The 70,305-nt window shown below is 48.8% G+C and overlaps 3 protein-coding genes and 1 pseudogene across 15 annotated transcripts; all 4 read right to left on the bottom strand.

The window, feature by feature from the left end:
- Window positions 1-206: 206 nt before the first annotated feature.
- On the bottom strand, window positions 207-27,096 carry DHX34 (DExH-box helicase 34). 10 transcript variants are annotated; one of them, XM_081515508.1, is made up of 18 exons: window positions 27,066-27,096; window positions 25,894-25,913; window positions 23,119-24,111; window positions 21,851-22,162; window positions 19,865-20,119; window positions 17,210-17,312; window positions 15,528-15,745; window positions 11,739-11,913; window positions 10,229-10,422; window positions 9,379-9,480; window positions 6,713-6,955; window positions 6,345-6,518; window positions 5,889-6,006; window positions 3,632-3,738; window positions 2,486-2,770; window positions 1,539-1,715; window positions 1,186-1,324; window positions 207-477 (listed from the first exon to the last, which is right to left on the bottom strand). In XM_081515508.1, the coding sequence occupies exons 3-18, from the start codon at window positions 23,821-23,823 to the stop codon at window positions 344-346; spliced, it is 3,441 nt and encodes a 1,146-aa protein (XP_081371634.1). In that variant the 5' UTR covers window positions 23,824-24,111; window positions 25,894-25,913; window positions 27,066-27,096; the 3' UTR covers window positions 207-343. The 10 variants fall into 10 exon arrangements, with proteins under 10 accessions (XP_081371634.1, XP_081371633.1, XP_081371629.1 ...); XM_081515507.1 differs by having other exon boundaries at window positions 25,756-25,913; XM_081515503.1 differs by having other exon boundaries at window positions 25,646-25,913.
- A 1,808-nt stretch (window positions 27,097-28,904) lies between these two features.
- On the bottom strand, window positions 28,905-35,621 carry C5AR2 (complement C5a receptor 2). 4 transcript variants are annotated; one of them, XM_081515515.1, is made up of 3 exons: window positions 34,319-34,406; window positions 31,350-31,523; window positions 28,905-31,302 (listed from the first exon to the last, which is right to left on the bottom strand). In XM_081515515.1, the coding sequence occupies exons 2-3, from the start codon at window positions 31,478-31,480 to the stop codon at window positions 30,495-30,497; spliced, it is 939 nt and encodes a 312-aa protein (XP_081371641.1). In that variant the 5' UTR covers window positions 31,481-31,523; window positions 34,319-34,406; the 3' UTR covers window positions 28,905-30,494. The 4 variants fall into 4 exon arrangements, with proteins under 4 accessions (XP_081371641.1, XP_081371639.1, XP_081371638.1 ...); XM_081515513.1 differs by lacking the exon at window positions 34,319-34,406 and adding an exon at window positions 35,356-35,621 and having other exon boundaries at window positions 28,905-31,523; XM_081515512.1 differs by having other exon boundaries at window positions 28,905-31,523; window positions 34,319-34,631.
- An 8,191-nt stretch (window positions 35,622-43,812) lies between these two features.
- On the bottom strand, window positions 43,813-57,650 carry C5AR1 (complement C5a receptor 1). The gene is made up of 2 exons (XM_081515516.1): window positions 57,621-57,650; window positions 43,813-46,456 (listed from the first exon to the last, which is right to left on the bottom strand). The coding sequence occupies exons 1-2, from the start codon at window positions 57,621-57,623 to the stop codon at window positions 45,401-45,403; spliced, it is 1,059 nt and encodes a 352-aa protein (XP_081371642.1). The 5' UTR covers window positions 57,624-57,650; the 3' UTR covers window positions 43,813-45,400.
- Window positions 57,651-67,113: 9,463 nt separating this feature from the next.
- Window positions 67,114-67,174, bottom strand: LOC145515943 (U6 spliceosomal RNA; annotated as a pseudogene).
- Between the last annotated feature and the right edge of the window lie 3,131 nt (window positions 67,175-70,305).

Below are 70,305 nucleotides of genomic sequence, written 5' to 3' on the forward strand. Positions count from 1 at the left end.
CCATGGACTGTAGCCCGCCAGGCTCCTCTGTCCACGGGGATTCTCCAGGCAAAAATACTGGAGTGGGTTGCCATTTCCTTCTCCAGGGGATCTTCCCGACTCAAGGATCCAACCCACCTCTCCTGCATCTCTTGCATTGGCAGGCGGGTTCTTCACCACTGCGCTACCTGGGAAGTGCACTTTATGGATGGGCAGGCTCAAAGACCTGAGTCCATCAGTGAGAGTTTATTCACATATTTATGCGCCCTCCACCTCGGGGCTGGGCCCAGACCACAGTTCCGAGCCTAGGCTGGGGGCGATGGCGGGAGTCCTGGCCTTGGCCCTGGTCTGGGATGGGCTGGGCTCACACATGCTGCCTCCGGTGCCGCAGGATTTCTGTGGGCGTGAACAGAAAGTCCTTCTGGCAGGCCTCGCAGTGGTAGGGCTTCTGCAGGGCAGATGTCTTCTGGAGGGGCTCGGGGGCAGCTTCCTCAGCCCCTAGGGGAGAGGAGAAGGGGGTTGAGGTGGGGTGCTCCACTGCATGCTCTCAGCCCCCACCCAAATACCAGGGAACCTCTGTGGCTCAGGCTCTCTCCTGGCTTCTGGAGAACTCCAGCTCTGCCTCCTCCAGGAAGTCTTCCTTGATTAATACACACACAGAGAGGCAAGTCTTTACTCTGTGTCCCCACAGGGTGAGAGAGACAGAGAAAAACACAAGTGAAGACACAGAGACTGAAAGAGACAAACAGAGAGCCCTGGCGTGGGACCACATGGCCCCACAGCCATCTCCCCGTGAGAGCCAGTATGTGGCGTGGGGCACACCACAGCAGACGCTGCCCAGGTCTGCCCACTGCGGCGTCCTCCCAGTGACAACAGGATGGATATGGCCAAGGCAGACAAGGCTTGGGGACAACTGAGAAAAAGAAAAACAAAAAGAGAAACAGAAAAGCAGAAGCAGATCAGACAGGAGGCAACACAGAGACCAAAGAGAGACAGACAGAGACACGAGAATGAGGCAGCTCCAGGCCCTCCCTGTGCCAGGCTCTGGGTCTTAGTGACAAAGCCCATATGTGACACCAGCCAGGCAGAGGGTTGAGGTCATGGATCCCTGGGGTGTGAAGCAAACGCCCAGATGCACAGGAGAGAACCACAGACTGGACGGACAGCTAGGCGGACACAGGCATCCGGGCCCCGCCCCAGCCTTACCTGGGGGGCCGTCCTGCGGGGCCTTGGGGCAGGTGTTCTCATGGGCGATGCGCTCCAGGGGCGTCAGGGGCATGTGCAGGCCGCAGTGCGGGCAGGTCCAGAAAGTGCGGAGACAGTCGCTGTACAGGTCTGTGTCGCTCTGTAACAGCTGGGCCGTGTCAGGGCTTGGCTTCCTGCCCAGCTCCCCACTGCCAGCCTGGGATCTTCCCAGAAGCCCTCGGGGCTGGCAGGCCCTTTCTGAAACTGCATGCCTGGACTAAGCTGGAATCGGGTTGGGGGTGCCGGGGGGAATCTCTAAAATCCCACTATCAGGGGCAGGAGGGTGAGGGGCCAAGGTGACTGTCTGTACTCACCGTGAGACAGTTGTAGGTAAGGAAGTCAGTGACTGCGTAGCCCCCTTTGGTGGGGTGGGGGGACGGAGTAGAGTCGCCAAAGAGGCCAGGGAGACTGGGGGCAGCCGTGATGGTCTGGGGTCCCACATAGAGGTTCTGGACTTCCAGCCCTGTGAGCCGCCGGAGGCTGTAGGAAACCTGAGCAGAGAGAGACAGGAGATAGAGCAGACAGACTCCATCAGCAGACAGGAGATAGACAGACATTATGGGAGCACCTGGATCCAGCTGTGCCTGAAGTCCATCCCTGGACTTTTCAGTTATGGGAGCCAATTGCTTAAGGCAATCACACCCTGGTTTCAGATACTCATGACCAAAGGCTTGTCTAGAATGCTCCCTTACCTGCTTTCCCCAGGCCCCTTCTCTCCTCATCCCTTGTGGGAACACATTCAGACCTCAAGTCTGACCTTCAAGTGTGGCCACCCTGCCCCTTCTTCTCTGGCATGTCAGCCCATTCCCCTTTCTCCAGTCCTCTGGGTCCCACTGCATCCATGTGTAGTAGAATCAGAAGCAATTCTCAACCTCCACACCACATAAAGAAGTGGGGGTTCAGTTTCAAGCATGCTCTGTCCAATTCTTCCCATCTGTCTTCCATGCACCTCACGGCTTCTCTCTCATATCTTGCACATCCTTGACTGCTACTAAGGGGTAACCTGCACCCCAGATACAGCAGGTATTAATACGCATCTGTTGAATGAGGGCTGCAGAGGTTAATGGGGTGGCTCCGGGCGTCAAATCTTGGGTTCACCCTTACCAGCTGTGTGACCTTGAGCCTGTCATTAACCTCTCTGGTTTGAAAACCCCTAAATATGGGTGTCTTGATGAGCTGGAAGCCAGGGCCCTCCAGAGCCTTCATCCCTGTGGCTGACGGCTCCTCCTGCTAAGGGGGCAGGTGCCCAGGAGGCGGGTACCTTGGATGTCGTGAACTGCAGCAGCTCCCTGCTCAGAGCTGCCACCTCCTTGTGGTCGATGGGGGCTTCCTCCTCCTCCTCCTCTTCGTCCTCCAGCCGCCGCCGGGCCTGGTGAGCCAGCTGCCGGTCCAGGGCACTTTCCCAGTGGGCCCGGAGCCGCAAGGAAGCCGCCAGGAGTCGGACAGCACTCTCAGTGTCTGCGAGCTGGAGCTCCAGCCAGCCGTCGGCCACCAGGCGGGAGCAGTCACCATTGGTGTCCAGGGACCGACTGAACAGCAGGAGGGACTGGAAGAGACAGAACAGGAGACAGGAAGTAGTGGACGGGCATGATGCCATCTTAGAGCAGCCCCCTCGTGACTGGGCTCCTGCCCACCCCTCATTCACCCACCCCCATCCTTGGTCCCCACCACCATCTGCTCCTGTCCTACGATTGCAGTCGCTTCCTCGCTGGGCTCGCGGACCCTGCCCCATGTCAGTCCCTGATCCAGCTCTGCTCAGAACCCTAAGGTGGTGGGGAGCAGGGAGATCTGGTCTCACCTGCCTCCCTGACCTCACCTCCCTGACCTCACCTCAGCCAGGTGACCTCACCTCACCTCCCCGACCCTGACTCTGCTCCAGCTGTTCCCTGTTCACACCGTGCATGTGGTGCCCCAGGGCCTTTGCACTTGCTCTTCCCTCTGCCTAGGTCACTCTTCCCCCAGAGATCCCTACAGCCCCTCCCGCGTTCAGGCCTTTGCCTGACTGCACCTTCCCAGTGAGGCCCATCCAGATGGCCTAATTCCATACTAGAACCTGTCCCTCTCCCCTTCCCCACCCCTCCACAGTCCCTTTACCCTGTTCTTTCCGCTCTCTGCTCTATCACTCAGCGCTGCACTGTGTTTATTGCTACTGCCTGTCCTTCCCAGCTAGACGTGAGCTCTGGGGGGGCAGGGACTGGGTCCTGCCTTGTGTGTCTTCCCCAAGTGCTGGCACCGGGCAGGCGCTCGGCCAGTAATGAATGGATACCAGGAGGAGGAGACAGCAGCCAGCATGGGGGAATATGGCTCCTCCAGGCCCGCCCCCACCCCCGGGGCCCCCTGCCCCAAGGAACACAGCCATGGCACCCAGCAGTTAGGAGGGAGGCAGGGCGGCTGGGGTGGGACCCACCTGTAGAGCAGGGACGCGGACACAGTTCATCAGGTACGGTTTGTTGGTCTCCAGGAGGGAGACGAAGGTGACAAGCTGGTGCTTGCTGCTCATCTTGTCCCTGTCATCTGGGAGGGTCAAGGGGACAGCTCAGTATCCCCTCCCCACCCCACCCCCCACAAACACACCCATCATTCCCCCCAGGGGCGGTCTGTCCTGCCCCCACTATTCAAGTGAAATGAAGTGTTAGTGGCCACAGTTGTGTCTGACTCTTTGTGACCCCAGGGACTGTAGCCTGCCAGGCTCCTCCGTCTGTGGGATTTCCCAGGCAAGAATACTGGAGTGGGTAGCCATTCCCTTCTCCAGGGGATCTTCCCAACCCAGGGATCAAACCCAGGTCTCCTGAACTGCAGGCAGATTCTTTACCGCCTGAGCCACCAGGGAAGCCCCATTCAAACATCCACACAAAGAATATGTATAAGGATAAAATGTCTGTGGCATATTCTTAAACATTCTGCCAAGCTGAATATGATTTAGGCTATTCAGTGATATTAAGAATTGTTGCTAATTTTGTTAGGGCTGATGGATGACAGCATTGTGGTGATACAAAATAACAGTCCTTATGAATAGGATTTTTATTATCATTACTAACTGTAAGATGTCTGGGACCTGCTTTAACATGCTCCAGCAAAGACGGGGGAAAAAAGTCAAGGGGACAGAATAAACAAGGATGGAAAATGCTGACAGCTGCAGCTGGGTAAGGTTACAGAGGGTTCATCACAGTCTCTCTACTTAAAAAGATCCCTGGAACTTTCCAAATGTTTTCAAAAAGGAGAAAAACAGGATTTTCTGGTGGCTCAGGGGTAAACAATCCACCTGCCAAGGCAGGAGACACAGGTTTGATCTCTGATCCAGGAAGATCTCACCTGTCCACAGAGCTACTACCCCCACGCACCACCACTACTGAGCCTGTGCTCTAGAGGCTGGGAGCCGCAACGAGAAGCCTGCGCCCTGCAACTAGAGAAAAGCCATGCAGCAAGGAAGACCCAGCACAGCCAAAAGTAAAATAAGTAAGTAAAACTAGTTTTTAAAAAGGAGAAAAACAATGTACAGTAAGTCCCCTACATACATACCTCCAGGTTGCAAACTTTCAAAGATGTGAATGTATTATAAATCTATTACAGTACTACATAACTGATTGTGTTACATGGGTCCTAGCTGTGTTAAGACTTATGAACAAACAGGACTTATGAACATGTTCTTGGAACGGAACTTGTTCATATGTACGGGACTTACTGTAATAGGAAGAGGATAAGTTGACTAGGAATTTACACAACTTAAAGATTAGAAGGACTTCCCTGATGGTCCAGTGGCTAAAGGTTTGAGCTCCTCATGCAGGGGGCCCGGGTTCAATCCTTGGTCAGGGAAATGGATCCACGGCTCAACTAAGTGTTCGAATGCCTCAACTAAGACCCAGTGCAATCAAACAAATAAATAAACATTAAAAAAAAAAAAAGATGTCATGTCGATGTATGGCAGAAACTAACACAATACTGTAAAGCAATTCTCCTTCATAGAGAATAAATAAATTTTTTTTACAAAGAAAAAGATTAGCGAGAAAGTTTCCAATTCTATCTTTGGTGTTTAAAATCATAAACTTTATCTTGTGGGGTTAGTATTTGCCATTTTAACGCAGTGTGTTACTTTCTTTACAAACAAGAGAAGGATGAGTTGCGTTTCAGCGCTCAGACAAAGCACACAACGCTGAAGGCGTGAAGCCCCCAGCCGAGTGCAGGGCCTGCACCTGGGGAAGGGCGCCCCCTGCAGACCGGCCTGGCCCGAATGCAGCTTCAGCAGAGGCCACCTTTTGGCCTGGATCCCACTAGAAGGTAGACCGAATGCAACTGCCTGAACACTGGGGCTGGGGACGCCCCGCCCTGGGAAGGACCAAGCCCTGAGGTTCACGGGGCTCCCTTGACTCCTCTCCTGGCAGGCGCTGCTCTAATGGCTCAAACCTCAGGCCTTGGGACAGGCTCCGGGCAGCCAGCACCGCATGGGGAGGGCGAGGCTCGGTGGAGAGAGGGGTGGACCCCCCAAGGCCACCCAGCCAGGTGTGGCTCTTGGGACCTGCAGGTCTCAGGTCAGCAGCCCCAGGGAAGGCAGAGTGTGGGAGGCGCGAGGGGGTAACCCCCAATGGCAAGTGGCACCCCAAGATCACTGTGCCCCCTCACACCCCCAGCGGAAGGCTGCTCCCCACCCCCGACTGGGCTCCCAGTACCTCGGCTCCCGTCGCCGCCCCTGGCCGCCTGCTCCTGTGTGTGCAGCACCTCGGGGCTGTTGGCGAAGACACAGGTGGGGTGCAGCACGACACCCTGCTTGGTCTGGGTGTGGAAGATCTGGAGGAGTGGAAAGCGGAGCCCAGGGGACAGAGGCTCAGACCTGCTCTTCCCGCTGCCAGATTCCCTCCTCCTCGTCTCAACTCAAAATTCCCTCCTCCAGGAAGCCCTCTCTGATTCCCTCCCACGCTGATCAGGTCCCCCTGTTCCTCAGCCCCTGGGTCCCCATCCCACTCTGGGTCACTGTCTGGGCACAAGTCTCTCCCCTGCCCCCATCATTAGACTGTACCCCACAAGGACAGGGTCAGGGCTGCCTCGGTCACTGCTGTAACCCCAGCACAGAGCAGGAGCTGGGAAGGGGTGACAGATGACAAGACACAGATGGGAAGGAGACACACCTGGTCTGAGTCCTTGCGGCCGCTGTTGAACGGGTCCGGGACGGCGAGCTGCGGGTAGAGGCCCCGGCCGAGCACCAGCTTGAGCAGGGCCATCTGGTCCCGAGTCAGGGCCTGGGCCGAGCTGGCGGCTGCCTGCAGCTGCTCCAGATTGTGCCGGAGCTTAAACTTCACATCCTGGGGGGAACACAGTGGAAGGTGGGTTCCTGAGGCCCTCCCCACCACCCACGGGGTTGGTACTGGAGTCTGGGGATCCCAGGGGTTCAGTAGACACCTGTCCATAGGAACCTACCTCCTGAGATGAGGAGTCCCCGCTCTGATGAATGCCATCCCCACCGCCCCAGGCCCCAGACGGCCCCATGGTGCCCCACCTGGATGTCCACGCTGTCACCGGCCCCCCGGGAGGCTGAGCCACCCCGCTCTTCGTCGCTGGACCAGCCGTCCTGATCGCCCTGGACTCGCAGCACTTTGCGCTTGCGCCCCGCGCCCTCCTCGTGCCGGCGCTTCAGCTGGTAGAGTGCCTGGCGCTCCCGCCGCTGCTGCAGCCGACTATAGCTGTCCCCCGGCTGTGGGGCCCGGGCCCCGGCCAGCAGCCCGTGGTCCTCCAACAGCTCCTGGGGGCGGATGGAGCCCGAGTGAGGGACACAGTCAGGCGCACTCTGGACCCAGATGCATGTTCCAGCCGGGGGCCGGCAGCTGGCTGGCATGTGACCTCACCCTTAGAGCCACTCTTGTCCTCAAATGACAATCGGGGACCCTCCTGGGACCTCCCAGCTGGGGCTGAAAGGGGCTATATGAGAACCACTCTCTGGGAATTCCCCTGTGGTCCAGTGGTTAGGACTTGGCATTGTCACTGCCAGGACCCAAGTTCAATCCCTGGTCAGGGAACTAAAGACAACAACTCTTTGCATGGTGCTGGGCACGTGACTGTTCTAGGAAAGAGAACTGTCTTCGTCGCTGGCCAACGGAACACCCAGGCCGGGGGACAGGAGGGAAGAGAGGAGACCAGGCGATCATTACCATGCACGGTCCTCCCTGGGGGTTCAGGTCACACGCCCTTTCCACCCAGCTGTCCCCGGGCTCTGGTTACACGCCCACCTGCCCCTCCAGGCCTGCACCAGCCCCGTGAGGTTCCTACACTAAAATGCTTCTCAGAGTGTGGTGCTCTTGCCGGTAGCAGCAGCAGCATCTGGGATCATCTGGGAAGTTGTCACAAATACCGGGGCTTCCCTGGTGGCTCAATGGTAAAGAACCCGCCTGCCAACACAGGAGACCCAGGTTCAATCCCTGGTCCGGGAGGGTCTCACATGCCTTGGAGCAACTAAGCCTCTGCACCACAACTACTGAGCCTGCGCTCTAGAGCCCAGGAGCCACAATTACTGAGCCCACACACCCTAGAGCCCGTGCTTTGCAGCAAGAGAAGCCACTGCAATGAGAAGTCTGCACGCCGCAACTAGAAAGCAGCCCCCGCTCACTGCAACTAGAGAAAAGCCCACGCAGCAACAAAGACCCAGCACAGTCAAAAATATATAAATAAAGTTATTTAAAAAAAGAAATCCCAAGACCTGCGCCCTACCCAGAACGACTGAATCAGAATCTCCGGCGGGTGGTGTGGAATCTAGAAATCATGGACCCTCCCCATGATTCCAATGCCCCTGAGAGACCTCCTGCCCACGCCTCCAGAAACAGCCTCCCAGGGACCCTACTGGATTGACCCTCTGTTTCTCACTGAGCCCCAACCAATGAGAAGAGGCAGGATATCTCATGGGACACAGAGAGTGAGAGAAGGAAAAGCACCCCACTTTTCTTCCATTTCTCAGCAACTGGGGCCCAACAAAGGTTGAACCACTGCTCTTTAGAAAGTCAGAGACGTTGAGAGATGTCAAGTACGAAGAGGATGTCTGAACGTGGGGACCCATTAATGCACAGGAGGCCATGGTGGTGACCGCCCACTCCGAGATCTGCAGCCAAGGGGAATGGCTAAATCAGAGGCTGTTTTCTTTTACTTTCATTCCGTGGCACGCTACACAACGGGGGGGTGGGGGTGGGGTAATGGGTAGAATTCCCCAGCACCAGAGCTTTTTTGTCCTCAAAAGGAAAGATGCCTGTGGAATATTAATGACACAAACCACCTGCAGAACCACATCCTGATAATAACAATAAACATTGCAGGGCTTCCCTGGTGGTCCAATGGTTACAAATCTGCCTTGCGATGCAGGGGACATCAGTTCGCTCCCTGGTCTGGGAAGATCCCACATGCTGCAGAATAACTAAGCCCAGTGCCACAACTCCTGAAGCCCACCCACCCTAGAGCCCGTGCTCCACAAGAGAAGCCACAGCAGTGAGAAGCCCGAGCACCCCAACTAGAGAGAAGCTCCGCTCACAGCAACTAGAGAAAGCCTGCGCTCAGCAATGAAGACCTAGCACAGCCCAAATAAATGAATAAAGTAGATATTAAAAAAACTGCAAATCTACATGTATTAACTCATTTAGTCCTCACAGGAATGCTGGAGGCGGGGCTACTTTTTGCTTCCCCATTTTCTGAGGGAGAAGCTGAAGCCCTAAGAGGCCCAGTACCTTGCCCTGGGTTGAATTGCTAGCAAGCAGCAGAGCGCAGATTCAGTGCTGAGGTGTCCCGCTCCAGATGGTGCCTCCAATCACCACTCCTGAAGCCCACCTAAAGCCCGTGCTCTACACTTCCCAGCACTTGGCCTGCACGGCCACGTCAGCACTCCAGCTCGAGAACGAGGCTCTTCGTGAGGATGTGACTCGTGATGGCAGAACTTGTCTACTCCTCCAGGAAGCCCTCCTGGATTTTCACCCCTTTGCCCTGGCCCCACCCCACACCTAGCCATGTGATGGTGGGGGAGGTGGGTGTGGGGAGGGGCTCTGACGATGCTGTCAGAGAAAAGATGCCACGCTGTGGAGGGTGTTCACGCATACTCTCCCTCTACCTCCTCCCACCCCCGTGCCCCAAATTTGTTCCTGGCTGCCTTCCCCAGGGAGGCTGGCCCCCACTGCTCCTCCCAGGCCTCACCTTGAACTGGCGCCGCAGGTTGGCCATCTCGTACAGCCGGTGCTCCTCAATGCCCCGGTGGCGGCACCACTTGCGTGAGTTTCTGCCCCGTTCAGATTTCACCTGGGTGGAGGTCCAGACCTCAGGAGGTCAGGACCTGACCAACTGGGGGAAGGGGTGGGGGTGCTGACCCACCACCCAGACAAGCCCCAACACCAGCCGCTGGGAAGATGTGAGGCTAGTGGGAGACCTGTCGGCCCTCCCTCAGCGACACCTGCTCTCCTTCTTCCAGGTCTCAGCCCCAGTGTCTCCTCCTACAGGAAGTCCTCCCAGACTACACGGGGTCAGACACCCCCTCTGGGGCTCTCCAAGTCCCCTGGACTCCCCACTGCAGCCAATTTTGGGTGGTCACTGTCCAGGGATGGTCTGCCTCTCTGCATTGGACTGGGAGTCGCAGGAGGGCAGGGCCAGGTAAGTTTAGTCACCACTGGGTCCCTAGCACAGCTCAGGACAGGACCAGGCCTGGTCAGGAACACGTGTTCAACACACAGACACCCCCTAAGGCCAGGGAACACGTGTTCAACACACAGACACCCCTCTAAGGCCAGGGAACATGTGTTCAACACATAGATACCTGCTAAGGCACCGAAAAGCCAGACAGCGCTGGCTTTAGTCAGTGCTTAGAGACCCCAGGCTCCCCTCAGCACGTGCCGGTGCCATGAAAAGTGGACTCGGGGTTCTTCCCAGACAGGTAGGGTCTGCGGCAGCCTCAGGGGTCCTCCCTGGGGTGGGGGTGGAGCACAGAGCCCTGACTCCGTGCAGAATGACAGCCAGGCGGCCAGGGGCGGGGGAAGGGTGCTGCCAAGCTCACCTGCACCCAGGTGTTGAAGACGTTGAAAAGCGTGAAGGGGTCGCCCTGGTCACTCTCCAGGGGCCGCCGCGCCGCCGCGCACTCGGGGTTGCTCTGAGCGCTGCGGGTGAAGGGCGACTGGACGCTGAGGGCGGCGGCGATGGTGAGCACGGGCTCGGCCAGGTGGAACATGGAGCCCAGGATCAGCATCTTTCCTGGGGTGGATCTGCGCTGAGCCTCCTGGGCACCCGACGGCGTTCCCCACTCCTCGGGTACCTCTGACCCACCACCCACCTCACCCCCAGGGGGCCTCGGGAGCCAGGGGGACAGAATTACACCCAGAATCAGCACCCAGCGTGATGAAAGACTGTTTCCACCTGCCCAGAAGTCAGTGACCTGACTCATCCTCACTGTTCCCCTGCCCACCTTTCCAGAAAGTTCCTGTTACACAGCTAGCCTCGTAAGATAAAGATGGGCAGTAAAACAAGGCTGTCCCAGAACTCTTAGCTCTGTCACCTCGGGCAAGTCCCTCCACCTCTCTGTACCTGTTTCTCCATCTGTGAAATGGGCTAACAGCAGTGTCTACGTGCTGTGAGCATGAACTGTTTCACCTGTGAAGCACTGGGAGCTTACTGGCACGGAGGAAGACCAGTGGTGAGCCACCTGGGCCCAGCACCACCCAGCACCGCGTCCTCTGTGCCTCCTGCCCCGCAGGGCCCGGGGACCGATGGTGCCAGTCTGGCTGGAGTGTGCCTCCCTGGTGAGCTAGTGATGTGCTTTCTCTGAGCCTCGTTTTCCTCATCTGTACAACAGGGATGCCTGGAGGTCCTACCCTCACCAGAGGAAGATGAAGTTAAGAGCCACGGAGTCTCTCACACTGAAACACAGCAAAGGCTCATGGAACATTCTCTTTCCCCTCAGATCCGATTCTCTCTGCACTAGCCCTGTCCCCCTCTAACACAAACAGAAATAACCACTTCCACAGCCGTGGGGGGCCCTCAGGGCGGGCGGCATCTGGCCTGTTGCCCATACTGCTGCTCCAGCGTGTCACAATGATGGGGACTTTAATGTTGACACGGGAAGCAAGCTCCCTTGAGCACCACGCTTGGGACTATTCTCTGGGCCATGGATAGTTGGTTGGCAGATACAGAATGTCCTGAGTCAGAAGAATTGGGCAAGATGAAGATGAATATGCCTCGGTTAGCAACCTCCTTGGGAGGGGCTAGGATGACTCAGGAAATGAGTAAGAGGAAGAGGCTGGCAGTTTTGACATCCTTTTAACCATAGGAGAGGGGGTACCAGGGTGAAGCTGGGGCTTGGCTGGGCACAGGAAAGAACCATCTGTTTTGTTTACTGCTGTAACCCTGGCGCTAGAACAGTGTGTGGCACAGAGGACTTGTGAATCAATGGACAGGGCCCAGAGACAGAACACCCTTGCCTCCAGGTCACTCAGAGAGTGAGCATCGTCCCACACCCATTTTCAGGACCCTCCGTGATCACCCCTGGTGGGGGGGAGTGCAGTGGTCCTCACCAATCACGACGTCCACTGGCAGCTGCGCTAGCAGGGACCCGATGGGGGTGAGGGCCTCTGAGCTGTCCAGCGCCCCCTGGTCCCGGAGGTAGAGGATGGCCGTCTCCAAGCTGGTTGGTGGTGGGGGCTCGATAAACGGGAAGGTTCGGGGGTCCCCCACGCTCATGCTCTTCATCTAGAATGACAGTCAAACCCCCTCAGGAATGGGGAACATAGAAGCCACTGGGGAACACTGGGGGCCTCAGGGATCACAAACCTGTGACACTTTAAAACGCCCAGAGGGAGGGGACATACACATACCTATGACTGATTCATGTTGGCATATGGCAGAAACCAACACAATATTGTGAAGCAATTATCCCCCAATTAAAAATAACTAAATAAATTTTAAAAATACATCCAATGTCAAGGCTCACTGTACAGAAGTGGGGAAGGCGGGCCATTATCTCTCTGTCCACCAAGCAGCTCTTCTCCCAGACCCTGGCCACGGAGCAAGCCCATGATCTAAGCTGGACCATTTGAGGTTTCTCAGCCCCTGGTCACAGCAACTGACAAAGGGATGGGCATGTGACCTGAGCTGGGCCAATCAGAATCCTTCCCTGGGACTTTGCAACCTGGAGCTGAGAGAGAGAGAGGCACTCCGGCACCCACTCTGGTTCTGAGGGGCCAGGGTGGAAGCCTAGAGCAGCTGAGGTTATTTTTCCCACTGCCTGGAAATCAGCCAATCCATAGCAGATGGAGAAACCCTTTATTTTTTCTTAAGCCCAATCTCCCCCAACATGGATACACAAATCCATAAAATCCCCTTTTCTGAATACAGCAGCTTGAGTCAGATTTCTTTCACTTTTGACAAGAGCATCCTGATTAGTTCAGTAGCACAGAGGGGCAGTGGCTTGCGGGAGGAAGACGTGAAGTGTGTACCCATCACTGGACCTGACACGGCTCAGGGAAAACAGCACCCCTCTGGTGAGGGGATGAAGGTAAAGCTGGTATGGCGGCTCACATGACTCAGGGAGGACAAAACTCAGAGAGCCTGGGGCTCAACCAAAGTCTCTGGGCTAGGTGACCTCTCCCCTGGCGCTGATCTGGAGGCCACCAGAAGTTCTAGGCCATTCAGCCAGTCATCCCACCATCCTCCCTGGTTACTGAGCCCTGGTGCTGACTGACCACTAACACTCGTTGAAAGACCTTCAAATTAGGAGCTCTGGGTTGGGGGATAAAGCAATGATGATTTTGACTTTTTAGGCACTCCAGTGATTCCAGCATGTAACTGGGACTGCGAATCATTGCTCTGATCCAGTCAGGCAATGCCCTCCCTTCCTCCTGGACAACTACAGGTCAATTACAGGTCACAGAGTGGACACACGACCCAGTTCCACCAACAAGGCAGGATGGTAGACCAGCCAGGGCATCTGGAAAAGTTCCCATGGCCTTAAAAAAACAAGACCCACAGGGGCTTCCCTGGTGGCTCAGTGGTAAAGAAGCTGCCTGCCGATGCAGGAGACACTGGCTCAGACCCTGGTCCGGGAAGATCCCACCTGCCCCAGAGCAACGAAGCCACAACGACTGAGCCTGTGCTCTAGAGCATGTGAGCCACAACTACTAAAGCCCGAGAGCCCTACAGCCCTTGCTCTGCAATAAGAGAAGCCACCGCAAGAACCCCAGTGCCACAACTAGAGAAAAGCCCGTGCCGCAACAAAGACCCAGAACAGCCAAAAATAAAAACAAAATTACTTTTAAAAAATGAGACCCATAAAGAAGGGCAGTTCATTGCTTCTGCTGCCAAACAGATAAAGGAGGAGGAGGTGCTGCCTGTGGCTACCAAAGTGAAGGGGCATTCATGAGGCAGGCTCTGGAGCCTGAGAGCCTCAGATGAATCCGGGCTCTGCCCCTTGCCAGCAGTACCACATGGATCAAGGTACTTTACCTCTCTGCGCATCCTTTTTCTCATACATAAATTGGAATAAGCTTACTTACTATACAGAAGTTGTGAGAGGATCAAAACAGTTATACATGTAATTTAGAACAGAGCCCAGCACATGAGAAATACTAGGTAAAATTATTTTCTATCATCATCGTCATTGTCATCACTGTTATTTGGAGAGCTGCTGGTAAGCTGAGGTTGGAAAGCTAGAAAAAACACTGGCGGTCAGTGGTTAAGACTCTGAGCTTCCACTGCAGGGGCTGTGCTGTGCTTAGTTGCTCAGTTGTGTCCAACTTTTTGCGACCCCATGGACTATAGCCCACCAGGTTCCTCTGTCCATGGGGATTCCCCAGGCAAGAATATTGAAGTGGGTTGCCATGCCCTCCTCCAGAGGATCTTTGAAACCCAGGGATCAAACTCAGGTGTCCCGCATTGCACGTGGATTCTTTACTGTCTCAGCCACGAGGGAAGCCCAAAAATACTGGAATAAGTAGGTTATACCTTCTCCAGGGGATCTTCCTGGCCCAGGAATCGAACCAGGGTCTCCTGTGTTGCAGGTGGATTCTTTACCAGCTGAGCCACCAGAGAAGCCTCCACTGCAGGGGGTACAAGTCCACTCCCTAGTCGGGGAGCTAAGATTCCACATGCCACAAGGCACAGCCCACAAATAAAAATTATAAATAAATACATAAATTAAAGAAAAACAAACCTGGTCCTGTACGACATCACCAATCTATTTAAACAACCAAGGCTGTAACCTACTTATCTCAAGGCTTCTCATTATGTGAAACTTTGTTCATGCCAATATTTTTCAAACAGCAGGTTACATGAATCAGGAACTTCAAGAAGTGGGTCAGAACTGGCACTTTTTCCAAAGGAAATCAAACAAATACAGACTATCAGTGTGCATCACCCTTAGGAAGGTCACATCACTCCCCTGCCTGAGGATGTGTGAGCCCGCGGCACATGCCGCCCACTTTCCTTCTCTGCTTCTTCCTAAGCACGGGATTACACTTCCCAGCCTCCCCTGCAGTGAGACACGGCCGTGAGCTCTCACCGGGGTGAGTGGAAGGGAGGTACATCACTTGTGGACCCACCCTCACCCTCCCAAACCCAAGTCCCATGCTCTCTCCCCCTCATAGGCTGCCACAAATGATGAAGGCCCTGGGGAGATGATGGAGCCACGAGAGGGACGAGGCCTGGGTTTCTGAATGAGGGTTTCCCCAGTGGCTCAGCTGTAAAGAATCCACCTGCCAATGTAGGAGACACGGGTTCAATCCCTGGGTCGGGAAGATCTCCTGGAGAAGGAAATGGGAACCCTCTCCAGTATTCTTGCCTCGGAAATCCCATGGACAGAGGAGCCTGGCGGGCTACAGCCCATAGGGTAGCAAAAGAGTCAGACATGACTTAGTGACTAAACAACACCTTTGAATAAAGGAAACTGCCTACCAGTCCAAGGATTAACATTCTGCTATGTTGGCTGTTATGTGAGTGTGTCTATTTGTCACAGCAGCCTAATCTAAGCAAAACTAACTACTGAGATACGAGCCATGACATAAAGCATATTGAGAAACCCCAGTTTTAAAAGCCACTTTCTAAAAAAAAGTAAAAAGCCACTTCCTGATGGGTTTTCTGTTACAGCTGAAAACATTCTGCTTGAGTCACAAGGTTCTTCCCATGACCCTGTGGACTGGGGGGAACAGTTCCCACCCCAATACGGGACCTGACATTTGAAAGGAATGAGTTCCCCTCTGTGGCCTGGCCCACCCTCCCCTTCCTGACCGTGAAACCCGGTCTAAATATCTTCTGGATTCCTCTCTGGCACCAGTACTCTGGATTCAGTCTCCTCTCTGCCTCTGCCTTACCTGAAGCACCAAAGCATCCAGGGCGACCCTCCGAATCTCCGGAACAGGGTAGGGGGCGAAGGCATCATAGTCCGATTCAGCATAGAGGCGGAAGCAGACGCCGGGGCCCGTGCGGCCCGCCCGGCCCTTACGCTGCTCGGCACTGGCCTGACTGATCCAGAACTCCTGCAGCCGCTGCAGTTTGGCCTGTGGGTCGTAGCTCATCTCCTTCACCTTCCCTGGGAGGGCAGGAGGGGAGCAGGAAGGGAAGGGAAGGGAAGTTGTGTGCTGGACCCATGTGGGCCCTCCACGTGCTTGGCCCTCTACCCAGCCATTCATTCACTGACACCTCACTTGGGACTCTGCTCCAGTAACACTATCCCAGAGCTTAGTTCAGGCCCCACCCTACCATTCTGTTAATGTATTCTTCAGTTTTTTCATTCATGCATCTTTTCATTTACTTCTTCAAGCCTTTCTTTATTCAGAGATTCAGTCATCCAACAAATTTTATTAACTAGGTACCAGGCTTCCCTGATGGCTCAGATGGTAAAGAATCCACCTGCAACGCAGGAGACCTGGGTTGGGAAGATCCCCTGGAGAAGGGCATGGCAACCCACTCCAGTATTCTTGCCTAGAGAATCCCCATGGACAGAGGAGCCTAGCAGGGTTGCAAAGATTCGGACACGACTGAGCAGCTAAGCACACACACAGGTGCAGGCACTGTACTATCAACTAGGGACACAGCTGTGAACAAAACAAAGTCCCTTCACTCATGGGGCTGAACAGAACACCAGATTTCATCAATTCAAGACCACGCTTTTTTCACTTTCTCTAAAACTGGAATACACCTTAAAATCAGTGACATCTCACTGATTAACAGACAGCATTTTCTAACAGTACATAAAATTATGTGTGTGTTAGTTGCTCACTTGTGCCCGATTCTTTGAAACCCTATGGACCGCAGCCCACCAGGGTCCTCTGTCCATGGGATTTTCCAGGCAAGGATACTAGAGTGGTTTGACATTTCCTTATCTTTTCTCATCGATGGTACCAGACTCAATACAGTAAGGTAACTGCTAACATTTATTGAGCATCCACTCACCCTGTGCCAGGTACTGGCCTCAGCCCCCAAGTGTATTAACTCTTCTAATCCTCACAACCTGGAGGCGGCGCTATTATTACTGTCATTTTACAGATGACCAAAATGACCCACTGAGAGTGTCAGACCTTGGTCACACAGCCAGCAGGGTACCTGGCCAGGCTGGCTCCAGTGTCTCCTCACCACTAAGCTATGCTGACTTTTCAGAAAAGAGTCTAGCTGGGATATAAAATATAATGCCCCACACTATGAAGAAAAATAAAGCCTCATCAGGGAGGTGACAGTGAAAGGAGATCACTTAGATAACATGGACAAGGTGGGCTTCTCTAATGGGGAGACATTTGCACAGGTCCTGAAATGAGGGAGGGAGGGAGCCATGGGATATCTGAAGGAAAGACAGCTCTCAGCAGAGACAACAGTAAGTGCAAAGGCCCTGAGGCAGGGGCAAGCTTGGAAGGCCTGAACGAGACTAAGATGCCGCCACTGCTCCACAGCCCTAAACACTCCTACCTCCCTGCCTCTGTGTGGAGCTCCCTCACTACACGCACACATCTCCAACCCCACATCTCGCCAGGTCCTGGGGGCAGCCAGGGGGCACCCTTACCAGAATCTACCACGAAGCGGATCCCATCAATGGTGACTGAGGTCTCAGCGATGTTGGTGGAGAGGATGCATTTCCGAACTCCAGGGGGGGCCACGTCGAATACCTGGGGGACAGTGAAAAGGTGGCCTTGGTGCCTTGTCTTTGTCTTACCCCACCCAAGCTCTTTGCACAACTAACATGGCACTTACTGACCCCCGTGTCCAGTGGCCTCCTGGATGCCTCCTGGATGTCCCATGGGACCTCACAGTCATACGTCCCAAACAGCCTAAGCACCTTCTATCAAACCCTTTCCTCCTTGGGCCCCCATCTCCTCATCTACTGCATCACTGGGGCCAGAAACCTGGGCCATCTTGGGTGTTCATCTCTCCTCACCCATCCAGCCACAGCCGATCACTTTGAATATCTCATGAATTCATTCCCTCCTCCCCAAACCCACAGCCCCTGCCCTGGTCCACGCCTATCCTTTCCTGCCCAGATCCTGCTCCAGCTTCCTCCCTGGTCTCTGGTCTCACCCCTCCCATCCAGCCTTCACATGCAACAGAGGGATCTGCTAAAGCACAAACAGAACTGCCTGCCACCTTGCTCAGAACCCTCCCAAGATCCCCCAGTGCCCTCAGGACAAAGTCCAGGCCTACAGTGGGTCTTCCAGGCCCCTGGTGGTCTACCCCGTCCACCTCTCCGGTGTCATCTCTGCTGACTCCCCCCTCACAATCTGGATCCAGCCCCTCTGAGTGTAGTTCCCCAGCTGCCCTGTCTTTCTCTCACCCCAGGCCCTTTGCACAAACCCTTCTCATGGACCCAAGAGACAGTCAGGCACAGTCGTTAAGAGTGGCAGTCAGCAACTACAGCCTGTGAGCCAAACCCACCCTGTGACCTGTTTTTGTGAACCAAATTTAATGGAACACAGCCTCTTTACAGCTGTGATTAAAGAAACAAACTGGTGAGTCTACAGCTGCTTTCTAGCTGTAAACAGCAGGGTGGCTGCGACAAAGACCATATGCCCTTAAAACCTAAAGATTTTGCCCTCTTCACAGAAAGTCTGCCGACAGCTGGTTCAGAGCATGGGCTCTGATACCAAATTACCCAAGTTCTACAGCCTGGCTCTGCCAGTCGTATGAATCTGCCTAAGTGCCTATGCCTCAGTTGCTGCAGCTGTCAAATGGGGACCACAGGACCTGGCAGAAAGGGTGGCTCAGACATTACCCAGAACAAAACAAGTGCTCTGCACACTTCAGCTGGGTCATGTGTTTCCCTGCCCCCCTTCCCAGAATGGGGCTTTCTCAGGTCTCCATTTGCAAAGTCCCTTCCTCCAGGAAGCCTTTCCTGAATCCACCAAGACTCTGCTCTCAGACTATCCAAGGCTTTCCTCTACTACTTGTAGAATCATTGATCACATGCCCATCCGGCCCCCAGCAGACCGGCAGTGTGAGAGGAAGCCCCCACTGGGTCCCAAAGGGGCCCCCCCAGCAGACCAGCAGCGTGAGAGGAAGCCCCCACTGGGTCCCAAAGGGGCCCCCCCAGCAGACCAGCAGCGTGAGAGGAAGCCCCCACTGGGTCCCAAAGGGGTCCCCGGTGCAAGAGAGCACCTGGAGGCATTCAAACGTTGTTTCTGCCTTGTCTTTCTTCTTCTTCTTTTCTTTTTACTTTTTGGTTGTGTTTTGCTTTTGTTTTTTAACTTTGCGGCTGCACCCCGCAGCATGTGGGCTCTTAGTTCCCCTGCAGTGGAAGCGTGGAGCCTTAACCACGGGACCCGACCACCAGGGAGGTCCCTCAAAGGTCGCTTCTTTAATCACTAAACAACCACGTGTGACTTGAAGAGACTCTCCCGGAGGTGACTATGGCAGTCAGCCTCCAGGATGGCCTGGGGTAGTCTCACCTGGTGGGATTCACAGCCTCACCAGGTACTGTCCCTCTGAACAGGGCAGAGGTGACGGTTTGTGATTTCCACAGCTACGTCATAAAGGATGCTGTGGCTTCTACTTTGGTCTCTTGGGAAGAGCTGGCCACCACATTGTGAGAACTCTCAAGTAGCCCCCTAGAAAGGCCCCCCAACCAACAGCCAGCCATGTGAGTGAGTGCTCCATCTCAGAAGAGAATCCTCCAGCCCCAGTCCAGCCTTCAGACGACAGCAGCCCCAGCTGACACCTGACCACGACCTCCTGAGAGACCCTGAGCCGGAACCATCCAGCTAAGCTCCTCCCAGATTCCTGATCAACAGGAACTATGTGAGACAATGAGTGTAATAGTGAATGTGCTACTAGGTTTTGGGGTAATTTGTTAGACCATCAGTGACCCAAAGGCCTGTCCCCCAGCACCCTTCCATTCCAACCAGTCTCTTCACCTTTCCCCACACCTGACTCCCAGATTCCCACGTCCAGGCCTTTGCTCAAGCTAGTTCCCCTGACCCAGATTGCCTTCCTCCCTCTTCTCTACCTCAAAATTCTCTTGTCTGCCAAAGCTCAGCTCCAGCGCCCCTCACCTCATCAGGAAGCTCGCCCTGATGCATCCTCCCTGAGCTAAAAGATGTGAGTGGCCCCTCTCTGCAGCCCACAGCCCGGGGTCGTGGGGTTGCCTCAGTCCTGTATCAGCCGCCCCAGACCCTCCTCCTCTAGCTAGACACCCCCCTGCCCCACTCCGCCTGGCTACACCCCATACCTTGTCCTGGTCGGCCACAGAGAGGGCGCTGTGCAGCGGGAGCACCACCCAGCGCTGGGTGTGGCTGGCGTAGGTCTGGGCAGCCTCGAGCACGGCGCTGATCTCTGCCATGCCACTGAGGAACACCAGGAGGTCGCCCCGCTCCTCGGGTGGGTACTTATTGTCGATGGCCTCCAGCACCCTGAGGAAGGGCCTCGGGTCCAGCTTCTCCGACTTGGACGTGGTTGGCTCAGCCTCCTGCGGCTGGTACACGACCTGTGAGGAGACGGCCCCAGGCCGGAGCAGACCTGGTCACTCCAGCTCCGACATCAGGGCGGGGAGGCCACAGGCTGACGGAGAGGACGCAGACCAGCCAGGCAGCAGAGGACAGAGGACAAACTCCCAAATAGGACAGCTTGAAGAGGATGTGATAAAAGGACAAAGTACCAAGGTAACTGAGAGGTTTCCGGGGTGCTGGTAATGTTTCATGTCTTTTATTCTAGATACTGGCTCCATTCAAGTATTTTTTTAAAATTTTTTCTTGTGATAAAAACTAAAAAAATTTTTTTTTATTTGGCTGTGCCAGGTCTTAGCTGCGGATGTGAGATCTAGTTCCCTGACCAGGGATCGAACACAGCTCCCCAGCACTGGGAGCTCAGTCTTAGCCACTGGACCGTCAGGGAAGTCCCCATTGAGATATTTAATTTGTGTAAATTAATTGAGCTGTACACTTGTGATACACGTAAATCTTTTGTAGTTGGAGTATAACTCCAACAATGACAAAATTTTAAGGGGTGGAGTCGGGATTGAAACCCTCAAAATCACTTCTCTGAAAGCACTCTTGTTGTTTTTGATGACTACTTAGAAGACAGATTGATGGGCACTGAGCTCTAGAAACCACAAGGAATGTTGCATTTCCTGCTGCTAGGAGCCTCAGAGCTGTTATCAAGCCTTGGCCCCAAAGCACAAGAGGAAGGAGCGGTTACTAAAACCATAAAGGAGAGGACTGTGCGGAGAGGCATCTTGGAGAGAGCTGTGACCTTGGCTGAGCCTCACAGCCACTGCAGACCTCGAGGGAGGGGGCTGCCTCTCCATTTCCCACTGGTCAAGGAGAAGCCGGCGGGAGGGGGGTCCGTTAGTGCCTTCCGGGGCAGACAGGAAGGTAGAGAAGGGCACAGTAGATCTGGAAGGGCAAACAGAAGCTACCTGGCCCGGGGCCATGTCTATCTGTGAGCAGGATTTAAGTCCTGGCTCTACCACTTCAGACGGATGCTGACAAACACCCTGTAGGGCACAACCAAGGATTATCCAGCCCAAACTATCAACCGTGCTGAGTCTGAGAAATCCTGCCCTGTGAGACGGTAAAGCGATGAGAAAGGAGGAGCCTGGGTCCCTGAATGACCACGTGCAACAGAATTGCCCATCAACCTGGACCAGCCTGGACCAGCTGGTTCTATTCTGTTAGATAAGAAAAATTAATTTCTGTGTTACTTGAGCCTTTAAATTTTGGGCTCTCCTCTAACAAGCACTTAGCACTGTCCCCAGGACACTGCAAATGCCCAGAAAATAGCAGCTTTAAAAAAAAAAGAGAGAGAGAGGGCTTCCCTGGTGGCACAGTGGATAAGAATCTGCCTGCCAATGCAGGGGACACGGGTTCAGTCCCTGGTCCGGGAAGATCCCACGTGCCATGGAGCCACTAAGTCCACGCGCTGCAGCTACTGAGTCCGAGCTGTAGAGCTTGTGCTCCACAACAAGAGAACCCACCGCAATGAGAAGCCAGTGCAATGCTGCAACAGAGCAGCAGCCGAAAACTAAACACGTGAAAACTTCAAAGAGAGAGAGAGAGAAGGTCATTAATTAAAGAGATGGGAAACAGAGAAGGAGAGAAGAGAAGGGACATGTCCAGGGTGGCCAGGGACCAGGTGGGGAGTCTGGTCAGGGACCAGGTGGGGAGTCTGGAGATTGGGGGGGGAGTGGGGGGCGGAGGGAGGCGTGGGCAGCACTGACCGTGATGGGGAAGAGCCGCCCCGGCACCTGTACCACGGGGGCGTTGCCAAAGTAGCTGGAGAAGAGCGAGATGTTGATGGTGGCCGACATGAGGACGACCTTGAGGTCTGGCCGCTGGGGCAGCAGGCGCCGGAGGACCCCCAGGAGGAAGTCGTTGTGGAGGTGCCGCTCGTGCACCTCGTCCACGATCAGCACCTGGTACTGGGGCAGGCTGGGCTCCCGCTGGATCTGCCGGAGGAGCAGGCCCACCGTCAGGAACACGATCTTCGTGGCTGCCGAGCGCGTGCTCTCAAAACGGATCTGGTAGCCGACCTGGGGGTGGGGGGGTGGGAGAGGGTGGTCAGAGAGGGGGTGGGCCTGTCCTGTAGCCCCTGACCCTCCCCACATTGAAAACCTGAGCAAGTGTCCCGCATTAGAGCCTAGAGACCAACAGGCTTGGGTTCGAATGTCACCTTTGCCAACTTTGGGCAATTCCATCCCGGAGACACATATTTTTTCCTTCTAGATGCCATGAGAATTACATGTGCTAAATGCACATAAAGTACTTGGCATGGAGCCTGATGTATGATACTAATTAATTATAATAGTAATGATTAACCTCTCTCTGAGTCCCTTCTATGTACCAAGACCTACTTTAAATCTTTATGTGTATCAACTCATTTCATCCTCACAACTACCACACAATGTAAGCACTATTATTACCCTCATCTCACAGATGGAGAAACTGAGGCCAGTCATCTAAAGTAAACAGGCTAAAAATTGTTATTGAGAGGAAATATATCTTAACCCCTACCTCACATCATACACATATTGATTTCAGATGTGTTTCTCTAGTCAGGGCACTCAGGCTTAGTTGCCCCATAGTATGTGGGATCCCAACCAGGGATAGAACCCAAGTTCCCTGCGTTGGAAGGTGGATTCTTAACCACTGGACTGCCTGGGAAGTCTCAATAACAATTTTTAAGTGGTCAAGCCAGGATTAGAACCCTAGACATCATTAGTAAGAAACATCTTCATTCTTTTGTTTCTGACTGCTTAGAGAAAGACTGATAAACATTTAGGCATTTCCAATTTTTTTTTTCTGTTACAGTACTAAAATGGCCACTGTTAGCGCCTTTGTCATTTGGACCATATCCAGGCAATCTACAGAGAAATTTCTAGCAGAATTATTGCTAGGTAAAAGGGTAGTGTTTTCGTAATTTTATTGATATTAACTTATCCCGCGAGGTTACGTGAGAAAACCTGGAAGCTTGTTCTGCCACACTTACCTGTGAGCCGTACTGACTGAGGCTCTCGAAGCCAACGCGCTTGGCCAGCGAGATGCAGGCGATTCGCCGGGGCTGGGTGCAGGCCACGTGGCTGAAGCCGGCGGCCAGCAGGTACTGGGGCACCTGAGTGGACTTGCCGCAGCCCGTGTCACCCGCCACCACCACCACCTGCTGCTCCTTCAGTGTCTGCAGGATGCGGTGCCCGTACTGGGCAATGGGCAGTGCCGCCCGCTCCCGCTGCAGTTTAGCCAGTCGCCCAAACGCCTGCTTCTGGCAAAAGTCCAGGTAGTGCAACAGGGCTCGGCGGAATTCAGACACTCTCTCTGGGGGCAGGCGCCTGCCCGGCCCCCGAGAGTCCAGAGCGTCCGGGCCGAGGACGGAGAGGTTGATGCGGTAGCGAGGGTCGTAAGCACGAGGCAGGTCGGCCAGTGCTGGGTGGCTGTGCTTGGACCGCCTGGCGTCTTTCTCCTCCTTCCTGGTGGTCTTGAGATTCTGGAATCTCTGCAAGCGTTCAAAGAACGTCCAAAACTTCTGACACTCCTCGGAACCCTGCCGGATATAATCCTCATCGCTGAAGAAGGCATCCTCGAAGAGGCGCCGTGTCTCTGGACAATTCCAGTCCCATTTCTCCGGGGCCTCTTCAGGACTGGGAGTCCGGGGTTGGTCCCGGAGACCCCGGCCCTCTCTCATTCTGGGAGGCGGCATGCCGTGGCCAATCCCAGGGCTGTCACAAAACTGGCCTCAGTTCTGAGCCCCTGGACCAAATATCCTCGGACATTCCCCACTTCCTGCAGTGAGAGGCCGGTGCCTGCAAGAAAGTAGCACTTTCTCCTCCAAGAGCTAATCTCCTCTGCAGTGGTGGTACAGGATCGACACAGGTATTGGCAGAGTAAATGGCCTGCAGCCTGGGTCAAGCTGGTGACACACAGGGCACCTCACAACTCCTGTGGTGACCTCTGGGATGGACACGAGTTCATCCTGGGACTGCAGGCCCTGGATGTTTGCGGGAAAAAACAGAAGACAGTCATTTTTTAGAAACATATACTGACAGCCTGCTGTTTTGCAAGCACTGGACTAGGGGAAGGGACAGCAATGGGTAAGACCACACTGAGTGCCCACAGTGGGTCCTGTCATGAGACTCTGACAATTCAGAGATGCGGGCAGCAAGAAAGGAAGCCTGGGGGCTGTGGGAGCCTTCCTTGACCATGCTTGGGAGTCAGGGAAGGATCCCCAAGAAGAGGGTGTTGGACCTGAAGGAACGTAGGTCACATGGTCAGTCAACAGCAGAACTTGGTCATGAGACACAATAACATGAGAGAGGTGCGGTCTACCGAGTTTCAGGATCCCCGGAAACCATTTGAAATTCAGTGCATGATTTTGCAAGTGTTGCGTTGTTTGTTTTTGCCTGCCTGGCACTTCCTGCTTTTTTTTTTTTTTCTGAAAAACAAATGCACTTTCCTTGGGAGAGCAGCCCTTCTTGGAATCTACATGGTTTCCACTGCCTGTAAGTCCGAGAACTTCTATTGGTTGGGCAAGTGACAAAGGCCTGGCCAATCATGGTACCGTATGCCCCCTTTAACCAGTGACTGGTCTGAGGAGTAGACACATGACCCAAGGAGGGCCAATCAGGGTCTTTCCTGGGAATATACATTAGGTTGCTAGTAGAGAAAAGCTTATCTACTATTGGCTAAGCAAGGATGATATAAGCACTGAGCTGTTTGTAGCAAGTCTTAAATAGTCTTTCCTAGAAATCTCTCCTACAGAAAAGACTGCATGTGGACACAAGGAGGCACACACAAGGGTGGTCACCAAGCAACCACAAGGAGAGAAGTGAAAGAGGGACAGGGGAGAAACTTGGCAACACCATTCAGTCCTTGAGGCTTAGTTCCTTCCAAAAGCCCATTTCACCGCTACACAAGAAAATGTCTTTTTGCTTAAGGCCTGGTTTCTCTTAGCTGTGTAACTCCTAACTAATGAAGCACATCCCCTTGTATATGCTATTTTCTGGAGCAAAGCCCATCACTCAGATTCTTAAAGGAATTTATGATCTTCAAAGGGTCCTAAGGGACTTCCCTGGCAGTCAAGTGGTTGAGCCTCCATGCTTCCAATGCAGGGAGCGGAGGTTCAATCCCTGATCAGGGAACTAAAATCCCACATGCCGTGTAGCATAGTCAAAACATACAAACAAAAAATTTTAATGAAAAAAAATTGACAAAAAGGTCGTGAGCCTTCCATGGTAAAGACTTCACAGTCAGGTAGATCTGAATTTCAGCCTCAGCTTTATCATTTACCAGATATGTATCCACGTGCAAATTAACCCCTTTAAGGTTTTCTCCATTTGTAAACGGGGAACAATCCCATCTCAAAACACTGCAATGTTTATTACCTAGAGACACAGAGAAGCTAAACAGTAACTGACATACAAGCCCACTGCTTTCTCTCCATGATGACTGACAGAGAAAACAGTGAGAGGAAACACAGGCATACAACCTGGAAAAAATTTTACACTCAAAAGGCCACAGTTCACCTTGGTTTATTAGCAATGCTTTCCCCTACTCAGCCTTCAGTTTCTGAGGGCCATCACAGAACAGAGTTCAGAGGCCCTATCTCTGTAGTCTCAGAGGGACCCAGACCAACCCTGGGAGTTATCAGAGCCAGGTAAGAGCCAGTTGAAGAACTTGTGGACTGGCAGAGCTGTTTCCCATAGAAGAGTAGCCTTGTGGGGAGTGCCCACCACTTCCTGGTAAACACGTGGGCTGGGCGATGCCATAGCACCTTCAGAGGGAATTTCTGTTCTAGGAGGGAACAAAAAGGAAAAGGCCTTGTAAGTCTGTTGCAATGCTGGGCCAGTGAGTCTCAGAAACAGACAGGGACAATGAAATGGAGGAGAGCATTCCTCCCAGGCTGCTAACTGCCTTATGTATGTATGTGGGCCAGAATGAGGGCATCCTTATGGCTCTCAAGGAGTCTATTCTTAGGCTATCTTTTGGACTTCTTGGCTTGACTAGTTTCTCTCTTACTGTGCCTCTGACCATCTCTTGGCCTATATTTTCCAGGCTCAAGGCTTTTAGAGATTTTCTCTACTTCCCTATCTCTCCTCTCCGGCTCTCCATCTTCAGGTCTCTTGTCTTTTTTCTGGTCCATCTTGCTCACCACCCTTACCTCTTCTCTTCCCTCTCCTTGACTGGTCCCAACTCTTTTCATTTATCTGATTCTCTCCCATCCTGATTCTGTTTTTCACTCTGATTTTCTCTCCAACTGTCTTTCTCTATTTGACTCCACTCCTCCTCTTCAGTTTTTCATCTCTCATTTTGTTTGAACTTTCTTTTTTCTGACTCTCCGTTTTCTTCTCTCTCCATCACTGACTCTCCATTTCTCCATCTAAAATTTTGTCACCTAGTTTGAACCTCTAATAATAGCCAACATTTACTTAGGGCTGACACATATCAGGCACTACTCTACATCACTCATATATATTTATATGCATACATATACATCATACACACACACATATACACACTTTTGTCAAAACCCTAGTTTCCACTCTCCTCGTTCTACGTTTCTCTCCATCTCCCAAGTTCACGGTGCGATCACACTTCTCCCGTGGACCCTGTGAGCCTCTCTCCGTCGGATCCATTAATCTCTTGCCCTCGATCTCTCCGGTTTTCAGCTTCTCTCCTCCCTCAACCTCCCCGTCTCTCAGTCCCTCAGTTTCTCGAAACTCCTTTTTGTGCCTCCATTTCTTTCAACCTCTCTGACCCTCAGTTCTCTTAGGAGCGCTCAGGCTCCCTCTCCATCTGCTTCTCCCGGCTGCTCGGCTTCCTCCAACACCTTGCCTCATCTCGGGGTTTCCCCCTTCCCCTCAGCCCGCTCCCAAGCTGTCCCAGAACCCGATCGGGTTCCAGTCGCCGCCACCGCCGCCCCACGCAGCCGCCCCGCCCCCTCACCTCGCTAACAGCCGAGATCGCCTCAACTTCCGGCCCCCAGGACCGCTCACGCGCCCGAAGCCGGTCCTGCGCCTGCGTACGCCGTTCTCACGTCCCGCCCCAGCCCACGCGGCGGACAGAGGAACCAATGAGCAGCTGCGAGCACCCAAGGCTCACTCTGCGCCTGCGTACAGAATGATCAGGCCCCGCCTCGCTTTGGGCGGAGCTTCGGGTGACGCTGCGCCCTCTGGGGGCCAGTGGAGGCGTGAGGGTGGAGAGTTGGTCTACCCTGCCTCTGACCAATTGCATCTGTGGGTCGCCTGGACCCGGGGTTTAGCCGAAATAGGACGCTGGCCTGAGCCCAGACACTATCAAAACACGCCCCCCCGTGATTTAGTTATTATAATTCATATTATTAATGTATTAATTATTAATACATTGATGTATTCAGTTCCGTTCAGTCGCTCAGTCGTGTCCTACTCTTTGCGACTTCATGGACTGCAGCACGCCAGTCTTCCCTGTCCATCACCAACTCCCGGAGCTTGCTCAAACTCATGTCCATCGAGTCAGTGATGCTATTCAACCATCTCGTCTTCTGTCGTCCCCTTCTCCTCCTGCCTTCAATCTTTCCCAGCATCAGGGTCTTTACATTAATGTATTATAATTCACAATCATTAATGTAATCTATTCATGTATAATTCACCCTATCAGTTCATTAATGAATAATACAATTCAACGTCCCAGCTTTCTGTCTTGAAGGTCCTATGTTCTCCAGAGACAAACACAGGGATTAGATAGTCGGTGAATGTTGAATGAATGACTACTTGGAGGAGACAAGTGAGTCCTCTTTTGTCCTAGGTGGGTCAGTCATTGCGGCACTGAGCCTCAGTTTCCATAAAACGAGGATAATGCCTACTTTTCAAGATTGTTGGGAAAAACAGATGCAAAAGTGTACATAAGGTATCTAAACTTTTTTCACTATTATACATATAGGTGATTGATAAATGTTAAATCTTTCATTTTTTGTATCCTTCCCATCATTCTCCTTTTTCCTTTGGATAGCGTCATGGTTAAGAAGGTACAGCTTTCATTTCTAGAATCAGTTCTAGGCACTGAATGTACAAAAATGAACAAAACAAAGGAGCTCATATTTTGGTGAGGGAGACAAACACATAGATTAAAATAAATATATAGAATGTCAACAGAACTGCATTTTCTATGGAGAAAACCAAAGCAGGGAAGTGATGCTATTTGGTCCAGTGACAGTCAGAGAAGAGATCTCCCAGAAAGTAGCATTTAGGCAAAGAGCTAAAAACAGTGTTGCAAGCCATGGGGCCCCCTTGGCAAGAGCATTCAAGGTAGAGGAAGCAACAGAGGCAAAGACTGAGATGACCACATAACTTGGAGGGTTCAAGGGTCAGCAAGCAGGCTTGTGTAGTTGGAAGAAGGTTGCAGAACAGTAGGAAATGAGGTGGGAGAGAGGAGGAGGATAGAAGTGAGGACTTTGGCTTCCAATCTGAGTGAAATGGAATCCATGGGCAGAGTTCCATGTGACTTAGATTTTAACAGAGTCCTCTGGCTCCCATGTGGGGAACAGACTACAGGGATTCAAGATAAGAAGAGGGGACCAAGGGGGAGGCTGCCACAATAGATGGCTGTACCAGGATGATGGTGGAGAAGATGGATATTTTAAAATAGAATTTGCAGGGATTGGCTGACAAATTGGCCACGGACCGTGAATATGAGAGAAAGAGAGGCGGCCCAAGGTTCTTGGCCTGAGTGCCTGGAAATACAGAGTTGCCCTCAATTGGGATGGAAAAGAAGCAGGAGGATGGCTGAAAGAGAAAATCCATACTTCTGTTTTGGGCATATTAAATTATTTATTCTACAATGAGTTGGGATGTCAAGTGGGAAGTTGTATGTAACTATTGAACCCTTAGGAAGCAATTAGAACATGGAGGGGTCATTATCAAAAGAAGAAGGGGAAGAAATTGACTAACATCTGCTTAAAATGTACAAAAGAGAACTACAATTTTTTTTAAAACATGAAAATGGGAGAAAGCAAACAACAAATATGAAGTTAGGGAGAAAATAACAAACTACCAATTTTAAGGATTGAGTAGAAAGCTTGAAACTAGTTCTTGGGGAAACTTCTGATTGGAAACCTAAAGAGCTTGATACATTCATACTAAAAATAAACAAAAACAAAAGAGCAAACTTAAGAGCAAAAGGAGGAAGTTACAACAAACCAAAAGCAAGATTATTTTTCATGATCAAGGAACTTCTATGGAAAATTTCTCAGAAAGACTCTAAAAGTTTTCACGAAATTGATTCTTGTTCACAAGAAGTAACGCTGATGCAATAAGAAAGGAAAACAAATTTCAAAAAATACAAAAGACTATTTACAAATGTACAAAGAACTCTCCTAAATGGCACCTAGCCCCAGTGGATTAACAGCAAGATTTCTTCCAACTTTTCATGAAGTTATATAAATTGTCCCAGGACAGGATTCATTTGCTAAGGCAGTTTTGGGCCACACGTGAGAATTCTGGTGGTTTAGTCTCTTAAGTTATGTCCAACTCTTGTGACCCCATGAACTGTAGCCTGCCAGGCTCCTCTGTCCTCTGTCCATGGGATTTCCCAGGTAAGAATACTGGAGTGGGTTGCCATTCCCTTCTCCATGAGAATGCTGAATAAAATATCAAAAAATAAAATATGTGGTGTTGATCTAATATGTGTCCCTGTATCAGATTTTTTTTAAAAAAGCAACAAAAAGATCCCCATCATTGGGTAGCTCACAATCTAGTTGGAAGAAAACAGGGTGTATACAAACATAGTTTGGCTCTTTTTGAAGTTTGGGAAGGGTGGAGGCGAGACAGAAATTAAACTAGCCCAGATGTTGTCCTTGGAAAATTTACAGGTTAGCTGGGAACTTTTGTTCCAGAAACTTGGAGAACAGAATGTTCTGTTCCCCAGGGAAGGGACTGAATCAGGGAGACCTCCCTGGAGAAAGTACTATTTGAAGAAGGCATTGAAGGAAATTTTCAGTGATTAAGAGCATGGATACTAGAGTCAGGTAAACATGGGATCCAATCTCAGCTCTATAATTTCTTTGTTGTGTGATCTGGGGCAAATGACCTCTGGGTTGTTGTAAGAACTACCTTAAAGGAGAAACTATGTGTAAAGTGCTGTCCTGGAGTTACAAAAGTATCACTACTATGTCATTTCAAAGATCTGAGCAGGTGATATTCTAGAGCAACCTTGTCCAATAGAACTTCCTGCAATGATGGAAATGTTTTATATTCGCACTGCACATGGCAGGGTCATAACAAATGTTTGTTGAATGAATAAAAGAATAAATGACAATATCATTAAGCTCCTGGATCCAGCTATGCCTGAAGCCCGTCTTATAAAAGGGGCTAGGAGGATACAAACCGATTTCCCCCTAGCCTACACTTCCATCTCTGAGACCAGGTCATGGCTAGTCGATTTCTTGCTGACCATACTTTGATCCTCACTCTGTGGCTCCTTCAGGGCCCAGCGACATGCAGCTGGCAGAGACTGGCGGAGTTGAGCCTGCCCAAAATAGAGGAAAAGCATGGGATTGAGGCAGCTGTGAGCAAGGGCCAGGCCCACCACCAAGGGTTCAGCCCGCAGGGCCTGGGCCAGGAGGGTGGAGTGTGGGGTGGCCATGGTGAGTATCAGTCCCAGCGTGTGGTAGGGGGCCCAGCAGACAAAAAACCCCACCACGACGGCCAGGCCCAGTGGCCAGTGGCGTCGGGTAGCACGACACAGGAGGGCACCGTGGCAGATGACCACGACCACCAGCGGCCCCAGGAAGCCAAAAATAAACCGGGTGGCCGTCACTGAGTTCTCAGCCATGGTCGAGCCGCCGTAGTCCACCACACACTCCAGCCGGTGTGGGAAATGCTCCTGATGCAGCCGGCGGTAGATGGCCGAGGGCACGGTGAGCAGCAAGGCCAGCCCCCAGCATGCCCCACAGGCTGCCCGCACCCTGCATGCCCGCCTGGCTGTCCCCCACCAGATGGGCCTGAGGGCCAGCAGGCAGAGGTCCGTGCTGAGAGCGGCCAGGAGGAGGACGCCTGCATACATGGACAGCAGAATGACAGAGGGCAGAGTCCGGCAGCCCACCGCCCCGTACAGCCAATGGCCCTTGTGGGCGACCGACACCGCCAGGATGGGGAGAGACAAACAGCAGAGCAGGTCCGCTACGGCCAGTTGGAGGAACCAGATGGCACTGACCCTCTGGTGGGCCTCTTTCCAGGTCACCCAGGCCATCATGGCATTGCCCGGCACCCCCACCAGGAAGACGGCGGCATACAGCAGGAGTGGGGTGGCGTGCAGGAGGTCAGTGGAGATGCAGGAGCCATCCGCGCAGTCCACCGGGAGATCCGGAATGTCGCCGTAATCCCCATATTCGTTGCTGAGAGAAGTGTTCTCCATCCAGGCTGCAGACACCTGGAAAGGCGAGCAATGGTGTGAAAACTCAGAGACGAAAACTCTCAGGCCCTCGGAATCCTAGTGGATAGGAACCCCAGCCCATTAGCATCTTGGAAACCAGGACAGGACAACATTAGAACTCCAGGACAGGATACTATTAGAACTCCAGTGCAGGGCTTCCCTGGTGGCTCAGTGGTAACAAATCCACCTGCCAATGCAGGAGACACGGGTTCGATCCTTGGTGCGGGAAGATCTCACGTGCCGCGGAGCAACTAATCCCATGCTCCACAACTATTGAGCCTGTCTGTGCTCTAAGCCCAGAAGCCACAATTACTGAGCCCATGATCTGCAACAAGAGAAGCCACTGCAATGAGAAGCCGGGGCCCCGAAACTGAAAAGTAGCCTCCACTCACAGCAACTAGAGAAAAACCTGCATAGCAACAAAGACTGAACACAGTCAAAATAAATAAATAAAACTATAAGAAAAAAAGAACTCCAGCACATTAGAATCTTGGAATTCTAAAATGTTACAGTGGTAGAACCCCAGCTTATTAACGTCTTGGAATTCTAGAATATTACCATGTTAGAATTCTAACATGCTAAAAATCTTAGAATTCCAAAATACTAAATTCTTAGAATTTAGTAGCTAGCTATCCCTTTATTGCTTGGAATTCTAGACCAGCCCTGTCCAATCGAACTTTCAATGTTGATGGAAATAGTCCATATCTGTGGTCCAATACAGTAACTGCCAGCCACATGTGGCTACCGAGTATTTGAAATGGGAACCAGGGTGACTGAGGAACTAAACTTTCTATCTTATTCCATTTTCATTGATTTAAATAGCTACACGTGACTAGTGGCTCTAGTGAAGTTCTAGAGCATTGAACACTAGCCAGTTAGCAAACTGGAACTCTAGAATCTAAACTATTGGAACTTGAATATTCATCAAGATGAAAGTGAATGTCAAAGTGTTAATCACTCAGTCATGTCCGACTCAGTGTGACCCCATGGATGGCATGTAGCCTGCCAGGCTCCTCTGTCTGTGGAATTCTCCAGACAAGAATACTGGAGTGGGCTGCCATTCCCTTCTCCAGGGGATCTTCTCAACCCAGGGATCGAACCCAGGTCTCCCGCATTACAAGGAATTTTTAATTCCTTATAGTGGAATTTTAAATGAGGGGTCAAGGAAGGCCTCTCTGAAAAGGTGACATTTGAGCAAAACCAGAAAGGAAGGGATGGAGGGCAGGAGGAGAAGGGGGTTGGGGACAGAGGACGAGATGGTTGGATGACATCATCGACTCAATGGACATGAGTTTGAGCAGACTCTGGGAGGGACTGAAGGACAAGGAAGCCTGGCGGGCTGCAGTCCATGGGGTCGAAAAGAGTTGGACAGGGACTGAACAGCAGCAACAAGAAAGGAGAAGGTGGTGATCTGGGAGACCTGAATCCCAGGCAGAGGAAAGAGCCAATGCACAATGCCCTAAGGCGGGAACATGATGGTACACGTTAGAACTCCATCTCCCGTGGAATAGATGGGAGGTAAAAACAGAGATATCAGTGCCTGCGTAGGTACTGTAAGCTCTTCATCTTTTATTCTGCAGGAGATGGGAGCCATGGGAAGGTGCTGAGAAGAGAAATGACATTGTCTACCACAGCAATGAGAATCATAACTACAACCCAGGTCTCCCGTGTTGCAGGCAGACTCTTTACCATCTGAGCCACCAGGAAATCCCCTTTTATTATTATTATTATTATTAAGCACTATCTAGCGAGTACTTTGTGTTCTGTGCCAGGCATTGCTCCAAGCCTCTTTACATATTCTATCATTTAGTCCTTATAACAACCCTCTGATTTTCACACATTGTTAGACCCATTCTGTAGACAAGAAAACTGAAGCCATAGGGAAATTAAGGAACTTACCGAAGGTGACTCAGCTAAGCAAGTAACAGAGCTGCGTTTTAAACTGTGTTAGTTAGTCCCACTCTGAAACTCCAGGCCCTAGAACATCATCATCCAAAAGTCTTAGGTTCGGGAGAGTTGGAAGGCCAGACAGCCAGTGACCCTGAGCAGCCCTGGCCTCTGTGACTCTGAGTGCACAGTTTCAGCCGCCTCTCTCTCTGGGTTTCCTCATCTGAGAAGCTAGTCACCTCCGTGACTAGCTGATGCGCCTACCTCACCAGTTTGGGGAGGCTTTGAAGAGTCAATATGTGTAAAGCTTGTGGCACAGATCAAGGGCTCAGGTAGAAAACAGACTCGTCCGCATGATGTCATAATAACCTGACCCTGCGGTTCTCTGCTGACTCTTTTGGGCTAACTGGCCCTCCGCAGGGCATCAGCTGGAGTTGATGCAACAGGAAGGGCAGAAGGGAAGTTGGGGCACTCCTCCTCCCCCTCCCCCCTCCTCCGTGCCAAGCAGCTACCAAAAGGCCAAGCCATTGTGTGTGTGTATGTGAAGTTTGGCACTTTGCTTTCATATTATTTTCATCTCTAAAATGAAGCCATGTGCAGGCTTTAAAAATTCAAACCCTCCGGACTTCCCTGGTGGTCCAGTGGTTAAGACTGGGCACTTCTTCATCAGGGGGCAAGAGTTCAATCCCTGGTTGGGGAACTAAGATCCCACCCACGCTATACAGCGTGGCCAAAAAAAAAAAATAGAAGTGCAGAATCTCAGGCCCCTCCCCAGACCTACCAAATCAAAATCTGCATTTCAACAGGATAAAAATTCAAGCCCTCACCAGCTGTGTGGCTTTGGGCAAGCTACCGAACCTGTGTCTCAGCTTCCTCGTCTGCAAAAATGAGAACAACAGACTCACCTTAGAGGGTGTTAGGAGAATTCATCAACTTAATAGGCACAAAGAGCTGAGCACGGCGCCTCGTCCACCGTGAACTTTAGACGTGTGTTGGCCGCTGGGTCCCAGATCCACATGTACCCTCTCCCAACACCCTGAGACTCCACCCTTCCTGGCTTTCCCCGGTTCAAATGTGAGTTTTCTCTGTGTAAGCAACTCAGTCAATGGTATTTCCCTTTTAACACATTAAACAGAAATCCAAACACTCCCTGTGCCGTTGCTTAATCTTTTCCATTTAATGTGTCTCAGATCTACTTTCCCTACCTGGACACAAATCAACTCCTTTCTTCACAATAAGGTCAAAATCAATCCACGGGCTGGGCGTGTCAAGCTTATTAACCAGCCACAGACTAAAGGACATTTAAGGAGCATCATGGGTAGCGTTATTATCTCCTGATTTTATACATCAAATAAATTATATTTCTATATTTATACCTATGTGTGTGCTTATATGCTTAGTCACTCAGTCATGTCTGATTCTTTGCGACCCCGTGGACTGCAGCTGCCAGGCTCCTTTGTCCATGGCGATTCTCCAGAGAAGAATACTGGAATGGGTTGCCAAGCCCTCCTCCAAAGGGTCTTCCCAATCCAGGGATCGAACCCAGGTCTCCTGCATGGCAGGCAGATTCTTTACTGACTGAGCCACCAGGGAAGCCCAAGAACACTGGAGTGGGTAGCCTAACTCTTCTCCAGGGGATCTTCCCAGCCCAGAAATCGAACTGGGGTCTCCTGCATTGCAGGAGGATTTTTTACCAACTGAGTTACCAAGGAAGCCCACCTGAGTGTGATAATATTAATATATGGGGAGCCCCTGACAGAAGCTTTCTGTTGACCTGCCCGAGTAAATTCCAAGAATCTGGGATTCCGATGAGGATTCCATTGCGATGGTATTAAGATTCCACTCCTGAAATTCTAGTTCTGATTCCCAGATGCTGAAAATAATGAGTCTATAAGACCAGGATTGGGAAAACGCCCCCCTCCCTTCTTCCCTCCATCCTTACCGTCTCTTGAGGGATGGTCCCCAGTTTGGCCAGATGCCACGGGGAAGCAAGATCCAGGCCAACAGCCAAGACCCGGGAAGTCTGAAGTCTCTCCCCACCGCGTCTGGCAGCTAGTGGATTCCTGCAAGCCGGTTCCCGGAGCTCCTAGGGGACTCCGCTGGGCACTGTCACCTCATAGGTCCCAGCCAACGCTCTTAAGCAGGGAAAAACAGAATTGGCCTTTTCCTATTCCAGCTAGTGTCTGTCCTGGATTCTTCCCATGACTCACACATCCCAAAATTACCAGACAGTGGGCAAAGGTGGGTGGGGAGCTGACCCAGCATCCCCAGCACCAATCTCCATGTCACCAGCTTCCTGGAAGCCAGATCTACATGTGGTTTGACCTTTGGGGCCTGGGGGTCTTGGCCTAGACTCACTGTCCCAGCAGGGCCCTCTGAGGTCTTCCGCACCAAGTGCCCACAGCCCACTACCCCCACCCCCTCCCGGACTCCAACTCAACCCTTCCCCTCCCTTCTGCCCTCTGCAGAGCCTTGAAGACCAGTAGACCTCCCGCCTCCCACGTTCTGAGGAAGACAGCTCAAGGTCACAGCCTCCAGTAAAAGGCCAAGGGTGCCCAGCACAAGGCCTGAGGCTTCAGAGGCAGACAAAACATAAGCAAGTCCTATCTGCTCTGTGGGCCTCTGTTTTCCCTCTTTAAAATGGGAAGATTTGGGCGACTTCCCTGGTGGTTCAGTGGTTAGAATACTGCACTTTCACTTTCGAGGTTCGAGGTTCGATCCTGGGTCAGGGATCTAAGATCCTACAAGCTGCACAACTTGGCCAAAAGCTTAACAAATAATAATAATAAATAAAATGGAAAGATTTTGAGTATAGTGGTTCCTAACCTCCCTCCCACCGTAGCATAGAGTCTGAGAACATGGACTCTCTGAGAGCCAGAGCAATAGGATACATATTCTAGGTTTCCCATTGGCGAGTTTCTCGGGCCTCAACCCTTCTGAGTCTCAACTTCCTCATCTGTGAAATGGACATTTTAGCTATGAACTTTAGGTAGATGAAGAAATTTAAAATACACACAATAGTGCCTGGCACACAGGAGATGCTGTGTACACATGTGTTAAATTAGCAACAATAAAAAGCATATGCTATCAATTCTTAAAACCTACAATTTAGGGAGAAAGGCTTAGCAGGAGGAAGTGACCCTTATTCCAGCCTCAGAACCCTTTATTCAGTGGTTTTGGTGCTTGCACCACTGTGTGCGTGCTTCAGAGGTTGAAGGGATATATTTATACATTTCTTTTGTTGTTGTTTGGAGAAGAAACTCCCATTGGTAGCGGAAGTTGTTTTGGGGTCAAGAGACAGTAACTCGCAGTGTGAGCGGGGGTGTCTCTGAGCGACCCAGTCTTGGCTGAGCCTGGCCCCAGACCACCTTCTCCCACCACCTTCGTCCCCCACATCCCGCCAGCCCTAAGCCCTCCGTGGGAACCCGCCCTGGTCAGAAAGAAAAACTAACATGGGAGAAGTCCCAGGGGGTGGGGGCAGGTATGGGAGGGGACACTGTCCTTTATCAGCTCAAACCTCCTCTGATCTTGAGGTTACAGAGTGTATTTCTCAGATCACTTAAACTCCTTGGTCACCGAGTCCCAGACAACTGTTTCTCAGATTCTGGGAAGCTAAGGTTTGCTGGTGTCTCTGGAGCTGGAGGTTCTTATCTGGGGATCTGGGGGATGCTGTGAACGGAGACAGGTACACAGATGTTATAAAAAGTGGGGGGGGTCATTTAGGGAGTGGGGTTCCTTTTACAGATGCCCTATGAGACGCTGAGTATCGGCCCCTCAACACTGGTTACAATGAGGACATCCTAGAAGTCTGATTCTTTGTGGCCTCATAGACTGTAGCTAGCCAGACTCATCTGGAATTTTCCAGGCACGAATACTGCAGTGGGTTGCCATACCCTCCTGACCCAGGGATGGAACCTTCATCTCTTAAGTCTCCTGCATTGGGCGGCAGATTCTTTACCCTTAGCGCCATCTGGGAAGCCGTCTAGAAGTTTATTCAATTCACCCATATGAAATTTGTCATTTTTTTGTGAGTCATAATAGTTGAAGTCTGGCAAATCTGTGGCAATGGAAAGCAGATTAGTGATGGCCAGAAGGGGCCAGAAGTGAGGGGAAGGGGGGATGTGAATGGAAAGTTACTGCTTAATGGATTCTTCCTTTTGGGGTGATGAAAATGTTCTAGACGGACTTCCCTGGTGGTCCAGGGATTTAGACTCCATGCTCCCCATGCAGGGGGCGCGAGTTCAATCCCTGATCAGGGAACAAGATCCCACATGCTGCACAGTATGACCAAATATCTATAATTTTAAATATAAAATGTGTTTTTTTTTTAAAAAAGAAAGTGTTCTGGAACTAGTTACAGATAGTAGTCTGTTACAAATAATACTAGTTAGAAATAGTCAGAGTTGCACAACATTGTGGATGTACTGAATGTTACTAATGGTGAGTTTTACATTATGCATATCATACCTTTTTTTAAAAAAATAAAAAGCTGTTATACTCCCTCACTCCAAAATAGGATGAAGTCTGCTAATTTCATAAAGTTCAGCCTAATGGGACTTCTCTGGTGGTTCAGTCGGTAAAGAATCCACCTGCAAAATGCAGGAGACCAGGGTTCTATCCCCAGGTCCGTTAGATCCCCTAAAGAAGGAAATGAAAACCCACTCCAGTATTCTTGGTTGGAGAATCCCATGGAGAGAAGACCCTGGTGGGCTACAGTCCATAGGGTCACAAGAGTCAAACATAACTTAGCTCTTAAACCACCACCATGGGCTAATAGAATTCCAGAAGCCCAAAAGGGTGAGTGGCCCAGGTGGAGAAACCAGTCTCTTCTGAACAATATATATTATTACAAGATATCTGATGCATGAAAAAGAGTGCCTGTAATGTGTGAAGTAAAAAGTACAACAAATAAGCAGCTGTAAAAATCACCATCCAGCTCAGAATCTGAATTTCTAGATCAAGAGTAAATTTTTTGGTGAGGGAACTGAAAGTAAGTATGTTAGTTTTTGCTGGTCAAGAGGTCATTCATACTCTGGTAAAATGAAAGTGGCCACAGATTGACTGGCATGGCTGTGTTCCAATAAAACTTTATTCACAAAAACAAGCGATGTGCAGGATTTGGTCCACAGGCTGGAGTTTGTTGATGCCTGAGCTAGGTCAAAGACGCTGAAGCCTAAATTGTTGAAATCACAGACTCTTAGAACGTTGGAATCACAGGCTATTTGACTTAAGGGATCCTACAATGTTACCCACAGACTATTTGAATCACAAGATTCTAGAATGTCACAGCAGAATCTTCGCAAGTTAGAAGTACAAACTCCAGCAGTTAGATGTTAGAATTTTGTAGATGATCTGAACATTAATCAAGGAATTATAGCCCTGAGTTGTCCAATATGGTAGCCACTGGCCGCATGAGATTGCTGAGCATTTAAAATGAGGTGGATCTGAAATGAGAGCTGCTGTGGGTGAAAACTACATACCAGATTTCAAAGACTTGGTGCGAAGAAAACCAAAGAATGTGAACTCTCTCAATGACTTTTTGTACCGATCATATTTTGAAATGATAGTACTTGGAATATATTCGGTTCAACAAAATATAGCATTCAATTATTTTACCTGATTCTTTTTGTTTCTCTTTGCTTGTCTCTTGCTTGGTTGCTGAAAAAATCTAAAATTATGTGTGTGGTTCACGTCATATTCCTATCGGACAACACGAATCTGAAGTCATACCAGCCTGGAGGTTGGAGATGGGGTACTTGAGAAGGTCACGTGGCCCAGATGCAGGGGGGTAGGGAGCTCTGCCCTCCAGGGCTTGGGGAGTCAGTCAGATCTGAGCAACAGGAGGGGGCATGACGGGGGTGAGGGGTGTAGGTAGGAACACAGCCAACTCAGCCAAACCCATCCTCTACTTCCCTTCCCCGTCACTTCTTCTTTGGTACTTGTTGACCCAGCAGATTCCCTGGGCTCCTGATTTCACAATCGCCTAGCCGGTCAACCCACTTCCTTCCTGGGCAGTGCTGATCAACACCAGGCCTTGGAAAAGCCACCTGGATCCCACATGTTGGGATCCAAGTGTTTCTAGAAGACCACTGTGAGGCCCAGCTTCTGGGAAGCGCCTCATCTCCAAGTCAGGGTGAAGGAAAAGATCCCACTGCCTATAGCCTATTCTCCCAACCTCCAAAAGCCTGAGGGTGGCCAGGAAGAGGGATGAAGCACAGGGATGGGAAGATGGGAGGAGGAAGAAATCAGGGAGGGCTTCCTGTAGGAGGCTGCACCCTGAAGGAAGGTAGAACAGCAACAGGGGTGGTCTTTTAAAAACAGACCAGGCAGCCGAGAGACCAGGCAGGAGAAAAGGTAAGGACCCAAGTGGCAGAGGGTGGAGGGCTTGAACCAGGCAAGATGTGGAATGGGAAGAGGGTGGCTTCCAGAGTGGGTCCCAAGTGAGGTTTGGTGACTATATGGACCGTGGGGGCATGCCCTTGAGTTGGGGATGAAAAGGGAGGGGGAAGTTTGGGAGAAGACGCTGAGATCTTTTTGAGTGAAGTAGATGTAGCGGCCAGACCCTGAAGAGAGCGAGAGAGCTGGGAAGGTACTGGATGACATCACAAAAGTAAGGTGCATGTTCAAGAGAACTCTAGAAAGCCAACATTTAAGGGCAGAAGAAGAAAGTCTGTAGAAGAGGCGGAGAAAGATGCTGAAAGTGAGAGGTTAACCAGCCTGCCTGGAACAAGCCAGGGAGGGGTCCAAGTGGCTGGGAGGAAGGTGGAAGGAGGCATGTGGGCTGTCCAGGTAGAAAGGACCTCTAAGGTCACAAGCATCTTTATGGGGGTACCAGAGCAGAAGGTAGCTGGGGCTCAGCTCTTCCCCCAACAACCTTGCGGCCAGAGGGTCAGTATGGGTACCAAAATTTACTATCAAAACCCACACACAAACTTTTCTGGAAGTCCTGCAGAGCACCTGTTACTCCAGGTGCTCAGACAGCATCTTCGAATAAAATCGTCCCCAGGGCAGACATGACAACATGGTAATAGCAGGATTCAGCTACAGTTCCCATCAAAATCAGACAACATCCATGCCCAGGGCCCCATGCTGAGGCTGTTCCCTAGACTCAGCCAGCTCTTACAAAGAGGAAGAAGGAGCTGATATCTACGTGATTGTCGTATTCAGGGGCCACCACCTCTGTGTGGCTCCCTGGGCACTTGAAATATGCTAGCCTGAATGGAGATGTAGTATGAGTGTAACTCACACCCAGGATTTTGAAGACTTATAATAATTTATTACATGTCACATGTAATATGATACATGTGAAAAAAAAAAAGTAAATTGGTACAGCCACTATGAAGAACAGTGTGGAGTTTCCTTAAAAGAAAGAAAGAAACCTGAAATTAGAATTGCCATATGACCCAGCAATCCCACTTCTAGGCATATGTCTGGAGAAAACTCTACTTCGAAAAGACATATGGACCCTAATGTTCATAACAAAAGTGTTCACAAAAGTCAAGACATGGAAGTCACCTAAAGGTCTGTTGACAGATGAATGGATAAAGAATATGTGGTATATAAATAGATATATTGGGATATTACTCAGTCATAAAAAAGAATGAAATAAAGCCATTTGCAGCAACATGGATGGACCTAGAGATGATCATACTAAGTGAAGTAAATCAGAGAGAGAAATACAAGTATCATATGACAGCACTTACATGTGGAACCAACAAAAACCATACAAATGAACTTATTTACAAAACAAAAATAGACTCACAAGCAAAGAAAACAAATTTATGGTTGCCAAAAAGGATAGCAGGGCACAGAGGAGAGAGATAAATTAGGAGTTTGGGATTAACATATACACGTGAGTGCATATGTATTCATGTCCAACTCTTTGCCACGCCACGGACTATAGCCCACCAGGCTCTTCCATCCACGGAGTTTTCCAGGGAAGAATACTGAAGCAGGTTGCCATCTTCCTACTCCAAGGGATCTTCCCAACCCAGGGGTCGAACGCACATCTCTGTGTCTCCTGAATTGGCAGGCAGATTCTTTACTACTGCGCCATGTGGGAAGCCCTTAACATATGCACACTAATACGTATAAAATAGGTAAACAACAAGGACCTACTGTATAGCACAAGGAATGATACTCATCATCTTGTAATAACCTAATGGAAAAGAACCTGGAAAAGAATCACTTTGCTGTTCACTTTAAACTAACATAACATTGTAAATTAACTATACTTCCGTGTAGAAAAGAATGTAAAATGTAAAAGATCTTAGTAATAATTTTTCACACTGATTACATGCTGAAATAAAAATATTGAGTTACGCAAATTATTGACTATGTTATTATCCTTATACATATTGTATATATTTTATACATAGCAATATAAATTATTAATAGCATTGTTACTATAACATATTCATACATACATGCATTAATATAGTATTATATGTTATATGGCTTATGTTATCTAATTATATACCATGTAGTTGTAAACATTATTATATAATGCATTTACACAATATGTTTATATTCATATATCATGTGATATGTAATAAATTATTGTAATATAATTAATATAGCATTAGTAATGCTTAAGATTCTCCAAGCCAGGCTTCAGCAATACGTGAACCGTGAACTTCCAGATGTTCAAGCTGGTTTTAGAAAAAGCAGAGGAACCAGAGATCAAATTACCAACATCTGCTGGATCATCGAAAAAGCAAGAGAGTTCCAGAAAAACAATCCATTTCTGCTTTATTGACTATGCCAAAGCCTTTGACTATGTGGATCACAATAAACTGCGGAAAATTCTGAAAGCGATGGGAATACCAGACCACCTGACCTGCCTCTTGAGAAACCTGTATGCAGGTCAGGAAGCAACAGTTAGAACTGGACATGGAACAACAGACTGGTTCCAAATAGGAAAAGGAGTACGTCAAGGCTGTATATTGTCACCCTGCTTATTTAACTTATATGCAGAGTACATCATGAGAAATGCTGGGCTGGAGGAAGCACAAGCTGGAATCAAGATAGTGGGGAGAAATATCAATAACCTCAGATATGCAGATGACACCACCCTTATGGCAGAAAGTGAAGAAGAACTAAAGAGTCTCTTGATGCAAGTGAAAGAGGAGAGTGAAAAAGTTGGCTTAAAGCTCAACATTCAGAAAACTAAGATCATCTGGTCCCATCACTTCATGGCAGATAGATGGAGAAACAGTGGAAACAGTGGCTGACTTTATTTTTCTGGGCTCCAAAATCACTGCTGATGGTGATTGCAGCCATGAAATTAAAAGACGCTTACTCCTTGGAAGGAAAGCTATGACCAACCTAGACAGCATATTAAAAAGCAGAGACATCACTTTGCCAACAAAGGTCCGTCTAGTCAGGCTATGGTTTTTCCAGTAGTCATGTATGGATATGAGAGTTGGACTATAAAGAAAGCTGAGTGCCGAAGAATTTATGCTTTTGAACTGTGGTGTTGGAGAAGACTCTTGAGAGTCCCTTGGACTGCAAGGAGATCCAACCAGTCCATCCTAAAGGAGATCAGTCCTGGGTGTTCATTGGAAGGACTGATGTTGAAGCTGAAACTCCAATAGTTTGGCCACCTAATGCGAAGAGCTGACTCATTTGAAAAGACCCTGATGCTGGGAAAGATTGAAGGCAGGAGGAGAAGGGGACAACAGAGGATGAGATGGTTGGATGGCATCACAGACTCGATGGACATGGGTTTGGGTGGACTCCAGGAGTTGGTGATGGACAGGGAGGCCTAGTGTGCTGCGGTTCATGGGGTCGCAAAGAGTCGGATACGACTGGGTGACTGAATTGAACTGATCCTTGTTATTAGTATAACATATAATTGCATTACATTATTGGAAAGCAAGGAGATCAAGCCAGTCAATCCTAAAGGAAATCAACTCTGAATAGTCATTGGGAGGACTGATGCTGAAGTTGAAGCTCCAATACTTTGACCACCTGATGTGAAGAGCCAACTCATAGGAATAAACCCTGATGCTGGGAAAGACTGAGGGCAGGAGAAAGGGGTGACAGAGGATGAGATGGTTTGATGGCATCATCAACTCAATGGACGTGAGTTTGAGTAACCTCTGGGAGTTGGTGAAGAACAGGGAAGCCTGGCATGCTGCAGTTCATGTGGTTGCAAAGAGTCAGACACGACTTAGCTACTGAACAACATTAAATATATTGCTATTATTTTTTATTTTTATTTATTTTATTATTTTTAAATGCCTTAATGTGTCTACTGGAAAATTTTATACTTCTGTGGCTCATATCACATTTATGTTGGACAGTGCTGTCTGTACAATATTTCTAGCCCATGCAGACACATACACACACAAAACCACTAAGTAGGAATATTTTCGAGTCAATTATAAACAACACATTTCTACACTTATTATTTTTTATTTTCATTTTTTAACTGGTGCATACCAGCTGTTTAAAAGTTCATAGGTTACATGCTGTATGAGTCCATCGATACAATATCCTCCAAAGTATCAAATGACAGAGATGGAGAGCAGATTCGTGGTTGCTAGGGGGTCGGGACAAGGGTGGGGAGGGTAGAGGGCAGTGGAGGTGGCTAGAAAAGGATGCCACGAGGGATTTGGCAGCTGCAAAAATGGCCGGCACCTTGGCCATATCCATGTCAACATCTCAGTTGTGATATTGTAATGCCATTTTGAAGATGTTCCTGTTACAGGAAACAGGTCAAAAACACACAGGATCACTTTCATATTATTACTTACAACCCAACCTCATGAGACGCTAAACGAGATCAAAATAAAATGGTTAATTTTCTTTTTCAGGCCAAATAAAACATCAATTGACAACCCAAAAGAGCAAATTCCCCTGGAACTCCATCTCCTGGAGGGACCCAACCTGTGTTTCCCAACCCTGGGTGCCTTCCGCACTGGTTGCTTTTCTCCATAACCACATCACATCTTTTTACTTAATACTCTTTTTTTTTTTTTGACCCAATGAAATAATGTACTAAGTTACTGTTTTTCTTTTTTTTTTTGCCACACCACACAGCATGTGGGATGTGAGTTTCCTGACCCCAGAAGGAACCCACACCCCCTGCAGTGGAAACATAGAGTCTTAACCACAAGACCATCAGGGAAGGCCCTTACTGTTTTTCTTTAAACCAACTCACTCTCCAAAGCTGAGATTGGTCCATGAATTTTTTTAAAAATTTTTTATTTCTACATTTTGTTATTTACGGCTGTGCTGGGTCTTCCTTGCTGCATGGACTTTTTCTCCAGGTGCCGGGAGGAGGGTCAACTCTCTAGTTGTGGTATGCAGGCTTCTCATTGCTGTGGCTTCTGTTGTGGAGCACTGGCTCTAGGCTCTCCAGCTCAATAGTTGTGGCGTGTGGGCTTAGATGTCCCAAGGCTCGTGGGATCTTCCCCCCCGACCTGGAAAATTGAACTCCTGTCCCCTGCATTGGCAGGCAGATTCTTTACCACTGAGCCACCAGTTAAGCCCAGTCCATGGATTTTTGCTTTGTCGTAAACAAGAGTAACTTTTGAGATTCCAGTTTTATATATACATATAATTTTTTTTTGGTCAACTCTCCATAAAATAAACACAGAATTCTTTTTTTTTTTCTTCAAAGTTTGAGTGTTTCTGTTTGTTCTGTGTATCTGATATCTTTGCACGCTCTGCACAGAAATGTCTTACTCTGTGGAAGTGTTCCAGGTATGTTGGTTGCTGTTTGTTTTCCAAAGTCTTTGGATGGAAAGGTTGAGGAAGGAGAGGTCCTAGAAGAACTTATCAACCTTGGAAAATGAAGAAAGATAAGATGGGTTGGCCTAGAAGAAGCAGGACGAGTCCAGGAAAGATGGAAGGAAAAGGTGGCAAATTCATTCAACCAACACCACCCATCTTGTCCCGGGCTGAGTTCCAAAAAGCGAAGTGAATGGACCAGAAGTTTGGCGGAGCCCTGGAAAGCTGGCAGTCAGAGAGGCCTCCCGTTACACCGCCTGGGTCTTCAGGGCTGGGGTATCCACCGTGGAGAGCGTCTGGGACTTGCTCTCCCTGCGCACCGACTCTTCAGTCAAAACGCCCCGGATCCTGGCGGGGAGGGTCTTCAGGAATCGGGCGTGAAAGCCCTGGGCGGCGACCACATAAATGATGGGGTTAATGCAGCAGTTGATATAAGCTAGAGAGACACACAGGGCATCTAGACTGGACACGAGTTTGAAGCTGTCCCAGTTCCTCTCGAAAAAGGCCAGCATCATCCCTGTCACCTGGTAGGGCAGCCAGAAGACAAAGAAGCTGGTCACCACGGCCACCACCACCTTGAGGGTCTTGGCGGAGCGCGTGGCAGTGCGGCTCCACGCCCGGATCAGGAGGAAGGTGTAACAGATTGCAAGCGTGACCAGTGGCCCCAGGAAGCCCACGGCCAACCGGATGATGGCCACAGCCTTCTCCGTATATACACCGTCCCTACCATGTTTGACGACACATGTCGTCTTGGACGGGAAGTGCTCTACGTGGACCTGACGGAACAAAAAGGAAGGTATGGTCAGCATCAGAGCCAAGCTCCAGGCCACAGCGCAGGCCACCCAGGCCAAGCGGGCCCCTCGGTAGTTTTGGCACCAGACGGGATTGAATACCAGCAGGAAGCGGTCGGCGCTGATTGTGGCCAGGAGTAAGATGCTGGCGTACATGTTGAGAAGGATGAGAGAGGGCAGGATTCGACATGCAGCATCACCAAAGGACCAGTGGTTGTGCTGGATGATGGATATAAACAAGATGGGCAGCGCCAGGCAGGAGAGGAAGTCGGCCACCGCCAGGTTGAGAAACCAGATCGCGTTGACGGTCCGCTTGACCTCAGACCCGGTCACCCAGACCACCATGGCATTGCCGGGCACCCCGATCAGAAAGACAACCACGAAGATCACCAGGGCGATCACATCTGGGGTACGCAGCCTGCGGGTGTGGGAAGAGTCATCCACCATGAAGTTGGGGTCCGAGGTCAAGTTGTCATAATCAGAGTAATCAGGGGTGCTGAGATCCGTGGAGTCCTGGGTGAAATCAGAGGTGGGGAGAGTGTGAATGACAGGGAGCTTGCCTGTCAGAGCCACTCAAAGCCCATCATGCCATTTCTTTAAGCCTCAGGTTTCCCCCAGGGAAACAGGGATGCTGAGGGCTGACAGCCAGCTGGGGTGTCACACCCCTGATTCAAATGTTGAAAACCGGACTTCCCTTGTGGGCCCGTGGTTAAGAATCCACCTGCCAATGCAGAGGACATGAGTTTGATCCCTGGTCCAGGAAGATCCCACATGCCACAGAGCAACTAAGCCCGAGATCCACAACTACTGAAGCCTGTGTGCTCTAGAGCCCCGGCTCCGCAGTAAGAGAAGCCATCGCAATGAGAAACCCACCCACCGCTATTAAGAGAGTAGTCCCTGGTCGCCCCAATTTGAGAAAACCCATAGGCAGCAATGAAGACCCAGCGCTGCCAAAAATAAATAAACAATTTTAAAAATACTTCGAGGAGAATGAACTAATAATCACATGCATGTAATTCCAAAATTGATAGCCCAAGTTGAACTATTACTTAAATTTTTTTTTAATTTTTACTGGAGTATAGTTGATTTACCATGTGTTAGTTCCAGGTGTACAGCAGTGAAGATACATAATATCATAAGGCAATATTTTAAAGAATCAAAATTAACGCCTCTCCAAAAAAATTCCACAGTGGAAAAAAGTTGGAATTTTAAATAAAGGGAATCTGCTGTGGTCGTTTGTTTGGTTTATGACCCTGCATTGTTACTCAAAAGGGATCTTCAGATGAGCCCACAGTTTTCATTCCCAGGTGGGGATAGTTTGCAGGTTGACCCTGTCATGCAAACATATCAAGCAATGCAGGATTTTAAGTATAGTCAAGAGTTGGACCATAGAAAAGGCTGAACCCTGAAGAATTGGTGCTTTCAAACTATGGTGCTAGAGAAGACTCTTGAGAGTCCTTGGACAGCAAGAAGATCAAACCAGTCAAGCCTAAAGGAAATCAACCCTCAGTGTTCATTGGAAGGACTAATGCTGAAGCTGAAGCTTTAATACTTTGGCCACCTGGTGCGAAGAGCCAACTCATTGGAAAAGACCCTAATGCTGGGAAAAATGGAGGGCAGAAGGAGAAGTGGGCAATAGAGGATGAGATGGTTAGATGGCATCACCAACTCAATGGACATGAGTTTGAGCAACTCCAGGAGATAGCGAAGGACAGGGAAGCCTAGCATGCTGCAGTCCATGGGGTCAGACAGGACTTAGCAACTGAACAACAACAATTCAGAAGAACCAGGGCTCCTTGGAGAAAGGTTCGTTCCTGTTCTGGCACAGAAAATACACAAGATGAGGCCAGAACATCTCACACTAGAAAGTAAGAAAAATTTTAAGTAACAATAGGGACCTATCGAAAGGACTTCCCCGCTGGTCCAGTGGTTGAGACTCCACCTTCCAATGCAGTTGATGCAGGTTCAATCCCTGGTCAGGGAATTAAGATCCCACATGTCACATGGTGTGGCAAAAAAAGAGAGAGAGCCTGAAAGAGCCCACACTAGCCAGAAAGTGAAAGTCGCTCAGTCATGTCCGACTCTTTGTGACCCCATGGACTATATAGTCCATGGAATTCTCCAGGCCAGAATACTGGAGTGGGTAGCCTTTCTCTTCTCCAGGGGATCTTCCCAATCCAGGGATCAAATCCAGGTCTCTTGCATTGCAGGCAGATTCTTTACCAGCTGAGCCACAAGGGAAGCCCAAGAACACTTGCCTATCCCTTCCCAGCGGATCTTCCCAACCCAGGAGCCCAACTGGGTCTCCTACATTGCAGGTGGATTCTTTACCAACTGAGCTATGAGGGACACTAGCCAGAAGATGGGACAATTTGAGTATTTAATAATAATAATAACTGATGGAATAAAATATATATTAATAATAAAGATCTATGAGTTCATAATGATAATAAAAGCAAGTAAGTCATTGGTCACATTTTTATTCTGAAAAGGGAATGAATCAACCACTTATCCTGCCATTTCTGTACAGAGTATTATTTCAGAGAAATAAAGAGTCAATGTGGGAGGTCCTTTAGAGAAAAATCTAAAAATAATTCCTGGAGAAGGAATGATAAACTTAAGGAAATACGGATCTGGATGATGAACAACAACATCTAATAAAATCATCATGTAAAAAACAGACAGGAACCTTACAATAGATAGGTTGAGCTGGCACCGCAAACCCTCCCGTCAACCTCAGCACTCGGAGAAGAGAGACAAGTAGATATCTGTTCTGATGTGATGCGGTAAAAAACCGATACAGCACCAGGGCTTCCCTCATAGGTTCATTCAGTAAAGAATCTCCCTGCAATGCGGTAGACTCAGGTTTGATTCCTGGCTCGGGAAGATCCCCTGGAGAAGGAAATGGCAACCCACTCCAGTATTCTTGCCTGGAGAATCCCATGGACAGATGAGCCTGGTGGGCTACAGCCCGCGGTGTCACAAGAGTCAGACACGACTTAGCGACTAAATCACTACCATCCATGGAGTAGTTTTTGCCAAAAAAAAAAGTAAAGAATGTGAATCTAATCAAGGTCCTAGATCTAAAACTACCAGTTTATAGGAAAAGCAGGTGAGAGAGGAATATGATAAATAACACCACAGGGACAAAACCAGCCCAATCAGAGCTCAGGAAACTCTACAGGACAAATGGTCTTGTTTCTCTCACAGATAAATGCCATTTTTAAAATAGGAAGAGGAAAAAAAATGGAATGGGAAGTGTCATGGATTAAGAGAGATTTATAGATAACTAATAAGGCCCTACTACTGTAGAGCACAGGGAACGCTTCTCAATATTCTGTAATGACCTATTTGGGAAAAGAATCTAAAAAAGAGTGAAATATACGTATATATAACTGATATACTCTGCTATACAGCAGAAACTAACACAGCATTGTAAATCAACTATTTATTGTTGTTTGGTCGCTAAGTCGTGTCAGACTCCTTTGCAACCCCACGGACTGTAGCCCACCAGGTTCCTCTGTCCCTGGAGTTCTCCAGGCAAGAATACTGGAGTGCTGCTGCTGCTGCTGCTAAGTCGCTTCAGTTGTGTCTGACTCTGTGCGACTCCATAGATGGCAGCCCACCAGGCTCCGCCGTCCCAGGGATTCTCCAGGCAAGAACACTGGAGTGGGTTGCCATTTCCTTCCAATGCATGAAAGTGAAAAGTGAAAGTGAAGTCGCTCAGTCGTGTCCGACTCTTAGCGACCCCATGGACTGCAGCCTACCAGGCTCCTCCATCCATGGGATTTTCCAGGCAAGAGTACTGGAGAAGGTAAGGTGGTAATTCCAACTGGTGACAAAGCCAATGTGAGGGTTAAGAGCGTCTCATTTAGTAACGACATCAGCACCTCTTTGTGAAATTGCAGTCTGTGTAATGTACATGTTAAAAGGGTGCATTAGTCAGTATTGTAGAAAGGTCCTGTAAAGTCATCCAAACTTGCTAGGAACGCTAATTGCCATTTGAAGCCGCTGGTAGACAGTGGCTCTGCTCTAAACCACATTTTAGCAATTGTATTTTTTTCCTGATTATATTTTTTATGTACTTCAATGTTTATGTTGATGAGCTTTTTATGTACTTTTGGTGATGTTTCAGTCTAATGTACTCTTCTGACATCAGGAAAGTACCACTGGTTGTTTGCAGCCTTATTGTGTAATCAGCCTGCCACAGGCTTCCATATATAACAAAGCACTTAATATTGTGCAAGTGTAAAACACTTCTGTTGTGAAAGCAGTGTTTGGAAAATGAGAAATTATTTAAAATGTTTACAAAATACTAGTCAATTTCCTAATCCCCACTTTCCTCCCTTACAGGTCTGTTTTACCAGAGAACGTGTCACTTACTTGTCATTGCAAGATTCTTAGAAAATGTGTTTAATCCTCTTAAATACAATCAGTGCTAAAAAGTCTGTATTATTTTGGTCTGTTGGGTACAGAGTTCAAGCTGCAATCAAAGGATGAAGGGGACCTTTTCCACTGTCTCTCTTAAGCTGTACAATTTTTTTCCTCCAGTGTTTTGTTTTATACAGATTTTTAATTCCTTTAACTTTGATTGTGTGTACTGAATATTGCATATGTACTATTCTGATTGTTTGCTCTAGTTTACTACCAATAAAAGACCTGTTAATCACATACACAAAAAAAAGAATACTGAAGTGGGTTGCCATTTTCTCCTCCTGGGGATCTTCCCGACCCAGGGATCGAACCCACATCTCTTGCGTCTCCTGCTTTGACATGTGGATTCTTTACCACTGGGCCACCTGGGAAGTCCACTGTACTGTAGTAAAAATTTTAAAAGGAGAGAGAGAGAGATTTAAGAAGTAGATATACCAAAGATAATTAAGACTGAGGCTGGATCCTGATTGGAATAGTCATATGGAAAATAAGATATTTTGGAGACATCTGGGAGATTTTAAAATAGACTGGATATCCAACAATAGTAAGGAACCATTGCTTATTCTATTGAGGGTGATAGGATATTGTATTTACGTTTTCAAAAAGTGGTAGAAGACAGTTTCTGATAAAAGTTTCACATAGCAGGTGAAATAGGATGTTTGGGGTTCGCTTTAAAAATTCCAGAAAAAAAAAAAAACAGGTAGAGGGAGAAAGAGAGGAGGGAAGGAGGGAGGACCAAGGAAGGATGAGTAAGAACGGTGGAGTGTTGGTAACTGTGGGAGCTGGTTCATGAGTACACTGCACATTCACAACTTCATTCTCTCTGTTTTTATGTGTTTGATATTTTCCATAATAAAATAAAGAGCAGAGTCTTGAGTACTTTCTTTGCCAGGAAGTGTCATATCCCCCTCCAAAGAGAGGAAGAGCAGCAGCTGAATGAGAAACAGCCTTGGATGCAAAACGGTAACCCAGAGGCACCAGATACAGCAGAGGAAAAATCCCCATGCAGGACAGGGAATGATCGTACTAAGGCAGCTAGTATTTACTGAGCGTCTACTATGTTCTGAGGACAGCATTAGCTCTTTCAGTCCTCACCATGACCCTAGAAGTAGGTCCTATGAATATGCCCATTTTATTGACAAGGAAACAGAGGCACCAGAAGATGAAGTAGCCTGTTCCAGTCATGTAGATGGGAATTCAACTTTCTTTAGATTGGTATGCAAACCCAGACAGGCTGCCCTTGGGCAGTTCCAGAGGTGAGAAGGGGCCTGCCAAAGACACCTAAGGGGCAAACTCTGTGGTCCCTGGAGCCCATCCCTGAAGGTGACTTTGTCACCAGCCTAGGGAAAGGAGGCAGAGAAAAGCACGGATCAGTTACAGAAATATTCAGAGCTGGATTTGGAGGGCACTTGAATCTGCAGGCTGAGGTTTCAACCCACTAAACACCCAGCTCATAGATTAAATAAGAAGAAAAATGTTCAAGAACCTGGCAAAATGCCTGGTACACAGTAGGGAAATAAGAAATGGCAATGCTCTTATTACCCATTGATCTTACAATTATCAGAGAGCTCAGATCTTTCTCTGAACCACTCTTTTTAATGTCTAGTTCTTTTATGTTACTTTAAGGTCAACCAGGTCAGCCAGGCTGATGGTCCAGCATACTTGTTGGTAGAGCTGTAGCAGTGATTAAATTAGTTGAAGGGAAAAGGTCAATGTCAGATGAAGAGTGGATGAACTGGGTATGGTATATCTACGTAGTGGAATATTATTCAGCCATAAAAAGGGATGAAGTATTGACACAAGCTACAATGTGCAGGAAGCTTGTAAACATTATGCTGAGTGAAAGAAGTCAGACACAAAAGGTCACATACCATATGATTCCATTTATATAAAATGTCTAAAATAGGCAAAGCCATAGAGATGGGAGAAGTGCTAGTAATAGCCAGGGGCTAGGGGAGGGGGAATGGGGAGAGACTGCTTAGTGGGTACAGGGTTTATTTTGAGGGTGAGGAAAGTTTCTAGAAATAGATAAAAGTAGTGATGGGGGCAGGGCTTCCCCCGTGGCTCAGTGGTAAAGAATCTGCCTGCAAGGAAGGAGACTCAGGTTCGATCCTTGGGTCAAGAAGATCCCCTAGAGGAGGGCATAGCAACCTACTCCAGTATTCCTGCCTGGAGAATCTTATGGCCAGAGGAGCCTGGTGGGCTACGGTCCATAGGGTTGCAAAGAGTTGGACATGACTGAAGCGACTGAGCACGCAGTGATGGGGCAACACTGTGAATGTACTGAATGGTACACTTCAAAATGGTGAATTATAAATTCTGTGGAATTTTGGTTGATTAAAATTAAAACGCCAACGTCAAAGGGCCAAGGGACTGTTCCAGATGAGTGGGGACTGAAGGACCAGGACACCCAAATGTGATGTCAGATCCTGGACTGCAGCCTGGAGCAGGAAAGACAAATTCACTCTGAAGGGCATTATTCAGACCATTGAGCAAGTCTGAATTTGCTCTGTGGACTAGATCACAGTATCGCATCAAATGTTAAATTCCCTGACATTGATCACTGTGCTCACGTAAATGAATGTCTTTGTTCTTGAGAAGGAGACCCTGAGATATTTGGGAGCAAAGGACACGATGCCTGTGACTTCCTCTCAACTGGTTCAGGATAAAAAAAAAAAAAGATGGCAGATGATAGAGTTATCGATAGAAGGGACAGATGGATAGAGCAAACTTGGAGAATCTGGGTCAAGAGAATATTGAAGTTCTTTGTATTAGTCTTGTAATTTTTTCTGTAGGTGTGAAGATGTTTCCAAAAAGTTAAAATGGTTGCTTTATTTCCACTGATAAAGAGCCTCTGCCCTGAGCCACCCACCTGACCATCCTCACCCCCAGCACCCTGACCCCCCTTTTTCTACTCTAGGACCCCCACTGCTGGTCCCCAAGCTCAGATCACTGAAGGGTCAATGCTGGGCATGGCAAGAGGGCCCAGATCCTGCCCGGGGGGATCCTGCACTATAGCAGGTGGTTAAATGTTTTAAGTGTCCACCTCAGACATGATAGCACGAAGCTAACTTCGATCTCTGCCTGTTTCACAAGCTCTGGACTATGCTGCAGAATAATCCAGACCCCAGAACAGGTCGCCTCCCCGCCCCCTGCTCCCACGCTCACCGTTACCCCTCTCATCAGCTGATTCTCGCCTGGGATGAGCTCATGCAACCCTTCCCTCTCACTGACTTCATGAGGGCAGGAAAAAGATGCTGATTCTAACGCTCTGTGGTTTTTAGGATCCTCCCGATGTAAATGGCTTACAAAGTTTAGGGAAACATCTGAAGCATCTGGCAAGAGGCGACTGGCTCAATAACGATGACACATCCAGGCAAAACAATTCTATGCAACCAGCAAAAGAATGAGGAAGTTTACCTAAGGGTGGGTGTGGAAAGAATCCCGAGATCTAGGGTGCAACAGAACAAGTAAGAACAGTGTGTGAAGCAACACTACCTACCGAACAGGAACAGGAGTCGTTCTTCCTCTCTGTTTTCCTCTCTCCTCCCAACCCCCTCTCCCCTCCTCACCACTTCCCCTCTGTCTCTATCTCTGTCGATCTATCGCTCCTGGGTGTCTGCACAGACTAGCTCCAGAAGCAGGCAGAGGAAATCTGGAACAGTGGTTGCCCCAGGGGAAAGGAAGTAGGAGGTTGGTATACTTTTTTTTGAGGGGGGGCGGGGTTGGCCCCCGCTAAGAGTCATGTGGGATCCTAGTTCCCCCACCAGACATCGAACCTGCATTCGCTGCATTGGAAGCACAGAATCTTAACCACTGGACTGCCAGGGAAATCCCTCACCATATATGCTTTTGTTCTTCTGGTATGTAGAGTCATATCAGTGAATATACCACCCATTCCCCTCTCCCCAGAAATGGATATTATATAGCCTCTACAAAAGAATCTGTGGTTCTATCATTCTAGAAGGGGCTTCCCAGGTGGCTCAGCGGTAAAGAATCCACCTGCCAAGCTGGAGATGAGCGTTTGCTCCGTGGGTCAGAAAGATCCCCTGGAGAGGAAAATGGCAACCCACTCCAGTATCCTTGCCTGGGAAATCCTATGGACAGAGGAGCCTGGAGTGCTATAGTCCATGGGGTTGCAAAAAAAGTGAGACACGACTTAGCTACTAAGCAACAACAAAGAACTAAGTTGAAATGAAAAAGAGAAAAAAAACCGCAATACGGTCCAAATGAAATTTCTCCCCTGATGGAAATGCCCCAGAGATGTACCATCCAGGATGGTAGCTGCCAGGCGCTTATGGCCGTGGAGTGCATGACATGCGGCGGGTGTGTCTGGGAACGGAACTTATACTTTGCTGTCATTTTAGTTAAGTTTCACCAGCCACGTGTGGCTAGTGGCTGCGTCTTAGACACCAGAGTTCTGGGGCTCCTAAGCGATTCCTAAGTGCTTCCCAGGTGTTAGTTCATTAATTCTCTAACCACGGTGTTTACGCTACAACAAGCCCAAAGGTGAGGTACTCTTTTTTTCCCTAAGATCACAGGCTCATTTTAAGAGCCTACTGTGTGGAGAAAGGGCCAGATGAGAAGCTGAGAAGGAGAGGCAATTGGGATTGTCCAGCTGTGGAGAGGGACAATAGTGGTTTGCACTAGGGTGGTGACAGTGAGGACTCATGAATTGATCAGAGGAGAACAGGGCTAAGGAGAAGCTGCTTAGGAGAAAAGCAATCAGAATCACCAAGTTCTAAGTCCTTTTCATGTATCAGCTCTTCTTTTTTTTGCCATTGCAACACCCATTTTGCAGATGAGAAAACTGAGGCTACAGACAGCTTAAGAGACCTTTCCAGGTCCTTGCTATTAGCAAGTGGCAGAGGTGGGAAAGACCTTCAGAGAGTCCAACCCTAGAACCTTCTCTGAGAGGTTACCAGGCCTCAGGCGTGGTGGGAGTAAGGGGCATGCCTTCAAGCCAAAGGGTCACAAGGTAACAGGGAGGATGTCACATACCAGAAGGTGAAAGAACATCAGCGTGGCTGGCAGGTAGCCAGGACGAGGTTGGAGGAGCCACAGATGTCATGTTAAAGGAGATGTATTTTATCCTGGGGTAATGGGGAGCCACAGATGGTCTCTGAGTCACAGAGGGACTTGATGAGAGTTCTTGTTTAGGAAGGTACCTCTGGCTGTGGGGAGGTGAGACTAGACGCAAGAGGACCAGAGAGGAGGCTGGGGCAGGGACTCAGACCAGCAAAGATGGGAATGATGCCCAGAGGAGGAGGAAAAGTAGGGGACTTGAGAGGGATGACACACCCCTTCCCTCCCTCGCAGGGCTTCAGTCTTGCCATCTTCGGAGCAGGGAACGTCCTTCCAACTGCCCCCTCCTTTACGGTGGAAATAATAGACTCGGGAATGCTGTCAGGGCTAGGAAATACACAGCAGACACAGTCTGCTTTTTTTTCCGGAACATCCCTCTCCCCGTTTCTACATGGACACAATGTCTTTAAACAATCCACCCACAGAACCACATAAAACCACTAAAGCATCCTCAGAAACTGGGATACAAGGGTGGGGGTGAGCATCTCGACTCATCTTCTTGAATCTGCACAATCTTTGAGACTCTACATCCCTGAGCCCAAAGAAACATAGGTATTTGCATTTTAAAAACCATATGGAAAAGACAAACCTCTGGATCCTTTCAGGATGTGGTGAACTACCTTTCAGGTTGGCAAAAACAAAAATAGTTCCATCTAACCATGCAGATGGGTGTCTAGACAAGTAAATACTTTCCTGCTCTGAGGATGAGGAATATAAATTGGTACAGGTTTTGGCAATATCTGTTAAAATAAAAATTGTCTATGTCTTAGATTCAGCATTTGCAATTCTGAAAACCCAGACATGAATCCAAAGATATAATTCTGGTGTTTTGGGGTTGTTGTTTTTTTGGCTGCCCAGCCTGTGGGATCTTATCTCCCTGACCAGGAATTGAACCCAGGCCCATGACAGTGAAAGTACTGAATCTTAACCACTGGACCACCAGGGCGTTTTCTAATTTTGGTTTTGAAGACAAACAGCCTAAATTTCCATTGACAAGCGATAGAAACTCTCACCGGCATATCACACAGCTGATAAAAAGAAAAAGGGAATTTCCCTTAACTACACCAGGATATAACAGTATCTTTCTTGCAGATTAAGCTGAAGTTTGTAAATGTCAAGTGCCTAGCACAGTGCCTGGCATGCAGGTGAATGTTGTCAATAATATTATAAGTTATTCATGTAAGAAAAAAAAGTAAGATGTAGGGATATCGTGTAAAAAAGACTTCTCTTTGTAGGGTAGAAAGGATAGACACATCACAGGCATTGAGTGCCAGCTGTATGCCAGGCACTGCTGAAAGAGCTTCCCATGTATTATCTCACTGAACTCTCTCCATGACCCTACGATACAGATTTCGCTCTGTAGGGTGACTATCCCCAGCTTAGTGATAAGGAGAAAGAGGCTCAGGAAGATGAGTTTCTTCAGCTCTTACACAAGACAGGCAGGGTTTGAACCCAGTTGCAGTATGATCTCCGTGTCAAAATACTCCTTACTCCCTATACTGTCATGGACTGTTTCCAAAAGTATTAGCCACAAACTGGTGCCCTAATCTCTCCCCTGATGTTTCTGGTTACAAGGAATCTGAGTCCCTGGGCAGGTACGGTCCTTTCACTGAATACCCTCTAGGGATTTGGGAACTTTTTTTTTTTTCCTAATTATTAGTATTCACAAAGAAAAATCTCTAGTCCATCTTGTAATTTTTTAAAAAAAAAAATTCTGATATTACAGAACTAAATTCAAATGTATTAAAATTCCACTCTTACATTTCCATGACAAAAAAAACCATCTCATGAGCCAAAAAAACACAGGGATTAGCTTATAAAACTAAATATGGATCTCAGCATCAGCTGAGCAGAAAAAGGAATTAAAATGCTTTAATTAAAAAATCATGAGTGAATAATAAAATGTGAAGAAACAAAATTTTCAGACTATTTGGGACTATTTAATAGAAAGGAAAACTCAAAGCTAATCGCGGGCCCTGTAACCCCTTGACAGTCTTACTCCTTAGCTGCTTCCCAGCTGGAGGGGGAGAGGAAGGCAAGGGGAGAAGGCGAGAGGTCAAGGACTGGGAGGAGGAGGAAGGAAAAGGGGAGCAGATGGCGCCAAGAAGGGAGAGCACACGCGTAGCGCGTGTCTGCCCCCCACTCTCCCCAGACTCACCATCTTCAGGTCGCTCCCAGATTCTCCTCTGAGCAAAGGCTCCCAAGGGCTGTGGTTTGCAAGCCCCAAGGGAGGTGCAGATACCGAGGGAGGAAATGACCCATCTTACCCCGCTGGGGCTCTCATTGGTCTGGGGCTCCGGCTTTCTTCCTCAAGGCACACACCCAGCGAACTCCGAACACCTCCTCCAGCCGCTCCACGGAGGGGCCAGGAGGAAGTTCCAGGTCCCAGGAGGAAGGAAGCCAGACATTAGAGACCCCCTGCCTTGTCTAGACCTGGCCCCTCTCCCGGCCCTGGGTTCCCCCATTTGAGAGGCTCTCTCTCTTTCCTTCTATGGACCCAGGTAGCAGTGAAAAAGCTCAGGGGTTCAATTGGCTGAAACCTGGGAATTGGGGATTGATTGTGAGCCCTAGCCTCCCAAATGGGTTCCACTGAGACCCAGAGAGGCAAAGCAAGTCTGTGACGATGGCTCAGTACTTTGGGACTGTTCAGTCTTCTTGTCTAGCCATCACCATCTTTCCCAGCCCCTTTCTGGGTTCTTGCTGAAACATGCTGGAGTCTGGGGTGGGGAAGAAACTATGTTATTAGTTTCTTATTGCTGCTGTAATAAATCGCCATAAACTGAGTAACTTAAAACAACAGAAATGTATCCTCTTACAGTTCTAGAGGCCAGAAGTCAGCAGGGCTGCATTCCCTCTGTAGGTTCCAGAAAAGAGTGTGTTCCTGCCTCTTCCAGTTCCACTGACTGCCAGCACTCCTTGGCTTGTGGCCACATCATTGCAATACCTGCCTCTAAGGACAGAGACATCTCCTTCCCTCCTACTGCGGGTCACAAGTCTCCCTCTGCCTCCCTGGTATAAGCACCCTTGTGATTACATTTAAGAACCCTCTAGGGGACTTCCTTGGTGGTGTAGTGGATAAGAATCTGCCTGCCGATGCAGGGGACATGGGTTTGATCCCCTGCCTGGGAAGATTCCATATGCTGTGAAGCAACTGAGAGCCGCAGCTACTGAACCTGCATGGTACAATGACTGAACTCCAGGTGCCTAGAGCCTGTGCTCCACAACAAGGGAAGCCACCACAATCAGAAGACCGAGCACCACAGCGAAGAATAGCCTCCCCTTACTGCAACTAGAGAAAGCCCACACAAAGCAACGAAGACCCGTGTGTGCATGCTCAGTCGCGTCCCATTCTTTGCAACCCCATGGACTATAGCCCACCAGGCTCCTCTGTCCATGAGATTCACCAAGCAAGAATACTGGAGTAGGTTGCCATTTCCTCCTCCAGGGGATCTTCCTGACCCAGGGATCTAACTCGAGTCTCCTGCGTCTCCTGCATTGGCAGGTGGATTCTTTACCACTGAACCACCTACAAAGACCAATCACAGCCCCCCCCCCAAAAAAAGAACCCCCTAAATAGTCCAGGATAATCTTCCATTTCAAGATCATTACTTTATCTGCCATGTCCCTCTTCCTACATAAAGTCACCTTGTGAGTTTCAGTAATTAGGAGGCAAACATCCCTGGGAACGATTTTTCAGTCTACAACAATGTAGCATGATTATTACAATGAGAGTAGAAACGGGTTCATTTTTCCCACGCTCATCTGCAACGCTCCACTAGATCACCCACATCCTTCCTCCCCAAATAGTATTCTTCTACAGCAAGCTTCAGTTTGTGCAGATATGGCTTTCTTTTCATAGCAGAGATGATCCATGTAAACATTTGAACAATCCAGAAATGTACTCCCCCCGCCATTCCCCCTCCAGTAAAGCATTGAAAAATCCCCTGACCTTGACCCTTCTGAAACTCCTATTAGCACTTTGAAATGTACTCTCCTAGACTTTTACAAATGTGGTGCTTGTGTTTGGGAATGGACATGTGAGTACACGATGTTTGGCAAAGTTTGGTTCCACTAAATGAAGCCATGTGTGGTGGACCTGACCGAGAGAGGATTTTGAAGGTCTTCGCCGAGGGGATTCGTTGCTGATAAGCATGCGTGGTTGTTATACCAGCTCTGACCTCAAGAGGGCGCGTGAGCTGGAGGAGTCACAGGAGGCCAGGGCATACCCTCTTGATTATTAAGATTTTTGGACCACAGTTGGGCATTGCTAAAGGAAATCAGTCCTGAATATTGAATATTCATTGGAAGGACTGATGCTAAAGCTGAAGCTCCAATACTTTGGCCACCTGATGTGAAGAACCGACTCATTGGAAAAGACCTTGATGCTGGGAAAGATTGAGGGCAGGAGGAGAAGGGGACGACAGAGGATGAGATGGTTGGATGGCATCACCGACTCGATGGACGTGAGTTTGAGCAAGCTCTGGGAGTTGGTGATAGACAGGGAAGCCTGGCATGCTGCAGTTCATAGGGTCGCAAAGAGTCTGACACAACTGAGGAACTGAACTGAACTGGGCATTGCCTTAAAATCATGGGTTCTTAACATTTTCTATGTCCTGGACCCTTGGTGAAGTTATGAACTGGTTCTCAGAATAATTCTTACAACTCTTTGAAAGTGAAAGTGTTAGTCGCTCAGTCATGTCCAACTCTTTGTGACCCCATGGACTGTAGCCAGCCAGGCTCCTCTGTCCATGGAATTCTCCAAGCAAGAAGACTGGAGTGGGTTGCCATTTCCTTCTCCAGCGGCTCTTCCCAACCCAGGGATCGAACCCAGGTCTCGTGCACTGCAGGCAAATTCTTTACTGTCTGAGCAACGTTATGTTGGTGGGAATTCAAGTGTAACGAGAGTGGCCAGGACAGTATAAAAGCAATAAGGAAATGTGTAATACGTCACCTTATGTAAGCTGCCATCCTCATTCCCATTTCATTAATTGTCCTGATAACGTGCTTTGATCACTTTTTTTCAGAACGATGTTTTTGTAAATACATTTAAGCATCTCATGTTGTTTTAACAGCGCCGTAAGTCCATTGTTAGTTTGAAACTTCCCTGTTGGTGGAACTTTAGGTGGTTTCTAATATTTTTGTCCATATCACAGGGAGCACCCTAGCACATACATCCTGGTGCCTGTGTATAAGGATTTATTGCAGACAACTCCCTAAAAATGGAAATTCAGGGCAGAGTGGGTGTGCATCGTTGTCAGCACGTGTGACCTTTATGCTGGTGTCCCCCCATTCTCTTCCTCAAGACCCAGACCCGGGCAGTTCAACACAGCAGCCACCAGCCATATTCGACTGTTGAGTTATAGAAACGTGGTGAGTCCAAACTGAGATGTGCTCTGAGTAGAAAACACACCAGATTGCCAAGACTTATTGAAAAAAAGAATGATTGTAGAACATCTCAACAATTTTTTATTGTATTGTATGTTCAAATAATAATCATGGAAAAAATTGGAAAAATCGTGCTAAGTGAAATGCACTATTTATGTATTTCTTTGGCTGCTCCAGGTCTTAGTTGTGGCAAGCGGGATCTTTCATTGCAGCATCCGGGATCTAGTTCCCCAACCAGGAATCGAATCCAGGCCCCCCGCTGCATTGGGAATACAGAGTCTTACTCCGTACCACCAGGGAAGTCCTGCAAAGTGTATTATTAATTACAGTTGATGCCTGAACAAAGCAGGGGTGAGGGGCACTGGCCTGACTGAAAATCCTAGTACTGCTCCCTCTGCCTCAGAAACAAAGGAATTGATGACTGACTCACCCAAGGGCAGGAAGCAGAAACAGTTTGGGTAGAATCAGGACTCACACCCTAGTTCTTTGGATTCCACAGATTGTGATCTCTAACTGAGCACAAACTTTTCCCCACACTTAACTTAAAAATCTGTAAAATGAAAATATAGGTACTATATTGAAAAAAAACTATATTTCAGTAAAAAAAAATTTTTAAGTAAGTGCTGGGTGCTTAGTCGCTCAGTCGTGTCCGACTCTTTGCGACCCCATGGACTGTAGCCCGCCAGGCTCCTCTGGCCATGGGGATTCTCCAGGCAAGAAGACTGGAGTGGGTTGCCATGCCCTCCTCCAGGGGATCTTCCCAACCCAGGGTTTGAACCCAGGTCTCCTGCTTTGCAGGTGGATTCTTTACCATCTCAACTACAAACTGGCACTTGCCAAGAGCATTTGCCATCTGCCTCTGTGGAGACTGAAGCTGTTGCCCTTCCATCCGCCCTGACAGGAATTCAGGGTGGAGAGCGAGGCACTCTGCCCTCCATGCAAACTGGTGGAACAGGTCTTTAGATAGTTAGATATTTTCAGGAACTGATTTCATGATCCCAATCCCTGCATCTCTTCATCTCTAGAAAAGCACTGAATGCCTTCATAATGACATCAGCTCCTCCTGACTCACAGAAAACCTCTTGCGGAATAAGTGCTTGATTGCACTGAACTCTCCCTTCACCGAAATCTTATATATTGACCTTTCCCCACTGCCTCTTTGGAGCAGTCTCTCAGAGCTATCTGAGGTGCTGTCTCCCAGCTGCAGCCCTCATGCGTGCGTGCTAAGTCACTTCAGTCGTGTCCCACTCTTTTCGACCCCACGGACTTTAGCCCATCAGGCTCCTCTGTGCATGAGAATTCTCCAGGCAAGAATACTGGAGTGGGTTTCCATGACCTCCTCCAGGAGACCTTCATGACCCAGGGATGTAACTCACACCTTTTATGTCTCCTGCGTTGGCAGGCAGATTCTTTACCACTAGCGCCACCTGGGAAGCCCTCATTTTGCCCCAAATAAAATTTAACTCGCAACTCTCACATTGTGCGTTGAGAGGATTAAAATCTATACAATGGAAAGGCAAAAAGCAGAAAAAAGGTTATGCCCAAGTGGCATACAGACTCATAGGGTTTTGTGGCCCCAAGTCTCTAGGGCCGTGCAAAGTTGACCCCATCTGGAGGGGCAGGGCTGAGCAGATGGCCTCAGCCACCACACCCCGCGGGCAGCCACGGCCAGCCACCAGTCCTGCCAGCGGCCACAGGAAGCCCAGACCCTGTCAGATGTCAGCAATCTACGCAGAGGCTCTCAACTGTGGGCACCGTGGCTTCCGAGGCAGGATGTGGTGGACCTATTGTAGCCATGCGTTCCAGGAAACAAACTCACTCAGAAGGACAATGCAGATAGTGGAGTGCAGTTTATTACACCGGCGGGCCCAAGGCAGAGTCTCCTCTTAGCCAAGAACCCCAACCAGTTTTTGTGAAAACCTTATATACCCTAAGTGTACGTGCTCAAACCCACCTCCCCACATTCCTTGAAACTAGTCTGGACAAGGTAAAAGAGAGATATGATCAAAGTTAACCCAAGATTCATGTGTCATAAGCCTAGATAGTTAAACAGTGGACATTTATCAATAGGCCTGTGGTCATACCTCGATAAACATAATGGAATTTTCGACTTTATTCTGTTACAGAGTTAATTAGCATATTCTTTTAGGCGACAGAGAGTCCAGGTACAAGTCCTGAGGCTCTTTTATCCGGGGGGTGGTCTGTTTTTCCATTGGTGTGCCATTTCTATAGACACCGGGAGCAAAGTTCAGAGTCCATTGGGAGGGGTCCGCGCGTGTAGCCTAATGTTCGCAGCCTGGCCTAAGATGGAGCCCAGCTCTGTCTGTTTCCTCCTTCACTCTAGGCAGCAATGCTTAGGTCCATATAGTCTTCTGATCCTGGCCAGACTGGTTCACCAGAACTTTCAACACTGCGGAAACTGAGACCCAGTTCAGTTCAGTTCAGTCGCTCAGTCGTGTCCGATCCTTTGCGACCCCATGAATCGCAACACGCCAGGCCTCCCTGTCCATCACCAACTCCTGGAGTTTACCCAAACCCATGTCTATCAACTCATGCCATCCAACCATCTCATGCTCTGTCGTCCCCTTCTCCTCCTGCCCCCAGTCCTACCCAGCATTAAGGTCTTTTCCAATGAGTCAACTCTTCGCATGAGGTGGCCAAAGTATTGGAGTTTCAGCTTCAACATCAGTCCTTCCAATGAACACCCAGGACTGATCTCCTTTAGGATGGACTGGTTGGATCTCCTTGCAGTCCAAGGGACTCTCAAGAGTCTTCTCCAACACCACACTGCAAAAGCATCAATTCTGCAGCGCTCAGCTTTCTTCACCGTCCAACTCTCACATCCATACATGACCACTGGAAAAACCATAGCCTTGACTAGACGGACCTTTGTTGGCAAAGTAATGTCTCTGCTTTTAAATATGCTATCTAGGTTGGTCATAACCTTCCTTCCAAGGAGTAAGCATCTTTTAATTTCATGGCTGCAATCACCATCTGCAGTGATTTTGGAGCCCAGAAAAATAAAGTCTGACACTGTTTCCACTGTTTCTCCATCTATCTGCCATGAAGGGATGGGACCAGATGCCATGATCTTAGATTTCTGAACGTTGAGCTTTAAGCCAACTTTTTCACTCTCCTCTTTCACTTGCATCAAGAGGCTCTTTAGTTCTTCTTCACTTTCTGCCATAAGGGTGGTGTCATCTGCATATCGGAGGTTATTGATATTTATCCCAGCAATCTTGATTCCAGCTTGTGCTTCCTCCAGCCCAGCATTTCTCATGAGGTACTCTGCATATAAGTTAAATAAGCAGGGTGACAATATACAGCCTTGACGTACTCCTTTTCCTATTTGGAACCAGTCTGTTGTTCCACGTCCAGTTCTAACTGTTGCTTCCTGACCTGCATACAGGTTTCTCAAGAGACAGGTCAGATGGTCTGATATTCCCATCTCTTTCAGAATTTTCCACAGTTTATTGGGATCCACACAGTCAAAGGCTTTGGCATAGTCAATAAAGTAGAAGTAGATGTTTTTCTGGAACTCTCTTGCTTTTTTGATGATCCAGTGGATGTTGGCAATTTGATCTCTGGTTCCTCTGCCTTTCCTAAAACCAGCTTGAACATCTGGAAGTTCACGGTTCACGTATTGCTGAAGCCTGACTTGGAGAATTTTGAGCATTACTTTACTAGTGTGTGAGATGAGTGCAATTGTGCGGTAGTTTGAACATTCTTTGGCATTGCCTTTCTTTGGGATTGGAATGAAAACTGACCTTTTCCAGTCCTGTGGCCACTGCTAAGTTTTCCAGATTTGCTGGCATATTGAGTGCAGCACTTTCACAGCATCATCTTTCAGGATTTGAAATAGCTCAACTGGAATTCCATCACCTCCACTAGCTTTGTTCATAGTGATGCTTTCTAAGGCCCACTTGACTTCACATTCCAGGATGTCTGGCTCCAGGTGAGTGATCACACCATCATGATTATCTGGGTCATGAAGATCTTTTTTGTACAGTTCTTCTGTGTATTCTTGCCACCTCTTCTTAATATCTTCTGCTTCTGTTAGGTCCATACCATTTCAGTCCTTTATCGAGCCCATCTTTGTATGAAATGTTCCCTTGGTACCTCTAATTTTCTTGAAGAGATCTCTAGTCTTTCCCATTCTGTTGTTTTCCTCTATTTCTTTGCATTGATCGCTGAGGAAGGCTTTCTTATCTCTCCTTGCTATTCTTTGGAACTCTGCATTCAGATGGGAATATCTTTCCTTTTCTCCTTTGCTTTTCGCTTCTCTTCTTTTCCTAGCTATTTGTAAGGCCTCTTCAGACAGCCATTTTGCTTTTTTGCATTTCTTTTCTATGGGGATGGTCTTGATCCCTGTCTCCTGTACAATGTCACGAACCTCTGTCCATAGTTCATCAGGCATTCTGTCTATCAGATCTAGTCCCTTAAATCTATTTCTCACTTCCACTGTATAATCATAAGGGATTTGATTTAGGTCATACCTAAATGGTCTAGTGGTTTTCCCTACTTTCTTCAATTTAAGTCTGAATTTGGCAATAAGGAGTTCGTGATCTGAGCCACAGTCTGTTCCTGGTCTTGTTTTTGCTGACTGTATAGAGCTTCTCCATCTTTGGCTGCAAAGAATATAATCAATCTGATTTCGGTGTTGACCATCTGGTGATGTCCATGTGGTAGCATCTTCTCTTGTGTTGTTGGAAGAGGGTGTTTGCTATGACCAGTGCGTTGTCTTGGCAACTGAGACCCAGGAGGTGGCAATAAACACCAGGGGGTGCCTGGGAGGAGAACTCTGGAAGGTGCCTCAAAGAGAGGGCCTCTCAAAGGCTGGCGGAAAACACCACCACCAGCAATAATAATAATAGCCAAAGCTCCCTAAGCTATTGCCTGGTGACCAGGGGCTGTTCCTAGCATCTCACAAGAACAGAAACAGGTTAAGAAGGGCTGAGACTTCCCTATGGCCCAGTGGTTAAGACTCCACATTTCCACTGCAGGGGCAGGGGTTCGATTCCTGGTCAGGGGAATTAATCCCACCTGATGCATGGGATGGCCAAAATAAATAAATACAATTTATAAAACAACAAAAAAAGATAAGAAGTGCTAACTCTGATGGAATTCAGAATGGGAGCTATTATTATTACTACTCTGAAAATTCTAGAAGTTTCTAATTCTAAAATTGTTTAAGTGTATGAAGAGCAGAAGCATCTCTGACTTTAAAACTTATCAGTTCTTTTCTTTTTTTTTTTTAATCTTGGTTCCCTGACCAGGAATTGAACCCAGGCCCACAGCGGTGAAAGTGCCAAGTCTTAACAGCTAGACTGCCAGGGAATTCCCATCAAATGTCAGTTCTAAGATTCTGTCATTTTTTAAATTTCTATTCATTTATTTTTAACTTACAGACAAATGAACTCCTCTCATTTGGGGGAGCAGGTCTATGGATCTTTTTTTTTTTGACTACAGTTACATAACTTGTGGGATCTCAGTTTGGAGACCAGGGATTGAACCTGGGCCCTCATCAGTGAAAGCACAGAGTCCAAAGCACTGGAGTGCCAGGAAATTCCCAGTCTATGAGTCTTAACAAAAGTGTTGAGTCATGTAGCCATTACCACAAACAAGACACATTGCCTTCCAAAATTCCCTTGGGGCTTCCTCTCTGTCAGCACGACTGCCACCCCCGGCAACCACCAATCTATGCTCCGTCACCAAAGTTTTGTCTTTTCCAGAATGTCCTATAAATGGAACCAAACGATATGCAGGCTTCTGAATCTCAGTTCTTTCCCGTAGCATAAAATGTTTAAAATTCATGCCTGTCATGGCACGGATCACAAGTTCCTTTTAACAGCTGGGGAGTTTCTCATTGTCTCGGTGTATCACAGTTTGTGTATCCATTTACCAGTGGAAGGATGAGTTGTTTCCAGTTTGGAACAATTACTTTATTTATTTTATTTTATTTTATTTTGTTTTGCCATACATTGACATGAATCCACCATGGGTGTACGTGTGTTCCCCTTCCAGAACCCCCCTCCCACCTCCCTCCCCATCCCATCCCTCTGGGTCATCCCAGTGCACCAGCCCCGAGTGCCCTGTATCATGCATCGAACCTGGACTGGCGATTCGTTTCACATATGATAATTTACATGCTTCCATGCCATTCTCCCATAGCATCCTGCCCTCACCCTTTCCCATAGAGTCCATAATACTGTTCTGTTTGTCTGTGTCTCTTTTGATGTCTTGCATACAGAGTTATCTTTACCGATAAAAATATGGAACGCTTCACGAATTTGCGTGTCATCCTTGCGCAGGGGCCATGCTAATCTGGAACAATTACTTTAAAAGCTGCTGCAAATATTCTCCGCAGAATGTTCTGTGATCCTATGTTGCTTTTGTTTTTGGTCACTAAATTGTGTCTGACTCTTTGTGACTCCATGGACTGTACTCCACCAGGCTCCTCTCTCCATGGGATTTTCCAGTCAAGAATACTGGAGCCGGTTTCCATTTCCTTCTCCAGGGATCTTCCCGACCCAGGGATCGAATCCACATCTCTCGTATCTCCTGCATTGGCAGATGGATTCTTTACCACTGAGCCACCTGAGCTTCCCATTTTGCAGACAAGCTAATGGAGGCTCAGAGAAGCTTTAGGGTAGGTCCCTAGGAGTGGGATTTCTGGGTCATATGGTGAGTGCATGTTTAATTTCATAAGAAATTGACCATATGAGGGAATTCCCTGGCAGTCCAGTGGTTAAGACTCCATGCTTCCAGTGCAAGGGGATCAGGTTCAATCCCTTTTAAAAGATTTCACTTTTTAAAAAGAGCTGGGTTCAGGAGAAACCAGATAAAATGGGTCATGCGGGGTGACATAGTACCTCCTTAGGTTATCCATCTTTAAGTCCATCTTTAAGCCCCTCACTGGTCAAGGGGCAATCCCTAAACCCCAGCATCAGCATCTCCTGGTTTTGTAAGAAATGCGAATCTCAGACCCCGCCCCTGCGCTGCTAAATGACAACCTGCATTTTAGCAAGAGACCCAGGTGGTTCCTGGGCACCTTAAGGGCTAAGAGGTGCTGGAACAGGGCACGCCTGGGAGAAACTGATCAAGTGTGCCGTCCTGCCCTCACTGTGCAAATGCTGCCCTCCTGTGGGGATGTTCTCAGCCTTCTCCTTTTCATCGTGAGTGTGTCCCTGTTCAGTCGTGTCTTACTCTTTGCGACTCAGTGGACTGCAGTCCACCAGGTTCCTCTGTCCATGGAATATTCCAGGCAAGAATACTGGAGTGAAGTGCCATTTCCTACTCCAGGGGAATCTTCCTGACCCAGGGATTGAACCCATGTCTCTTGCATCTCTGCATTGGCAGGCAGGTTCTTTACCAACTGCACCACCTGGGAAGCCCTCTACTTTTCGGAGTCTATCTCTATTATTGTACTGGGCTGTGGGTGCATATGTTTGCAATCTGCTGGAAATCTGAAATGAAGGCAGAGATGTGTTCTTGGAAATGAGTAATGTATGTATTACTCTCCAATTTTTAACTGTTTAATATGCTCCCCCAAGAAGAAGACAAAGTCTGTGAAAACACACACACACAGATACACACACAAAAGAAGAATGAAAATAGACAAGATCTAGAGAGAAGTGGAGTTTTGCTTGAGTTTCCCCAAGAGGAGACTCCAAGAATATGACTTGGGAGATGGTAACTATTTAGGAGGTGACCTTGGGATGCAGGAGCGGAGACGTAGAGAACTGAGTCAGAGAAGGGAGAAGAGTCAATCAACGGTGAGCTAGGACGTCCTTGGTGGAGCAGTGGATGGGAATCTGCCTGCCAATGCAGGGGCCACAGGTTCGATCCCGGGTCTGGGAAGATTCCACATGCCACGGAGCAACTAAGCCCATGTGCCTAGAGCCTGTGTTCCACAACGATGAAAAAAAAGGAAAAAGCTGCCACAATGAGAAGCCTGCGTACTGCAAGGAAGAGTAGCCTCAGCTTGGCACAACTAGAGAAAGTCCGGGCGCAGCAAGAAAGACCCAGCATAGCCAAAAAAAATAAAAGAGTGAGCTAATCCATGGGATGCAGCTGTGGGCGATTGGGCTCAAACCTGTTGGGACTCTGAGAAACCAGGCAGAATGTGCCTCGGGATGTTGCTGCTGAAGGATGGAGAGGCTGAGGCATTGATGCGGTCACTCTCGTCGCCTTTGGGTACAGGTCGCCCCAGGAGATGTTAAATTCCTCCTCCTGTAACTTGACAAGAAAATTGAGTGGCGACAAAGAAAGTGGCTCGGAAGGACATGGGTGCCAAGTGACATGGGTGCTGAGTGACATGGGTACTGAGCTGAGAAGCTGTCCATGTGCTGGAAACTGTCAGCTCAGCTACAAGTGGGTCAAAGGGGGATGGAGAGGGACACCCACAATTCTCTGACACACGGATGACCCTTGACAATTTATTTTTATCGTAAGAGGGGGTCTCCTCTGTGGCCGGAAGCTATCATTTCCCTTCTCCCCGTAACTTTTTTTATGAATAAAAAGCAGTTTCTCTCCTTCACCTCTCCATCAATGCTCAGAGAAAAATAACGTAAAATGCTCAGCTTTAAGGAGCACCAAACTGTTCCCTTTTCCGAAGTGTAAAATTACCGGCATGCCCAGGAGGCTCAAAGAGCTCAGTCAGGCTCGGAAGAAACCATGCGCAATGAAGTGGAGCTAATAAGGCACGCGAAACAAGTATAATAAATATCCTTAGAGACATATGGCAGGGTATCGAAAATTTGAAGGAGCCTTATGAAGTGGAACCTAACTGGTAATAAGGGATATAAACAATATAGTTATTGAGATAAAGAACTCAATAGGTGTATTAAATGGCAGAACAGATCCAACTAAAGAATAAATGAGTGAGCTGAAAATACTCTCCCAAAAGGCAACTGTAAAGGACAGAGAGAAACCCTTGAAGAAAAAAAATCAAGACGTGCAGAAGGTAAATAAAATTTCTTACTTCTAGCATGTAGAATCTCTCTGAGGAAGACAAAGGAGAGATCGAGTAACGCTGCATGAAAAAAATACTAACTAAAAAGAGAAAAAAAGAAAAACAAAACAAAATACTAAGAATTTTACAGCTAATATTATTGCTATAGATAATAACTAAGAATCTTAACCAAGAACTAAAGACACAGTACTTCATGCTGAAATATGTATTGTACAGCGAGCCAGGTAAGTGTGGCGGAGAGGGGGAAGGGAGTAAGAAAACTGAACAAATATTTGTGGAATTTTTAACAATCGAAGAGCTAGAGGGACTTCCCTGGTGGTCCAGTGGTTAAAAATCCGCCTTCCAATGCAGAGGATGTGGGTTCCATCCTCGGTTGGGGAACGAAGATCCCACATACCACAGGGTGACTAAGCCCCTGGGCCACCAGGAAAGAGCCCACATGCCACAACTAAGGGCTGACCCACCCAAAGAAATAAACACTTTT

Source organism: Giraffa tippelskirchi, chromosome 7 (assembly GCF_054371585.1).
Source record: "Giraffa tippelskirchi isolate mGirTip1 chromosome 7, T2T-mGirTip1v1.2.pri, whole genome shotgun sequence".
Taxonomy (NCBI): Eukaryota; Metazoa; Chordata; class Mammalia; order Artiodactyla; family Giraffidae; genus Giraffa; species Giraffa tippelskirchi.

Bases quoted from the DNA above. Each gene is read 5' to 3' on its own strand.
- DHX34 (XM_081515500.1), bottom strand. From the start codon at position 23,823: ATGCCGCCTCCCAGAATGAGAGAGGGCCGGGGTCTCCGGGACCAACCC. The intron at 9,481-10,228 runs GTGAGCTTGGCA...ACCTCCACCCAG, and splicing joins TCTTCAACACCTGGGTGCAG to GTGAAATCTGAACGGGGCAG. The intron at 1,716-2,485 runs GTACCCGCCTCC...CTCTCTGCTCAG, and splicing joins TGCAGTTCACGACATCCAAG to GTTTCCTACAGCCTCCGGCG.
- C5AR2 (XM_081515513.1), bottom strand. From the start codon at position 31,508: ATGGAGAACACTTCTCTCAGCAACGAATATGGGGATTACGGCGACATT.